Here is a 72,089-nt window from a genome sequence, read left to right as displayed (position 1 = left end):
ACTCAGAAAGATCACTTGCCTCTTTGTACACACATCGCATAAGGCCCTGTTTAAACCAAATAGTTCATCTTGCTAAAGTCACAAATGTGAACAGAGGAGACTCTACCCTGATCTAATGGCTCCAATTTGCAGATGAGGAGACTGAAAGGTAAAAAGGTTTGTCATAGGTCAGCCCGCAGCTGGCCGAGGATCACAAGCTATAACCTGGGTTTCTTGGAACTCGGTGTGATGGTGTTTGCATTTATCACAATTTAGGTCTTAATTTAAAAAAAATTACTCCCTAACACCAGGGAAGACTCCTTCTGCTTTGGCAACACAATATATTTTCCTTTCTTTTATTTCCTTTGTATTATTTTATTTTATTTTATTTAGAACATGGTTCATAAAATCTTCTCTGCTCTCCTGACATCCAAAGATTCCTGAATAGATGTTGCTACAATTTTATTTTACAACATGAAGGAGAAAAGAAAGAGAAAGTCACCTGTGTGTGTGTGGAGAGGGGATGGGGCGGGGGGGGGGAGGGCAGGGGGATAACCAATTAAAAAGCCCAGCCCTGGCTGGTGTGTCTCAGTCGGTTGGACGTTGCCCTGTGCACTGAAAGGTGTCTGGTTCCCTGTCAGGGCACATGCCCAGGACTGTGATTCCTGGTGGGGGCGTGCAGAAGACAGCCGATCAATGTTGAGCTCTGCATCAATATTTCTCTATCTCCCTCTCCCTTTCTCTCTTTCTAAAAATCAATAAAAAATTTGGAGAAAACACATTAAACTAAGAGAATAGAAACGGAATGATGGGAAATAAAACAAATATATGCGACTACATTTTTGCTGCAATAAGACACTCTGAAAGCCAAATGGCAGCTTTTCCATAGCAGGTTTATTATAAAGGCACAATCTCATCCCAAATAGCTCTCAGATTCGGCTGTGGCTCAGAGACCTTCTGCCATAATAAAGGACACTTGAGGTTGAATATATTTAAGTTGGAATTATCTCAGAATACAGAAAGTGGTACATTAAGCTCGTTAGCTCATAGGGAAAAAAAGCAGTCAAGACAGTTCCATAAAACAAAGCAATCCAAACGTGAGATAAAAGTGATTAAATATCTCCAAGTTAGATGCTAAAATATGATACTGCTGTGGGTATTAATTTCAGCAGCTGGCAACGATGTGTGATAACTCAACATTGCTCCATGCAATGATTTTTTTGTGTGTGGCTTTGGATCCTTGTGCAAGGATTTCTAGTTACTTTAGTCAAAATTTTATTGAAACCAGTCCTCAGATGGGAAAAGAAAGAGGCCATTTTTAATAGTATTTTCTTTTTACTTTTGTAAATAGCTTATTGATTTCTAGAGAGAAAGAAGGGAGCAGAAGAGAGAGAAACATCAATGTCAGAGACAAACCATGACTGGCTGCCTTATGCACACGGCCTACCCAGGATCGAGCCTGAAACTCAGGCATGTTCCCTGACCAGGAATCGAACCAGCAACCTTTCAGTGCACGGGACAGTGCTCAACCAACTGAGACACACCTGCCAGGGAAAGAGAGACCATCTTTAGCTAGTATTTCACTTCAAGATTTATAGTTCAAACTGTCTGTAGTCGAAATCTGGAAATTTTACGATTGCATCTATACCTAAGTAAGGGTTAAACTCAAGAGAGTAAAAAGAATAAATACTTTAAAAAGTATTTTCCTTTAAATATTTAAATAAATAAAGCAAGGGATATCAAAATTAAATTAGTTAGGTTATTGCTCCCACTTTCTATTTAACTTGGCTATGTAGACATGCTCTAAGTGTAGCTTGATGGACTGTGAAAATAACTTCAAATTTTTTTTTTTTTTTTTTTTTTTTTTTTTTATTTTTTATTTTTTTAATTTTTTTTTTTATTAGTTAAGGTATTACAAATGTGTCCTCATCCCCCCCACTAACCCCCAACCTCCCCCCCACACACAAACTCATGCTCCCATCCCCCCGTTGTCCATGTCCATTGGTTTGGCTTATATACATGTATACAAGTCCTTCTGTTGATCTCTTCCCCTTACCCCCGCCCTCCCCTACTTTCCTTCTGGGGATTGATAGCCTGATCACTGTTTCTCAGTCTTTGGGTCTGTCCCTTTTCATCAGTCTATGTTGTTCTCTACAATCCACAAATGAGTGAGATCATGTGGTATTTATCTTTCTCTGACTGGCTTATTTCACTTAGCATAATGCTCTCCAGTTCCATCCATGCTGTTGCAAAAGGCAAGAGTTCCTTTTTTTTTACCGCAGCATAGTATTCCATTGTGTATATGTACCACAGTTTTCTAATCCACTCATCTGCTGATGGGCACTTAGGCTGTTTCCAAATCTTAGCTATGGTGAATTGTGCTGCTATGAACATAGGGGTGCAAATATCCTTTCTAATTGGCGTTTCTGGTTTCTTGGGATATATTCCTAGTAGTGGGATCACTGGGTCAAATGGGAGTTCCATTTTTAGTCTTCTGAGGTAGCTCCATACTGTTCTCCACAGTGGCTGCACCAGTCTGCATTCCCACCAGCAGTGCAGAAGGGTTCCTTTTTCTCCACATCCTCTCCAACACTTGTTGTTTGTTGATTTGTTGATGATAGCCATTCTGACAGGTGTGAGATGATAACGCATTGTCGTTTTGATTTGCATCTCTCGTATAATTAGTGACTTTGAGCAGGTTTTCATATGTCTTTCGGCCTTCTGTATGTCCTCTTTCGAAAAGTGTCTATCTAGGTCTATTGCCCATTTTTTTATTGGATTGTTTATCTTCCTTTTGTTAAGTTTCATGAGATCCCTGTAAATGTTGGAAATTAAACCCTTATCGGTGGTATCATTGGCAAATATGTTCTCCCATGTAGTGGGTCTTCTTGTTGTTTTGTTGATGGTTTCCTTTGCTGTGCAAAAGCTTTTTATTTTGATGTAGTCCCATTTGTTTAGTTTCTCTTTAGTTTCCATTGCCCTAGGAGCAATATCAGAGAAGAAATTTCTTCGGCATATGTTTGCGATTTCGCTGCCTGTGGATTCCTCTAGTATTTTTATGGTTTCCCGTCTTACGTTTAAGTCTTTTATCCATTTTGAGTTTATTTTTGTGTATGGTGTGAGTTGGTGATCTAGTTTCATCCTTTTGCATGTATCTGTCCAATTTTCCCAACACCATTTATTGAAAAGACTGTCTTGACTCCATTGTATGCTCTTGCCTCCTTTGTCGAATATTAATTGGGCATAGTGGTTTGTGTCGATTTCTGGGGTCTCTATTCTATTCCATTGATCTATATGTCTGTTCTTGTGCCAGTACCAAGCTGTTTTAAGAACAGTGGCTTTGTAATACAGTTTGATATCTGGTATTGCGATCCCACCTACTTTGTTCTTTCTCAGGATTGCTGCAGCTATTCGGGGTCTTTTTTTATTCCAGATGAATTTTTGGAACGTTCGTTCTAGATCTGTGAAATATGCCGTTGGTAATTTAATGGGGATTGCATTGAATCTATAAATTGCTTTGGGTAGTATGGACATTTTGATGATGTTGATTCTACCAATCCATGAACACGGTATATTCTTCCATCTGTTTATGTCTTCCTCTATCTCTTTTTTCAGTGTCCTGTAGTTTTCAGCATATAAGTCTTTTACCTCCTTAGTTAAGTTTATTCCTAGGTATTTTAATTTTTTTGGTGCAATGGTAAATGGGATTGCTTCTGTAGTTTCACTTTCTGTAAGTTCACTATTGGTGTAAAGAAATGCCATGGATTTCTTAGCATTAATTTTGTATCCTGCTACATTGCCGAATTCATTTATTAAGTCTAATAATTTTTTGATGGAGTCTTTAGGGTTCTGTATGTACAGTATCATGTCATCTGCAAATAAGGACAGTTTTACTTCTTCTTTTCCAATCTGGATGCCTTTTATTTCTTCTTCGTGTCTGATCGCAATGGCTAGTACTTCCAGTACTATGTTGAACAGGAGTGGTGAGAGGGGGCATCCCTGTCTTGTTCCTGTTTTTAGGGGGAATGGTTTTAGTTTTTGCCCATTGATTATGATGTTGGCTGTGGGTTTGTCATATATGGCTTTTATTATGTTGAGGTAGGATCCCTCAATTCCTATCTTGCTGAGAGTTTTTATCAAGAAAGGGTGTTGGATTTTGTCAAATGCTTTTTCCGCATCAATTGATATGACTATGTGGTTTTTTTCTCTCAATTTGTTTATGTGATGTATCACGTTTATTGATTTGCGGATATTGTACCATCCTTGCATCCCTGGGATAAATCCTACTTGGTCATGGTGTATGATCTTTTTGATGTACTGCTGGATCCGATTTGCTAGGATTTTGTTGAGGATTTTGGCATCTATGTTCATGAGGGATATTGGCCTATAATTCTCTTTCATTGTATTGTCTTTTTCTGGTTTTGGGATTAGGGTGATGTTGGCTTCATAGAATGAGCTGGGAAGTGCTCCTTCCTTTTGGATCTTTCTACATAGTCTGAGGAGGATAGGTTTTAGGTCTTCCTTGAATGTTTGGTAAAACTCCCCTGTGAAGCCATCTGGCCCCGGGCTTTTGTTTGCTGGAAGCTTTTTGATTACTGCTTCGATTTCCTCCATAGTTATTGGCGTATTGAGATTTTTAGATTCTTCCTGGTTAAGTTTTGGAAGGTTGCATTTATCTAGGAATATGTCCATTTCCTCCAGGTTGTCTAGTGTGTTGGAGTAGAGTTGTTCATAGTATTTTCTAACAATCCTTTGTATTTCTATGGGGTCTGTTGTTATTTCTCCTCTTTCATTTCTGATTTTGTTTATTTGGGTCCTCTCTCTTTGTTTCTTGGTGAGCCTGGCTAGAGGTGTATCAATCTTGTTTATCCTTTCAAAGAACCAGCTCTTGGTTTTGTTGATCTTTTGTATTGTTTTTTTGGTCTCTATGTCGTTTATCTCCGCTCTGATCTTTGTTATTTCCTTCCTTCTGCTTACAGTGGGCTTTTTTTGTTGCTCTCTTTCTAATTCTTCGAGTTGTAGAGTTAGGTCATTTATTCTCATTGTTTCTTGTTTCTTGCAGTAGGCTTGTAGAGCTATGAACTTCCCTCTCAAGACTGCTTTTGCTGTGTCCCATAGGTTTTGGATTGTTGTGTTTTCATTGTCATTCGTTGCCATGATGTTTTTTATTTCTTCTTTGATCTCACTGGTGACCCAGTCGTTGTTTAATAGCATGCTATTTAGTCTCCATGTGTTTGATTTTTTTGGATTGTTTTTGTTGTAGTTGATTTCCAGTTTTATGCCTTTGTGGTCTGAGAAGATACTTGATATGATTTCAATTTTCTTGAATTTGAAGAGACTTTGTCTGTGACCCAATATATGGTCTATCTTTGAAGATGACAAATGTGCACCTGAGGAGAATGTATATTCTGTGGCTTTGGGGTGAAATATTCTGAAGATGTCAATTAATTCCATCTGATCTAGTGAGTCATTTAGGATTGATGTTTCTTTGCTGAGTTTCTGTTTAGAGGATTTGTCCAGTGGCGATAATGGGGTGTTAAGGTCCCCTACTATGATTGTATTGCTGTCAATCTCTCCCTTGATCTTCTCCAGAAGATTTCTTACGTATTTGGGTGCTCCTATATTGGGTGCATATATATTTACCAGAGTTATTTCTTCTTGTTGGACTGCTCCCTTTAGTATTATGAAGTCGCCTTCCTGATCTCTTTTTATGTCCTTCACTTTGAGATCTAATTTGTCAGATATAAGTATTGCTACCCCGGCTTTTTTTTCACTTCCATTGGCCTGAAAAACCTTTTTCCATCCCTTCACCATCAGTCTGTGTGCGTCTTTTTTTCTGAGGTGGGTTTCCTGAAGACAGCAGATATATGGGTCATGTTTTCTTATCCACTCATTTACCCTATGCCTTTTGACTGGGGAATTTAATCCATTTACATTTAAAGTTATTATTGATAGAAACTTGTTAGTCGCCATTTTTGTTCTTTACCGCTGCGTTCCTTCTTTGTTTCCTGTTTTTTCTATTTACAGCAGACCCTTTAGCATTTCTTGCATTGCTGGTTTGGTTGTAATAAACTCCCGTAGACCATTTTTGTCTGTGAAGCTCCTGATTTGACCCTCAATTTTGATTGATAGCCTCGCTGGGTATAGTATTCTTGGATTCAGACCCTTCCTTTGCATGACTTTGTATATTTCATTCCATTCCCTTCTTGCCTGATGTGTTTCTGTTGAGAAATCGGTCGCTAGTCTGATGGGGGATCCTTTGTAGGTAACTTTCTGTCTCTCTCTGGCTGCTTTTAAGATTCTTGCTTTGTCGTTGGTGTTTGCCAATTTAATTATTATGTGCCTTGGTGTCGGTCTTTTCGGGTTCATTTTGTTTGGGACTCTGTGAGCTTCTTGGATTTGTGTGAGTTTTTTCCTCCCTATATCAGGGAAATTTTCTGTTACTATTTTTTCAAACAGGTTTTCTATTCCTTGCTCAGTTTCCTCTCCTTCTGGCACCCCTATTATTCGGATGTTGTTTCGTTTAGCATTGTCCCAGAGTTCTCTTAGGCTCTCTTCCTGCTTTTTAATTTTTTTTTCTAGAAGCTGTTCTGTTTGGGTATTTTTTTCTACCTTGTCTTCTAGCTCGCTGATGCGGTCCTCTGCTTCTTCTAGTCTACTGTTGATGCTTTCTATTGAGTTCTTTATGGCAGTGATGTCGTTTTTCAATTCTTCTTGGTTTGTCTTCATTTCCTCTTGGTTCCTCTTCATTTCCTCTTGGTTCTTCTTCATTTCCTCTTGGTTCCTACACATATTGTTGAATTGGTCTTCCATTCTTTTCATCCACCTTATGGCCATTACTCTGAATTCTTTCTCTGACAGGTTGCTTGACTCCATTGCCTCCATTTCGTTTACTTCCTTTTCTGATGATGCCTGTTTTTCTTTCATATTTGGGTTGGTTCTTTGTTTCACCATGATTTCTCTTCTCAAGGTGTTTGGTTATGTTGTTCTCTCTCTGCTGCACTGATTCAAAGGCACAAAATGCAACACAACAAGGCACAACGTACAAGGCACCGAACTAAATGCATTCACGATATTAATAACCCCAAATAAAGGTGACCCCCCGAGCGAAGAGAATTAGGGGATAAAGAAGAAAAAAGAGAAAAAGATTAAAGAGAAAAATAAAAAACAAAAAGGAGTGCCGAAATGAGATTGGGAAAAGGGAGAGAGAAAAAAAAAAAAAAGACCAAAAAGAAACAAACAAAAAAAACAACAACAACAACAACAAAATTAAGAGAATGAAATAGAGGTGGGGAAGAGGCTATTTGTGTGGGGAGAGCAAGGGATTGGAAATTAGATATATAAGTAGGGTGAAATTTAGACAGTGGGTAGAAAGAAGGAATAGGTAAAATCCAAAGCAGGAATAGGGTAAGAGAAACAGGACAACAAAAGGGGAAAAGTGAGTAAGAGAGTTTTGGCTTAAGGGTAAATGTGAGATAGAGAGAAATGATGCTAAAGGAACGATGAAAATAGAGTGTAGAACACTAATCCCAAAATAAAATAAAGAAAAATAGAAAAAATAATAATAAAAAATAAAATGACCCTTGAAAAAATGGTAAAAGGATAGCAATAATACTGGTTAAAAAAATGTAGTAATTAAAAAGGTAAAATCAGGTGATGAAAAAATAAAAAATAAAAAATAAATAAAATAGGTTCTTAATGAAATGGTGAAAACAGAATTAAAAAATATATATATATATAAATATTCGGAAGTGAAGGTGCTTCAGATCTTCCACTCTTCTTTTTGGCACTCCTCAGTCCTGCCAGGCATTCAGGGGAGTGCTGAACTTCCCTGCGTTACACTGTCCCTCCGTGCAGTAAACCACAGACCTGATTTTAAGGCAGCTTGTATTTGTTTACCAGACTGCCTTTATTTGTGATCGCAAAAGAGACAGTTCGTGGCTCTGCCTCTGGGTGGCAGTGTGTCTGGGTTTACCTCCGAGGCTCTAAGTCCTCTCTATCAGTAGGGTTTTGTCCTCTATGGTATTTGGAACTGGTTCGGGAAAGACCACTGCCCAGAGCTGGTTCCTTGCCACTGTCCGCTGTTTCCCAGGCTCCCCAAAAAGAACTTTCCCCTACAGGCTTTGTGAATGACCCCAACTGGGGAATCCCATGCGCTGGGTTTAATAATCAAATGCACGGATCTAAGGGGAACTGTAACAAGAGCCTGATAGTTGTGCGAATTCGCAAGCCTCCACCTTCCAGGTCTGCTCACAGTCTCCGCGCGCCCACTTGCCCCTGGCACCAAGCAGCCAGCAGATTGGCAAAGTCCAAGGCTGCTCCTTTACATCCAGTCCAGCTATGGGCTCATTTTTCGCGTTCCCTTCTGCCAGCAGCCCTGTGGGGCCCCTTCCCCGCTCGCGGGTCACGCTGGTCCCAAGGGCTGCGGACTCTGTGGGGCGCAGATTCCGCCCCGCGCGCGCGAGCTCGGTCCTCCCTCCAACCCGAACTGCAAACCGCACCTTTAGGGGATGTCCAACCTTTCCGTGAGAAGAAGCAGTGCTCGTCTGAGTTCAGGCAGTCACGCTGCTTGAGATCCCTTGTTTCCAGGTTAGTAGCTGGTCTCTGGATGCCGGCAACAACCACCCAAGATGGCGCAGTCTCCGCTGCTTAGCTGGCGCACCACGAGAGGCTTCAGCCGCAGTCTCCAACCGTCCTTTTTTTTTTTCCTGGGGGGTTCTCAGTCTTTCCTAGCTGCAGACAGTCTCTCAGCTGAAAATCCTCTGCCTTTTCGGGCTGAATGTTACCTGTTTCAGCTGCTCACCCTTAGATGCTCCAGGACAAGGCACAGATCACGTCCGCTTATACCTCCGCCATTTTTCCCTCCTCAAATTTTAATACTCATATGTGTATTAACATTCATATTTTAAAAATTGTGACAACTTTTAAAACTTTCAACACACTCTTAACTTACAAAAGGGGCTGAGATTCAGTAGCTTTGTTGTGGATTGGGCTCTGCTGTGGTTAGCTCTGTGATAGTATTAACCTGTGTTCACTACCTCATGGTGCGGCAGCATATAATCCCAAATCTCAGTTGTTTCCATCAAAGACTGTGTTTCTTGCTTGCATTTTATATCAAGTGATGGCGGACAACAGCTGTCCCATGTCTTCTTCATTCTGAGACACGGGCTTAAGGAGCAGTCCCTATCTGGGTATGCAATTCTGTGGCAGCAGGAAAAATGAGCAAGTCACATGACTACACCTGACTTGGCAGAAGAACGCATCATTTTCTCACAGGAGAGCAGCTGATAATTGAGAAAAATATGCACTCTAGCACAGATCATTTTTTGGTCACAAACATACATTCCCTTTCCTTATGTACCCAAAGACATTTATTCCCCCTTGAATAAAAGTTCTAAAAGTCCTAGCATAAGTCACAAATTCTGAAACTTGAAAGTACCTGTAGTCCAATCTAGATGGGGTTCCTTTCGATCTGGAGACCTATGAACTAAAAAGACAACTTATATTCCCCTCATGCATCCAACAGCCAGTGGTTGAAGAGGGCTGGAGTAGCTGCAATAAACCATCCCATTCAGAGAGAACTGGAGACACTCAGGAACGCTGGTCTGTAGCAATTCTGAAATCGTGCTGGGCAGATGTCACAAGAGCTCACTACTCTAGCTCCCTGCCCTCCGGGAGCCCCTCAATTTCCCATTATCCTTCTTGGCCCATATGAAGAAAACATTGCAGTTTCCTGAAGAGGTTAAAAAGCTTTCTCAGTCTGCTCTCTTTGTGGAAGTTTGACGCCCCAAAGATCATATTAAGTTTTACATATTCACAAACTATTTTAATCCAAGCTGGGGATTCTTCTGGTCATTCAGCCCTCTCAAACCCCAAGTTGTCTTCTTAGCCACTGGAGTTGATTCAGCTCCAAGTGCAAAGAGAACACACATGGTCATTCTCCAGACTGGCCTCTTGTCTCTCTCTAGACTTAATTTCAGAATTTCAGACACAATCGTATCATCCTTCAGCGAGAGAGCACATCCTTAGACCCTTTTCCATAAGCCATGTAACAAATGAAAATAGTTACTAAGCATCCATGTAGCAAATGGAAATAAACTAAATAGTCCTGGAGTGAGAATTATTCAATTATTTTTTAAACTTTCTGATTATGTTAATGAGAAAGTCTCAGTTTGACGCTCTTTTGCTTTTCACATCATTCTAATACTGGATAACACTAATAAATAAAAATAAAGCAAGTTTAATCTAAAAGGTTCTGTGGGCAACTGCTCTCGGTTAGAATGTAATAGAGGCATCTCATTTGCTGTTATAATTACTATCTATCTGTGCCAAATAAGACTGATTTTAAAAACATATTTATTTAAATTAAAAGGGTATGGCAAAGGAAAAATATTAAGTAAGTCATAATTCCAATGGCACAGAAAATATTAAAGTTTGAGAAACCTTGTTTAGAATATATTTCAAACCCAGTGTGGTTCTCAGCAGGAGTGGGTGGCCTTCTAGGAGACAATTTGGTTTTTTTAACTTTATTTTTATCGTTGACAGTATTTATTCATTTTATTTTGACAACTTGAATTTTTGTGTGAACATTTCACTTGTAATACTACATGAATTGGGTGGACAGGAACCAAGGGTGCTAGAAGCCATACAATCCATGCAATGTTGCTTCTTCAAAAGAATTATCCATTAGACATTCAGACAATTAAGTCTTCTGTTTTGTTTGTCTGTGAAATTTTTTAAGTGAAATTTATATACTTGAATTATACAGCCTAAAACACTTACAGATGAATACACCTGCGTACCACTATCTAGAACAGTGATGGTAAACCTACGACACGCGTGTCAGAGGTGACACACGAACTCATTTTTTGGTTGATTTTTCTTTGTTAAATGGCATTTAAATATATAAAATAAATATCAAAAATATAAGTCTTTGTTTTACTATGGTTGCAAATATCAAAAAAATTCTATATGTGACACGGCACCAGAGTTAAGTTAGGGTTTTTCAAAATGCTGACACGCCGAGCTCAAAAGGTTCGCCATCACTGATTTAGAACAACATAGAGAATATGACTCTCCCAGAAATTCCCTCCATGTTCTCCAAGCCCTTCCTTCCCCCAGAATTAACCACTATTCTGACTTCTCTCACCACCGATTCATTTTGAGTCTTTTGAATTTCACATAACTGAAATCATTTACTCTATACTCTTTTACGATCTGCTTTTGTTGTTTAAGTTTCTATCTGTGAGATTCATTTGTGTGATTGCAGGTAGCAGTGGCTTGTTTGTTTTCATTGCTATAGCATATTTTATTGTACCCATATACCACAAATTACCATTTCAATAGTAATGCACATGTGACTTGTTTTCACTTGTGGCCTCTATCAACATTCCTGCACATGACCTTTGTGAACATATACGCTGCCTTTTGCTAAGTATATGCACCTGAGAGTAGAACTGTTGGGTCATAGAGTAGGCCTATGCTCAGCTGCAGTAAACCTTGCCACATAGTCTTCTAAGATGATTTTACCAATTTACAGTACCATCAGCAATGCATGAGAATTCCATCCCGCTATATTATCACTTCATATTGTTAGGTTTGGGGCTTATTAACCCATTTTTTAATTGGCTACATTTAATTTTAAGCATCTGAACCAAGATGCTCTTTGCTTATAAACCATAGTACAACTTGGTTTATTTTGACAACTTGAATTTTTGTGTGAATTTGCAAGGTTTTAATATTCTGATTTTTTTTTCCTGGAATTCAACTATTACATAAATGTAGGGAAGATTGTATTTGATTTTATTTAAAACTCTGCCAAGAGATATTTATTCTATCAGAAAAGTCTTATTGATGGCAGCATCACTCGTGGTCCTTGAGTCTATAATAAAGCCAATGCACTGACATCAGTTTGCATTCGTAGCTGCCAAATTCACAATGCTTCCATGTGGAAAATGACTGTAGAAGTGACTTTGATCATGTGTACTAGTGGGGACCCTCACCCTGAAGGGGGTGTGGCCAGCCTGAAAACGGCCCTCAGCCCCTCACCCAGGCTGGCCAGGCACCCCAGCGGGACCCCCACCCTGATCCAGGACACCCTTCAGGGCAAACCAGCCGGTCCCCATGCACCAGGCCTCTATCCTATATAATAAAAGGGTAATATGCAAACTGACCCTAACAGCAGAATGACTGAGAATGACTGGTCACTATGACACACACTGACCACCAGGGGGCAGACGCACAATGCAAGAGCTGTCCCTGGTTGTCAGTGCACTCCCACAGGGGGAGCTCTGCTCAGCCACAAGCCAGGCTGATGGCTGCTAGTACAGCGGTGGTAGTGGGAGCCTCTCCTGCCTCCTCAGCAGCGCTAAGGATGTCCGACTGCAGCTTAGGCCTGCTCCCCACTGGCAAGCCGAGCTGCCAGAGGGATGTCTGACTTCCAGCTTAGGCTCGATCCCCCGGGGAGCGGGCCTAAGCCAGCAGGTGGATCCCCTGAGGGGTCCCAGACTGTGAGAGGGCACAGGTCGGGTTGAGGGGACCCCCCCCCCCGATTGCGCAAATTTTTGTGCACCAGTCCTCTAGTAGAGTAATAAACAAAAAGATATATAGATGAATGAGTATCCATGGAAAATCTGGTGAAGAATGCCTGAGAAAGTAAGTGATGTTTACCTCTGGAATGTGGAATTAAAGGAAGACTTATGTTTATTATATAATTGTATACTCATTTGAACTTTGTTTCATTTTCACTAAGTGCAAGAGTTTTCATATTGATTTTTAAAATGCTATTTAAATACATAGCAGTTTCTGATTTTGATGAAGACTATTCTTTTTTTTTCTATTATGTCCCCCAGCTCACACCATCTGTTGCCCCTCTCTCTGATACAAATAATCAGAATTATATTTGGATTATCCCCTTTGTCCATTGCTCATTCATTACACATATCTAAAATGAGTTCTGCTAATGAGCAATTATCCCCAGTGCTTTTAGATGACACTGGGATTGGGACTTGCTGAAGGTCAGAGCAGTCCAGACCAATTGGCAACATTTTGCCATGGAAAGCTGCAGTTTGGGCGTGCACTACCTGGAGTACAGTTATAGGTGCACCTGGGGCTTTGCAGTTATACTGTGTATGCACACAGTTAGCGGATAGGTTAGAAAGAAGCCTGTGCCTGCTGTGAGGTAAGATGATAGGGATAAAGTAGAACTTGCATTAGCTTGCAAACACCCCTCTTTTTTTTAGCTCCCTTAGGTTGCCAACTCTATAGAACTTTTAGCTCTCTGTTCTATTGATCAGATTTGCCTTTGATATTCTCTTTAAACATATATTCCAAGAACAGAAATGTGTGTGGGGCGGGTGGGAGAAGAGGAAACTGCCTATAGTCTCTACCCTTACTCCCTACACACTTACTCCTCCCCTCAGAAGCATCTCTTGCTCAACCACCTGCCAGGAAGACAGGGAAGAGAAAGCACCAGCCTGAAGCATAAGAACACCTGGGACCTACTGCTAGGTTTAGAGTGAGGGTGTCTAAACATAGGCTATCTACTCCAGCTGTGAAAGGAGGAAGCTTGAAAAGATAAATTCTAGATTTTACCCATGTTCTACATCTTTGGATGGTGCATATATTTAGTAAAATATTAGCCTTTATAATGCTAGTTAATGTAATTTCAACTGTAGTTTACTTGAAACAAGTGGCTTATAAAATCTAGACCCAAAAGATAAAATAAAATAGATTGTCATGTGATCCAGGCACCAAATATGCAAAGTGGCCTTTGGTATGCATCAACCAGACACTCTATTCCTCTTCTCAATTGTCTACTTGTCCTGGAGAGTTAGAGACCCAAATCATATAATGTTCTAATTGCCACAATAAAATTTGGAGTTGTATTCCAAACACTGAATGTTCTTGTTATACATGCTTGGAGGATTTCATAGTGCCTGCTCAGATTTATCTGAGTGCAAGAAGTGTAATAAATAACACTGCAATAATATGAAAGCTGCCTTTGGATCCTAAATTTATAATCTAACCCTTAAAGTGTAAAAGAGAAATCAAGTAAGTCCCTGCTTTCAAACAAGAAATCTTAACCTTTTTGAAGTTTTCTTTCTAAAATGACAATTTATAATTTAGATTAAAAAGTTTCTGAGATGGAATTATTTTAATGTCTTAATTAAAAGAGTGACAGTTTTTTGAAGAGATGATCAATATGGAAAATCAATTTTATTCTTAAGAAAACAAGGATCAATAAATCTCTGTTCATGCATTTTAACAAAATTGTATGTTAAGCTTTTCTATGAGAGATATCATTACAAACACAATGGATTTTAGTTTTCAAAATTTTATCAGAAGTTACCATCATTTTTTTATTTATCCTCTGACCCAAAGGAGAAAGACAAAGCTAAAATGGGATCAAAGGAAAAATTACATCTTGATTTACAACTCATATTTTCTGATCAGACTTACAAATCCAGCTAAGTGTTTAATCAATAGAGAGCACTTAAAAATGATGTCAGTTATAGAACGCTTTCATCTGAAAGTGGTGCTTAAGCTCACTTCTTGTTAAAAAATACTAAATTTTAAAAACTCACCTTGTTTTTCTTTTGCACTTACTTCTCTAAGTTAAATATAATACTCAAGACTTTACATCAAATCTAACTTGCTTCTCTAGCTGGTACTGAAGAGACTGCATAAAATAAAAGAATAAATATTCAAAGTGTTAACAGATTTGTGGAACTTTGAATGGACATTTCAAGGACCTCTATCCTTGCACTGAGAAGCCCATATTTCATGGGGACTTCTAGGAGGTAAGCAACTGCTGCTGGGAATATCTCAGCCAATTCCAGGTATGAGGCACTGACTCAGAAGTGTCCAATTTTCTCTGTTGATGTGTAGAAATTAGGCCTCTTTAGTTCAGAAATAGAAAACTAAGAAGGTATTTGGTTTAATTCAATAAGATAAGGAAGGATGCAAGTGGAGTAAAAATGAACCAGGTCATAAAACCTTGGCCTATCAGCTATAAGACCCCCCTTGAAGATGAAAGATGTCAGTTAGGATGACCACAAGTAGTCAATAGCTTTGAGTGGTCAATAGCAATTATACCAGGCTGATGGGTCTAATAAAGTAAAAAGTGTAAAAGGTTTCTACAAGTATTTTGATTAATTTATGAATAATTCAGTCATAAGTGGTTATTAGGAAAAGTTGCTGATATATTTTAAATCAATATCAGTAGTTGACATGTCAGTTTTTCCTTTAATCCTCTCAAAAGCTCTGTGAGCAGTTATTCCTACCTTTAGTTTAGTTCTCTTTATAAAGAGAAGTTCAGTAGGTTAAGTACTTTGCACTAGATCACACTGTGAGTGATGGAGTTGGGATCTGGACCCAGTTTGACCTGATTCCAGGGCCCATGAGCTTTCTTCAAAGCTAGGCCTTCTCTCAAAAACCAAAGACACCTTGGGCACACAAAAGTACTCCTCAAGCAAACCGTCAGGTACATAATTGTCTATGCCATTCTCATGCTGCAGGAACTAAAACTTGAAAACCTGCTGGTATATAATAATAAACATCTTGCTGTTCACTAATCAGTGAGTCATTTGAGAAGTTCTGCTTAGTTTGGCCAATCTAACCTAGTCTCAATTGTATATCTGTGATCACCTAGCAGATTGGCCGGGAACTGGCTGGTCTAGAATGTTCTCAGCCAGGATAATGTATCTCTTCCACATAGTCATTTGTCCTCCAGTGAGCTAGTGTGAGCCTGGTTTCATTACAAAGACAACTTCTTGTTAAAAAATAGACAACTTCTTGTTCTAAGAAGGAATGGAAGCAGGAATGGCCTCTGGAAACCTAGGCCTCCGGAGACCTAGATCAGGCAGCAGACTAATGCTTTCCCAGTATTTTATTGGCCAATGCAAGTCAAAAAGCCAACCCAGATTTAATGGATGAAAAAATAGATCCCACTTCTTGCTATAAGAGCTTTAAAATCACATTGCAAAGGCCTTAAACAGGGAGGAGTAATGAATTTGAACCATTTTGCAATCTATTTACCATAACAGCACAGAGATAGAAAAAATAGCAGTGTTAACCAGGATTGATTTATCACCATTTATTTATTCATTCAACAAATATAAATTGATCCTTCATATGATCCAGGCACCATATAGGTGTTGAGAATTCTAGGTGTGTGTGTGTGTGTGTGTGTGCGCACTAGGACTGTCATAAAAAATATTACAGAAATTTCTCACAATTCTGAAGGCTGCGTTCAAGGTTTCAGCCTGTTTGGTTTCACCTGAGGCCTCTCTTCCTAGCTTTCAGATGGCCCTCTTCTCTCTATTTGCGCAGGTGGCATTTTTCTCTGTGCTTCTACTCCTCTGTCTTTTCCTTGATCCTCATAAGAATACCATCATGTTAGATTGGATTAGGCTTCCATTCTCACTGACCTCATTTAACCTTATTGACCTCTTTAAAGGTCTGATCTCCAAATGCAGTCATGTTGGAAATTAGGTCTTCAACACCACTTATTTATCCCCCTTGATCAACATTATATTAAAAAATAAAGCTATAAAAATCAGAAAAGCAAGATATAAGCTTTGTGTGGGGATTCAATTTTAGATAGAATAGGCAGGGTTGTCCTCACTGAGACCCTGACATTTGAATAGTGGAGCTGGTCACATGAAAATCAGGGGAAGAACATATCAGGCAGAGGGAACAATAATTTAAAGAACCTTAAAGACCCTAGGGCAGCACCTGCTGGGTTTGTAAAAAGCCTGGCTGGAGAGTTCTTTTTTCCAGTTTTCTTTTTTATTAAAAAAAAAAACAATTTTAAATATAATAATGTTACATGCAATAAACCTTAATATTTCGAGAAAAATGATCTTAAATATAATAATGTTACATGCAATAAACACCAGTTATTCAAGAAAAATGATCTTACATATAGTAATATTACATGCAATAAACATTAATATTTCAAGAATAAAAGAATGTTAAGTACAGTAATATTACCAAAACTGTACTAACATAATATGATATCACAAAAGTTGTAGGAAATATTAAACTCTGCAAATAACAGGATTACTTCTATTATTTTCTAGTATATTTTCCCCCTCCGGCTCTATTTTTTTCATTAGTTTATGTTGTTCATTATATTCCACAAAGGAGTGAGCTCATATGATATTTATCTTTCTCTGACTGGGTTATTTCGCTTAGCGTGATGCTTTTAAACTCTATTTTGTCAAATATGAGTATTGTTACTCAAGCTTTGTTTTCTTCTTTGTTTGCATGGAAAATTATTTTCCATCCCTTCACTTTCATCCAGTGTGTGTCTTTTGTTTTGAGGCAGGTCTCTTGTAGACAGCATATAGTTGGGTCATGTTTTTGTATACGTTCAGCTACCCTACACCTTTTGATTGGAGCATTTAATCCATTTACATTTGGGGTTATTATTGAGAGGTTCTTATTTATAGTCATTTTAATTCTGTATGGTTAGGTTTCTCTCTCTGTTTCTTCTTCTCAACAATCTTTTACAGCAATCCCTTTAGCATTTTCTTGTAATGCTGGCTTGGTGGTGATGAGCTCCTTTAGCCTTTTCTTGTCTGGAAAGCTCTTTATCTGACCATCTATTTTGAATGATAGCCTTGCTGGATATAGTAATCTTGGTCTCAGATCCTTGCTTTCCATTACTTTGAGTACTTCATGCCATTCCCTTCTGGCCTGTAGAGTTTCTGATGAGAAATCAGGTGTCAGCCTTATGGGAACTCCTTTGTAGGTAACAGTTTTCTTTTCTCTTGCTGCATTTAAGATTTTCTCTTTATGTGTCTGGGCATGGTTCTGTTTGGGTTCTTCTTATTTGGGATTCTCTGTGCCTCCTGAACTTGTGTGACTTTTTCCTTTACCAAGTTAGGGAAGTTTTCTACCATTATTTCTTCAAACACCTGCTCTATTCCTTTCTCCCTTTCTCTCTCTTCTGGCACACCTACTATTCTAATATTGTTATGTTTCACCTTGTCCCATAGCTCCCTTAAGCTGTCCTCCTATTTTGTAATTGTTTTTTTTTTTTTTTTTTGGTTCTCTAATTGAGTGATATTTTCAATTCTGTCTTCTAATTTCTTCTAATTTACTGATTCAATACTCAGCTTCCTCTAATCTGCTGTGTATTCCTTCAATGTGTTCTTTATTTGTGTTATGTCATTCTTTATCTCAGACTGTTCTTTTTTCATAGTTACTATATTTTTTTTCATACTGTTGAGCATCTTTAACATCATTACTCTGAACTCTGTTTCAGATAAAGTTCTCATCTCTGCTTCATTTATCTCTTCTTCTGAAGAATTCACTGGTTCTTTCATTTGGGGCTTGTTTCTTTGTTTCCTCATTTTGGTTGTCTCTTTGGGTTTGTGACTATGTTTTAGGTAGATCCTCTTCACCTCTCAGTCTCTAGTTCAGGGCTGTGTTAAAGGCAGTTTCTGACAAATTGGATCAGGCAAAGACTCAAATCCTCCAGAGACCGCTTCTGTCTACAGAATAATAGGATTCTGAATTGCCCCCAGGCAATCGTCCTCAGGTGTGTCAAGAGTTTTTTCAACAGGGTGGGGCAGTTGCTTCTGCCTGGAGGCTAATTGTTACTTTTAATCTCTTAAGTGACCTCAGGGCAAAGTGTTTTCCAATAGGGTGTGTCAACTGTCTTCCCCCAGGCAAGGCAGATGTCTATGTGGGAAAGATGTCCTCCATTGCATAAAGGAATGACTCAGCCCAGGAAACTTGGGGTGTCTGCCTTCTGAGTTCTATCCCCCCGAGTCCTGGGTTCTGCTCTGACAGCTCCAGTCCACTTCACCCTCCCTCTTCCAGAGCACAAGGTGGGTGACTCCACAGGGAATTTTTGTGCATTCGTCCTTTAAGAGAGTGCCTAAATTGCCAGCTGCCACTTCCTGGCAGACGGTACCCCACTGCTTTCCACAGCTAGATGTTACGTGGGTATCCTCCTCAATTTAGTGCTCTTGGGGATTAGATCTCAGAGTTTTCAGTGGCACTTTTCCCCCCTTCTCCCTCCCCCCGCCCTCGACACACACACACAGCTGAGATATCTCTCTGGGACTTCAGTTGCCATATGTGGATGCCTGGCCAATGGCTGGAGAGTTCTGACAATGGAGACGGCATTAGAGTATGGATGGGAAGAAATAAAGTGGCCCAGATCAGACAGACCATAGTGAGCACTTTGGCCCCAACAGGCTTTTACTTAGAGATGCAATGGAAAATTATTGGAGGCTTATGTGCAGAAGATTTGCATAATCTGATTAATATTTTTAGCAGGATCTTCTGATTGCTTTAAAAATACTTTTGTGGTAAGTTAGGAGAAATAGTTAAGTCTTGGCATAGACTAAAATGGTACCAGTTGAAAAACTGGTTGAATTCTAGTTATATTTAGAAACTAGAGCCTGCAAGATATGCTGACAGATCAAGTATGGGCTGTGATAGAAATGTTATAGTACAATGAAGAACTAGGACAAGTGGAATGAGGAAACTGAGGCAGAAAAATTAAACAAAGCCAGAAAGCTTTGCAGGTCACTTGTAGTAGGAACTTAACTTGAGAACAAAGGGTTAAAAACCTCTTCTCACTAGAGAATACAGGAGAGGAGGGGGCAAGGAGGGAAGGAAGGGGAAGAGGAATCCTAATTCAACTTCTCACTAACCAGAGATTCCTCAGTGCAAATCGTCCTAAAGCTGTTAAAACAGCAGGGAGGAGGGGGAAGAAGAGTACAGCCTTGTCTCATCTCACTGTTTAAATAGAAAAGCCAGCAATCTTGGGATTTAATTGCCAAAGTTTTCTCATAAATTCTAGGAAATCCATAACAAAAGAAAAGGGGAGGATGTTCACATAGTTCATCTGTACCAGGCTATCTAGCAGAGGACTTTTTTAAAAAAAAAAAAAACACAACTTATACACAGGAGGGTATGTAAGTCAGAGACCCCTCCACTCCAGGCTCCTCAGATTAGCAGAGAGCTCCATCTGCACCATATAAGCCAGGTGTACAGATTTGCATGTCTTGCTTCTTTAATAAATGTGTATGCTTTAATTTTTTAATAAGTTCCCTTTCTTTAATTTTTAAAAAATAAATTCACTTCAACACAATTCGTATCTGGAGTCTCTCATTTAAATTCCTTTATAGGAGCATGACAAGTATCAAGGTGGGACAACCCTTTCCCTCTGACTGTGTGTGTGTGTGGGGGGGGGGGGGGGGCTGTCTGTTAAAACCTCCTTGGTGTCTGTAAGCTGTGAGAGGTCCTGTCTCAGAAAGAGATGTCAACCGATGGTGCTAAGATTTTGGGTCTGAGTATCTTGGATGAACAAAATTGCCACTAACAAAAGCTAAGGAAGACTATGAGAAGAGAGCCACAGGAGGAATAATTTTTATTTCCTTGTTTATTTGTTTATTTGATTTGATTGGTTAATAAGAATGGCAAGAGCTCAGTTTTGGACATCTAACTTTAAGATGGCTGTGGAAGGGGTCCCCCAAACCATCCTAGCTTCAAAGATCCATGCGAAGAACCCACAGGATACAGAACATAGTTGTACTCATGGCTAGGCTTTGTTATAGCAAAGGGATATACAAAGCAAATTCAGCAAAATGAGAAGACACACAAAAGGGAGCTTGGAGGAAAAAACGCATAAATTTCCAAGAGTGGAAACACACAGGACAGGTTTAATTCCTCCGGCAACAAGTATGGCAACACAGACAAAGTGCTATCTATGAAGAAAGCTCATTAACCGCCCAGAGCCCCACATTTTGATTGGAGGCTGGTCACATAAGCATCCTCTGCCTGCATAAGGGGAAGCCCCAGACTTCCAGAAGGAAAGCACACGTTCAGCATAAGCCACTTTCTTTGCATAATTTAAACCCAGTGAGCCACTCTTGCTCAGTTAACTGTTGCCTGGGGTACTCTGAGGGTCAAGTTCCCAGATGCCAGCCATCAGTCAACCTTGTAAGGTCTCATGCTGGCTGTATTAACTCTGTGGCCAGACCTTTTTTTAATTAATTTTTTTTTTCACAGTGCCCTTTGGACTTCTTAGTGTATATGTCAAGTCGGCAGAAGTCTATAGAGATATTGAGTTCAGAGGAAAATTCTGGGCTACAGATACAAATTTGGGACTCATCAGCATAAAAATTGTATTTAAAGCAAGGAGACTTTAAGGTTCCCTAGGGAGTAAAACAATAGAGGTCCATGAACAAGCTCTGGATATTTCTAAGATTTCGTGGCCAGAGAGATAAGAAGGAATAGGTGGAAAGGACAGAGGAACAAAAAAACAAAAAACTGAGAGGGAGTGGGTAGAAGCAGAAAGGTTAAGAAGAGAAGCAGGAGCCGAAGCCATCATAAAAGTGTTTGATAAAGTGCAACTCAAGTAAAATAAATGAGAAATTATGTTTGGGTTATGTTTTGATGTTTATAGGTAATCCACACTTCTTATTCTGACATGTGCAGACATAGTTAACCCATTCCCTTGGCTTTCTGCTTCCCTGCAGGGCCTTGTACAACGCCTGCCTGTGGTAGATGGTCCATGGAAATAAAGAGAACAAGCGCAATCCCATCAACCAGCCCTCGCTGAGCAATTAGCCAAGGCAGTGACAGAGAAGCAAGTCTTGGGAACATGCAGGATCGAGTGGAAGGAGAGCTATCTGCATGTGAGAGAACTGTCCAGGCAGGTGGGGAAGGAAGAACCAAGATACAAGCTATTCAAAGACCTACTATAAGTACATGGTTTAGTCCAGTACCTGGCACTGTAAATGCTCCAGTATTTATCATCATCAACAACACCATCAGTATAATCCAGTACAGATCTAGTTACAGCAATTCTCACAAAAGGAGAAATGAATCACAGTGTGATTTAGATTTTCAAGAACCAGATAGACATTCTTACCCCAGACTATAACATTCTGCTTCCAAATACCCTGCACTTAGCCTAATACCCCTGAAATTACTTATTATGTATTCTTTTAAAATTCCAGCTCTGGCCAGGTATCATCCAAAATAAAAAATAAAATAAAATACCACAGTGCATTTTATGTAGTAAGAATAAAAACTGTTTCCTGAAGTTTTGTTTCTGAGTGTGTGTGTGTGTGTGTGTGTGTGTATACTGGGCAGCAAGGAAGAATATATTTCTGACTTGGTCATGGTCCAAAATATTTGAGAAACACACTCTAGAGAAATTGGAACAAATGATCACTTTGTAATATAGAAGCCATTGTCCTTATAATCAGTTTAACCTGAAGCCACAAAGAAATAAGCACGCAGAACCGGCGCACCCTCTGCGATTTCCACACAGGCCCCAGGAGCTGCAGAAGGCCCCGCCGCAGGAGGCTGCATCCAGCTGATGCTGGAACACAGGCCCGTGCAGACACTGCCAAATGCGTAATTGCTTCATTTTATTATTTAGATTGGAGATGGCGAATATTTTCAATCCATACCATTAGGCTTAGCATTTTTATTCAGTCCTCTGTGGAGCCTCGCAATTTTTAGCAGCATTTGGGGACATCGTGTGCATGATTATTACATTGTCTGGCTGGAAACACAATTTGAAGTTTGGAAGGAGACATATGCCAAATCAAATTCCCTAACAGGAGGCTCACTGGACATAAATTTTGCAAATCAGATTTTGTTCAGTATCAGGCAGACACGAGAGTTCCCAGGGAGTCAGAAGCGGGCTATCGTACATGGGGAAAATCATGGGATTCCAGACCAAATGGCCAGGTAGTCCTCCAAAGACTGGCCTCCGGGAAGTGCTTGAGATTTATCTGGCTTCCAAGTTTACAAACTGAAGTCCAGGGTCTAATGAGGGCTGTTGTCATGCCTCATGTGGTTGGTACAACGTCTTACAAATTGGAGGCAATATTTTTAAATTGGGTGGTTTCACATGGACTCTGTCCCTAGCTTCTCTTGAAAAAGTCAGAATATACAGCAGCGGGACTAAGATTCCATGCTGGTGGTAAGTAGCTGGGTCTCTGTGGATTCTGCCTTCTCTCCACAGGCAAACCTCTCCAGCTGCTCCGTGCAAGCATATGCACCTACATCTGCGGCAGTTGCTTCCTTTACCTGCCTGGTCCCATGAACATTTTAATTTGCTGTCTCTAATCTAACAACATGTATCTAATTAGAGCAGATCCTTTGGAAATGGAGATGAGGACTGTCAGAGGGGTGAAGCCTGGGAACTAATTTAGTCAACAGTTTTAAATTCTCCCTGTTTCATGTCCTAAGCACAACCCATCCTCTGCATTCTGGTTGCTCAGTAAATGATTGTTGGTGACTGTTTTACAGGTAAACACAGGGGGTAGTGCATGGCAATGAAAATCAGAAAGCCCAGTATTCTTGTAAAGAGGAGCTTTGCTAAATATCACAAAAATATCAAAATAGAATAAGTCCTTTCCCACACAAATGCACATATCACCTATGAACTTAAATGCTCATGCCAAAAAATAAATTCTCTGTAAATGCAAGTAATCCAGATGTATAATTTTTTAGGTGCTACAGTTCAGATTGTCAAGGAGCCCAAGTTACAGTGTTAGAAGAATGCCTTCATCTTTAATGCCCCTCTAATGCCCCACTGGCCCTCTGAAGCGAAAGCCTTATTCATGCTCTACAGCCCAGAAGTGCCTTCTTTTATTCCCACATTCAGTTCAAGTCCACCGCATCCACATTGCTTTCTAGTCATGAAGCTTCTGCAGATGCTCTCTGCTCTGGATGATGGTAGCCCTTCCTGCCTTTTTCACTTTTGGGGGGAGGGATAGGAAGAGGCACTTATTAAGCATACTTTCTGATTTTTTTTCTGCACTGCTTCATCAAATAAATATTAATTTGACATTTGCAAGACAGTGCACAAGGACTGTCAAGTTTAAAAATTGTGTACCTTCACGAAAGTGGTGTTCAACTGCATACAGTTCAAAGTTGAGCATGTAATAGGTCCAAAGAAGATGTTCATGAAACAAATTATTGAATGCAGAAAATGAATGAGGGAAAATAAATGAGTGTATGAGTAAATAAAAAGATGGACTGGTGAACCATGCATTTCTTTGTCCTTTGGATTGCACTTAGTTTTTGGAATTTTACTTTTGCACCATAATGTCCCAGTGCACATTCCCAACCATGAACTGCTGCAAATCTGAAAATGCTTCACCATCCTGCTCCATTTTCGTGGCTTCCATGATAAGATGAATCAGTCTAGAACAAGAAGAGAAAAGCAGCCTGAGCTGGATGAGAAAGCACCGAGAATTAGGAGTCCACAGACTGTTTCTGGGCCCAGAACCTGCTGTTCGTGGACACATCTAACTGTAGGTTCCATGTGGATGACTAATTGATCCACTTTAAATACAGTTTCTTCATCTGCAGAGCAACAAGGGAAGATTGGATCCAATCTCAGAATTCTTACAGCAGTTACTTATGATCCTAAATGGACTTGGGGAGACTGATATTTGGCTTTTTCTGACATTTAAAGCAATAAAAAGAAATAATGAATCCTAATTTACAACAAAAACAGAGAAAATGAGATTTTTACCACCATGTTTTGCTCTGGTTGTTGTTGCTTTGAATTTTTTCCTATAGTTACTTTTGATCCATCTTACTGATAAATATCAGAAAAGGTCAAGTTGCTTAAGTTATAAATACAAAGTGACAAGGTTATCCTCTCTCTTTATCATGTCCCCTGGTCTGATCAGTCAGGATAGAACCTTGCTGCTTCTAGAATTGAATTTGGTGTACTTGACTTAGAATGTTTTATTTATTTATTTATTTATTAATATATTTTATTGATTTTTTACAGATAGGAAGGGAGAGAGATAGAGAGTTAGAAACATCGATCAGCTGCCTCCTGCACATCTCCTACTGGGGATGTGCCCGCAACCAAGGTACATGCCCTTGATCGGAATCGAACCTGGGACCCCCCAGTCCGCAGGCCGACGCTCTATCCACTGAGCCAAACCGGTTTCGGCAGACTTAGAATGTTTTAAAAAATAGGTTAGACTTGTGAATTTATTTACTTAACGCACACCTTGTTCAGAGGAAGATAACAATAGTTCTAAAATCATCCTAGAATGGCACTCATTATTTCATAAGAGGAATAAAGTGGGGATTCTTAAACAGTAGCATGTCTTAGAGTCACTTAGAGGACTTGTTAATACAAGAATGATTGTGCCCTCATCCCACTAATTTTTTTATTTAATATTTCTCTAGTGAGGCCTGATAACTGCATTTATAACAAGTTCTCAGGTGAGGCTGAGGCTGGTGATCAAGGGACCACACTTGAAAACTGCTTTCCTGTAATATAATACCTCCCTATCAGTTTAGTACTTGTGGCCCTGAAAGTCAGTCAGAATCCATCAGCAAAAATTTACCAAAATATAAAATATTTTCTTTTAAAATTTAACTTGTCCAATAATAGAAAAGTCTACCTTTCATACACTGTGCACATCCTACCCTAACTAAAACCCAAATCCAGTTGCCTGTCATCAATAAAGTCAAATTCATGAGACAGATGCTGGTGAAGAGGGGAAGTGGTTTATTCAAGTGCCAAACACCTGAGAATATGGGGGCTCTTGTCCACAAAGCCCATTTATACATCTCCGTGCAGGCAGAGATTTTTATAAGGAGGGAGAGGGAAAGCAGAACAAATAAATCAAGGGAAGGGGTTTGAAAAGTTCTTTATATGCAGTCCAACACAGCCCATTCTGATAAAGATCTCAAAATTGGTCAAGTGATGATCTGGTGTGCATCATTCTGGTCCTCATCATCCTGGCTCTATGTCATCCTGGTTCTACAGTTGAAGGTCAGCCAATCTCCCAGAACTAGGATGACCAAAGGTCGGAGTCTACATCTTCTGTACTTAGTTCTTAGGATTCTTATACAAACATGCTATTTATCTAAAAGCTACATATTATTCGTAGCCAGCACTTACAGAAACAATGTGAAAAGAATGGTGGGGTGGGTTACAATCCCCACTGTCACTCCAGCGCTGGGAGACAAGATGCTCAGCACTTAGTCCTAAAAATTGACAGTCAAATGAAAAGACCTCTGGAGTTTTTACATCTCTAAGCTTCTACAAAATTTTAAACATATCAGAGAATGAATGAACAAATGAGGATCAGAATTATTATATTTTATACTGGTAAACTGCTTAATGCCAAAAATTATACTCTAATCTAGCCTCTATTTGCCTTTAATTAATTTGAGTTTGATCTTTTTTTCAGTTGTTGTTTTTAATGTACTTCAAAAACTGAGCCTGTATGTTCTTCACATTCATAGATTTAAAATCATGAGACAGCGAGAGAACTATGTTTGGAAGAGGTTGCTTTTATCTATCCATCGCACACTTCAAATAAGCAGGTAGTGTTAAGAGGTCTTCACTCTCTCTAGTCTGTATCCTGACTGACAGAAAATAAAAAATGTAAATGAGAGAAAATCCATTACTGATCTACATTCTTTCTTCACGGGCACTTTCATGCAATTACTCAATGCTAGTGTTTGCTTGAAGTTCAACAATACACATCATACTAATTGATTTTGCTGTATTGAAATAAAATTGTAAAGTTACAAGATCTACTTTACCCTTTACCTTTCAGGAAATGCTTTTTATGCCAAGAAAAAAACCAAGTTGAATCACAATATAGCTCTCTTTTGAAATATGTCTATAATTTTATATTTACAGAAAACATAAGCCTTTTCAAGAAAGCCTTTTATGAGATGTCTCTAGCAATGAGAACAGGCAGATTTTTAAATACCTACATTACAGATTCAATAAACTTGTCTTGAGGGCCACTTGTCTGCTTTAAACATTCATTTTTCACTAGTTTTTTTTCACTAAATATTCATTGTCATACCCATGTGTATGTTAAGGGAAGAGAGAAGCAGAAAGCAGAAGAACATGGATGGATTGCAGGTTCTGATGCAAATCCAGGAGTCCTCCTGTTTCCATCTTTGCTTTTTCTGTTCCCCTGGCTACAAGGAGAGGGTTAGACTAAAGGAAAAAGTGAGGCTCACATCATTGATTGGACAATTTAATCTGCAATGGAGATTCCACTTTAATGTACCAGACAAAAAATTAGTCAGTGGCAGGAGGCAAGCCAATTAATAAGTGAAAAACTGAAGGGGATTGTGGTGTAATGAAGCCATAAAACGATGCAGTGACAAGAAAAAGTGGGGGGAAGCTTTCAAAGAGCTGCTTCTAGGTCTAAGATTTGAGACTTCATATATAGTATTATATGTATATGTATATATGTATGATTGTGTGTGTGTGTGTATATATATATATGTATATATCATATATTGCCATAACTTTTCAAAGTAATGTATATATCACTATACTTTACTCCTAAGTAGATTGACATCCTTCTCCAAAAACTAATAATTCCCTACTTAACTAGAATACTATTTTCTTTTCTTTTAAAATATATTTTAATGATTTTTAACAGAGAGGAAGGGAGAGGTGTAGAGAGTTAGAAACATCAATGAGAGAGAATCATTGATCAGCTGCCTCCTGCACACCCCCTATTGGGGATGTGCCTGCAACCAAGGTACATGCCCTTGACCAGAATCGAACCTGGGACTCTTCAGTCCAAGGCCAATGCTCTATCCTTTCCCCAACTCTCAAGATCTGGAAACTTTGAATGGCAAAAGCTTGCTCAAAAAATGATATATATTTTCTTAAAGTTTACTTATTAAATTTAGTTTAAAATTGCTTGATAAGTTGGATGTAATGACAGATTTTCCAGTCTGTCCTGAGACATTTTCACCTTATTTCTTTTACTCTAAATTGTATCTATATATATATAAAAGCCTAAGCTACTGTCACAACCGCAACAAATGAATGGACAACCGAACAGGCTGTGTTGGGGGACCAGGCCGTCAGGGGAGTTAGTGAGGGATAACCAAACGATTGAACAGAGGGCTGTGTGAGGCGACCAGGGGGGAGTGAGGGATGACCAAACACTGAACAGCAGGCTGCATGGGGCAACCAGGCTGGCAGGGGGGGGCAGTGAGGGGTGACCAGGACAGTGGAGGGGGTAGGGGGGTTACCAGGCCATCGGGGCGGGCAGTTAGGGGTGATCAGTCAGGCAGGCAGGTGAGCAGCTAGAAGCCAGTGGTCCCAAATTGTGAGAGGGATGTCCAAGGGGTCCCGGATAGGAGAGGGTGTAGGCTGGGCTGATGCCCCCCCCCATGCATGAATTTCATGCAGTGGGCCTCTAGTTTTAAAATAAATGGATTAGAAAATATTTGGTAACTGGATATATTTTAGCAATCATTTACATTGATTTTTTCATAAAGTATTAGATTTTTGTAAAAATAAATATAGATATTTTTTGTTGTTGTTGATAATATGGTATTACCAAGCTTTTATTGGAACAGTACAGTGAGAGTTCCAAAGAGAATCCACAATGAATTATTTTAGAAAAAATTCCCTCATGTTGGAAGAACATACCTACATGCTCATACATAATTAGGCACAGGAATAAATTTGATAAAGAGAAAAAAAATAGACAGATAAAGAAAACAAAGGGAAACATATGTAATGACAATGAGATATGAAGAAATCATCCTCACTATCACTAAACATTTTGAGGATGTAGGGAAATGATGAGTGAAAATTCAGGTAGCAGTTCTTTCAAAATGAACACAATACAATATACAGATGATGCATTATAGAATTATATACCTGAAACCTGTATTTTATTAACTAATGTCACCCCAATGAATTCAATCTACACTTATAAAAGACAAAGATGCTAATTGACTGTACCTTCACTACACCCACCAGCCAATCAGAAGAGTATGCAAATTAACCCAACAAAGATGGCAGTTAATTTGCATACACAGGTGCCCAGTGAAGACTGAAGATGGTGTAGAAGGAAGCCAAGCACTGCAGAAGGGAGCCAAGCAGCGGAGAAGGGAACGGATCAGAGGTAGCAGAGATGGGAGCGGAGCTGAGGCAGTGGACACTGGAGGGAGCTAAGTGGCGGAGAAGGGAGGGAGTGAAACGGTGGACATGGGAGGGAGGTGAAGCAGAGGACCTGGGAGGGAGCTGAGGCAGCAGGGAAGGGAGGGAGCCCAGGGCAAAGCTGCGAAGGGAGGGAGCGAGGCAGTGGAGAAGGGAGCGAAGCCCGCCTCAGTGGGCTTCTCTCCCTTCTCTGCTTCACTCCGGTCTCAGGAAGCCCTATTCTTGCAGGAATCTTCCTGTAACAGTCCCCTAGTAAAAAATAAACAAAAAAGAAATGGCATGTGCAAATAATATTTCTTGGTTATTATTTAAAATAATTTTGTTGGGCAATGAGGCACAAGGAAAATGTGATAACTAGTAATATACAACCTAATAAAAGGTTTTAGTCTTTCTTTAACTCTGCACAAAATACATTGTCAATCACCTTTATGTTCATGTTTCCTATAGACAACACAAGATTTGAGCCCCTCTTAAATATCATTGTGCCTCTCACACAACCTGGTAGCATAGTGCCTTTCACACAGCAGGGACTCAGTAAATATCTGTTGTCTCTCTGTTTGATGAGGATAGAAAGCCTGATTTATTTTAATTCTCGTGATACCAATGTAGGTTATTAATAAAATATCCTAGGAGTCCTTTAAAGCACTAACTTTTCTTTGTGGGAATTTTTGATCTGTAAAAGCAAATGGGCTTTTTATCTTTAAAGCCCTTCCTTGACTTAAAGGGGAATAGATGGGAAGCGCATGCTCACAAAAGCCCAAGACTGCGATGAATGTCCTCAGCTCTAAACAATGACAAAAAGTACATTAGCCACAAGATCAAGATGCCTAATCAATTTGCAAGCACATGGAAGGGCTCACAGTGATGGGTAATAACCAGCATGACTTTGTGACCGACAAATCATGTTAGACCAATCCAATTGCCTCCTCTGACAGAGTGGCAGGCCTTGTACGCTGAGAGGAAGGGACAGACATAAACTATTTTGACTTCAGGGAGGCTTCTGACTGTTCCACATGACATGCTCATCAACAAGGTAGAAAAATATGGCTTGCTGTCAGAGATGGATTAAATTGATTAGCAAGGTGGCTAATTGGGAAGAGAGGGAAAGTCAGCAACTGCATGAGAACACAAATACTTGGCCGGCTTCGGTCTGGATAAATTCAAGGGCAAATGAATACAGCAGGCAGAGCGGAATATAGCTACATGGCAGGACCCTTGCCTGTAAATAGCATAGCTCACCTCTTTTGATGGCATTTGCTCTAATGCTGGGCACTAAGCAAGTGCCTGAACCAATGGACACTCTGTTATTGTACTCACAGGGAAGTCATTATTTTAGATTAAAATTTTTGTGTCTCTAAAATATACTATTAAAATATAAAAGGTATCTAGACGTAATCATTTCCTATTAAGCTATTAAGAATACATTTTCATTAAGGATAAATTTGACAGATGTCCCCAGATATGGCAGATTGAATGAGAATAGGAAAATGAAACGGATAATTTTCAAGGGGAAAAAATAGGACAGATAGTTTGGAGGATGTTAGATGTCTTGAGGCAAAACCAATAGAGGCCTCTAATTATGTGGACTGCAGTTATATTTGACCTGAAATTAATTTCTTCCACTTCACACACTGGTTAAGATCTGACCCTAAACTCAGTATTTAGGGCAGGCCAAATAATTTTTTAACTAATCAGTTCAACTGGAAGAATTACCATAGAAATTTGGTCAGAAATGAAACAATCATTTATTTCGACAAATCAGCTAACAAGTAAGTCCTCACTAAATGCCATTATATGTCCCTTTCTGCTAGACACCGCCTCTGTTCTCAAAGACCTGGGGCACAAAGGGAAAGGTAACACCCATGAAAGATAAAACATGTATTCTGATTTGTCTTCAACATCTATGATTTCTTTCTTTCAACCTCAGCCTCCCTTGCCTTAAATATGTCCTAGTGCCTTTTTTCTAAAGACTTTCACTTAATTGTATCATGTGTTGATGTTTATAAAAAATGTCCAAACATTCTTTGAGATTTCTCCTGTAAAAAGGTGGAGTCTAATTCTTCTCCCCTTAATTGTGGGTTGTACTTAAGGACTTCAAAAACGCTGGTGTGTCACATTGGAGAACAGGTCATAAAAGACACAACAAATATTCATAAGGGAGAAATATTTATATACTTGGCAAGAATACAATTAAGAACTATAGTTATTAAAACATATAAATAAAGTGACAAAAACAAGCCACAGGAGATGAGAAGATATTTCCAACCATATCACCGGGATACATAATGAACTACATATTGACAAGGAAAAAAATAAACAAATTAATAAAAACAGTAGGCTGAAGACTTAATTAGATATTTTACAAAAGAGAAAATCCAAATGACCAATAAGCAAATTAAATCAGACCAACTTCCTTAGAAACAAGGAAGTTGCAAATAGACACTATTACAAACTACCACTATATACCCATCAAATGGGCTACAGTAAAAATCTGAGGAAGCCCAGAATTGATGATGATGTGAATCATTATCTGTTAAAGTTAAAAACAATCACACACTATGACTCAGCAATTTCACTCCTGGGTAAATGCACTATAGAAAACAGACAGTTAGGCACCAAATACATGTATAATAACTTTAATAACAATGTTGTCGGGAAAGCAACACTGGAGCAATTCTTCCATGGAGTCACCAGAAAAGCATTTCGGGGACTCACATATAAGAGGTTGTGAGCAACAGTGGCAAGATTTATTGGGGCAAAAACAAAGACCTGCCCCCAGGTACCCATGTCTCATCCAGGATCAGGAAGTTCAGTTCCTTCTTCCTGCAGAACTCCCTCCTCTGGGCCTCAGACAACACCTGCACCTGTCCGTCCAGGAGGGCCAAGACCCAGAGGTGCAGAACTTCGCTTTGTCTCATTTCCCCATCTGTACATCCACTGCCAAGGCATGATGATGCCCAGGCCATGGCTGGCACTGTGCTAGGGCCTGCATGGCTGCTAAAACAAGAGCACACAAAGAAACCATCTCCTGGCCTCTGGTAGCTTTGATCATATTTCCTTGGGCTTGGGAGAGAGAAGATTTTCTTTCAAACTAACCAATCTGTTTCCTAATTCTTTGTGGGCTTGTGCTGCGCCCTCCTCCTATCCAATCCCTCTCCTGATCTTGCAAGGTTCCCTGCCCTATTGGATGCTTTCCTGATTTTCCCAGGCTACCCTCCTCCCATTTATGTGGGCTTTTTGGCTGCTGCTGCACATCTCTCAGAGAAGGAATTTCTCCTTGACTGGCTCTCCCCGCCTTGTAGTCTGCGAGGATGGACTGGCCGTTCCCCTGGGAGCTCGGTTCTTGCGAGCTCCAGGATTCTGTCCATCTGGCCTGCAATGGGGCAATCCCCTGGAGAGTCTGGGAGCTGTATATCAGACTTAATCAGGCTTAATGTCTGATGCCATTTTGCTCCCTTCATAGCTAGCTAACTAACTAACTAACTAACTAACTACTGTAATAACAGTGTAGATTCTGCAGCCAAAACCTAGGGGGAGATTATTTCAACAGCAGAATATATAATATTTACAAACTACAGCATTGAAAATAATCAAATTAAAGCAATGTGAATCAATTTTAATGAGTTACATAAACATAACATTGAGTAAAAAAAACTCAACACTGTTAGACCCATGCCTAAAGGAGCCAGGCCAAGAGACATTGTGAGAGGTTAAGAAGTGAAAGGTGAACATGGTGGATGGTGAGTGCAGGCAGACCAACTAGCCATCTCAGATGGTGATTAAAGAAAGGGGAATTTATCTAAGGGAAGGGGATGAAATATGGGAAATCCAAAGTGAAGGGCTGCACAAGCACCGAGCCAAGGGGGCATTGGGTCGATATCAGCCCCTAGGAGCTGGAGTTTCATCCTCTTACTAAAGGCCTGATGCACAAAATTCCCTGCATTTGCAGTCATGGACTCCTTGCTCCTTACCACCCGCCTGCAGAGGAGGCGGGAGAGGCTCTTGCCACTGCTGTGCTGCTACACTTACCAGCCATGAGCCCGGCTTCTAGCTGAGCAGTGCTCCCCCTGTGGGAGCGCACGGACCACCAGGGGGCAACTCCTGCCTTGGGCGTCTGCCCCCTGGTGGTCATTGCGCATCATAGTGACCAGTCATTCCTCCGTTCAGTCAATTAGCATATTAGCCTTTTATTTTATAGGATGCAGTCACTGGCGGGAAGCTTTTGTCATCAGTGGGTTTGGGGCTGAGGTGGGCTTGTAATGCAGATGGAATGCAGGTGTGTGATCAGGTGCAGTTTCCATTCCTTGTATAGTCTGACTCCCGGTGTCCAGGGAGGTTTTCTTGGTCCTTTGTTCTCCTATGGCAGGGGGCTTAAAATGGCTATGAAGGATTGTACTGCCCTATAGTCCTACCAAATACCAAAGAATAGATTGTATAATATAATACATTCTTTATATTAGATCCAAAAATATAAACTAAACAGTAATGTCAAGGGAGGCATCTATTGGTGCTAAAATTATAAAGCAAAGCATGAAAGTCATTGCTATAAAATTCAGCACCATGGCTACCCCCAGCAGGTAGTGAGTTGGAGATATTCTGGGATGAATATACGAAGAATTTCTGCAATGCTGACAAAGTTTTAGTTCTTGACCTGAGTTCACAGGTTTCACTTTCTACTTCATCCTAATGTTATTTATGTTTTACACATTTTTTCCGTGTATTGTATTTAAAATAAAATATTTACAGAAAAAAACAACAAATGTATGCCACAGCCTCACAAACTAGCTTCAATTCTCACAACTCTATAATAATTGCTCCCTGGATTTTTTCTCTCAAAAAGAAAAAAATTTCTGGAGAGAATCCCATTAAATGGTTGAAAAGACATTTATGCTTTATTTTTTCTGAATCATCCAGTTTACAAATATTCATTAAACAAATTGAGTGCCCATTATGTGACAGGCACTGTTCTAGGCATTGAAAATTATGGCAGTGAAACAAAGTTAAAATTTAAAAATGCTGCCCTCACTTATGGAACATACAGTCTTGTTTAAATTTAAAATAATTATTTTGGTGATTCTGATTATCAGAATAAAGTGAACGTAGCCTCAGGAAAGGTTGCATCCAGGGATTCAAACATCATTGTGATTCTCACTCTCCACCTGTCTCTCACTTGGCTTACATTTGAATTCCAGCCTTATTCCCTCAAACCCTTTCATAAATTAAAGGGCATAACCATAACTAGCTTTGTAGGCGCATCCTTCAGCTTTCACTCTAAGGGCAAAGAAAAAACATCTGTCTCCCAGTACCCATTTTAAAAAATCTAGGGACGGGCTCTGAGTGGACACTTTAGGATTATTCTTTCATCTATGAGCCAATCACTGAGGAGAAGACAATGGTGCACGATGCCTGGCCGAGCCTAGATCTTATATCCAATCCTGCGATCAGAGAAGCTAGTACAGTACTTGTTATTCCTACTGGAACAGCATGAAGCAGGTGTGAGAAATTTCCAAACGAAAGTGCTGAAATTAGAATTGTTAGTGTTGAATCGACTGAACAGTTGATGGACTCTCCAATAACTGGACATAATACAGATTAGACTATGGTCAGAGCAATCACAGAAGCAAAATAGAACAAGAAGCACTGCGAGTTCACAGAGGAAGGAAGAGTTATTTCTCACTGAAGAACCCCCTTCCCTCACCCCATAGAGCCAGGTCTCAAGTTCATCCCTTAAGAAAGATACTGATTATTTTATTCGGAATTAAAGAAACGAAGATCTGAGAGGAGCCTAAGGTCGTGCTGGCTCTCCCAACACTTTCTGGAGAGAACCAGGGATGGGGAAATCCACATTAGTAAGATGTGCTGGAGAGGCAGCCCCCCGTCTGTCTTGGGAAGCAGTCCCGGGGCTTAATCGTCCTTACCTGTTCTGCTCAGGTTAACAACTGCTTTCCTTTCCCAGCTGAGGTAAAGTGAGTTCATTAAAAAGTCAACAAAGAACAATGATGCAACCAGAGAGAGGACACTGAAGAACGAAGTGCTCTGAGTTTAAGCTCTGTATCCCTAAATCTGCACTTTTGAAAGCCCTTTCCTCTTCAGAGTGGCTAAACGGGTGTCTAACAATGAGGTCCTGCTCTCGCTGCTGCTGGCCTACCCTGAAATCTGGAGCTTTATTACTGAGATTTGGGCTTATGGTTTTAAGGAACCATCACAAAATGTGGTTACATCCTTCAGACCCTATGTTTGAATTTCTATTTATTCAACATATTCTAGGATCAATCATCTATGAGAATAAACTTAAAATAGGTGTAATATATGCACCTCTGTTCACTGCAGTGTTACTTACAATAGCCCAAGTGTCTATCAGTAGATAAGTGGATAAAAAAGCTGTGGTACATTTACCCAATGGAATACTACTCAGCTATTTATAAAAAAAAAAAAAAAGGGAAATCTTACCTCTTGTGACAGCACGGATGGACCTGGAGAGTATTATGCTAAGTGAAATAAGTCAGTGAGAGAAAAACAAGTACCATATGATTGCATTTATCTGTGGGATTTAAGGAACAAAACAAACTAACGAAACAAACAGACTCACAGATACAGAGAACAGACTGATGGCTATTAGAGGGGAGCAGCTTGGGGGTCTAGGTGAAAACGATGAAGAGATTAAGCAAACAAAAAAAGAGAAAAAGAAAAAGCTAAAACAGCAACCAAGAAAACCCCAAGACACAGACAATATTATAGTGATTACCACAGACAAAGAGAGTGGGGGAAGTATCCTATTTAATAAAAGGGTAATATGCAAATTGACCCTAACAGCAGAATGACTGGGAATGAGTGGTCACTATGACACACACTGACCACCAGGGGGCAGACGCTCAATGCAGGAGCTGCCCCCTGGTGGTCAGTGCGCTCTCACAGGGGGGAGCTCTGCTCAGCCACAAGCCAGGCTGACGGCTGCCAGTACAGCAGTGGTGGTGGGAGCCTCTTCTGCCTCCTCAGCAGCGCTAAGGATGTCCAACTGCAGCTTAGGCTTGCTCCCCGCTGGCAAGTGGACATCCCCCAAGGGCTGCCGGGCTGCCAGAGGGATGTCTGACTGCCAGCTTGGCTCAATCCCCCAGGGAGCGTGCCTAAGTCAGCAGGTGGACATCCTCCAAGGGGCCACAGACTGCAAGAGGGCATAGGCCAGTCTGAGAGACACCTCCCCCCGCCCCAGTGAACAAATTTTTGTGCACTGGGCCTCTAGTAAGAGTATAAAGGGAGGATAAATGGAGATGGAAGGAGACTTGATTTGGGGTGGCAAACACACAATGCAATATACAGATGATGTATTTATAAAATTGTACACCTAAAGCCTATATAATTTTATTAACCAATGTCAATCCAATAAATTCAATTAAAAAACTTAAAATTAAAAAAAAAAATTAGCCCTTGTCCTTTCTATCCTCACAATCCAAAAGGATTCTCTACAATCAATTACACTGATGTGATAGGACATTAAAATGTCCATACCCTGCCACCAGCCCTTGCTGTGGGACCCTTAAAGGTGACTAATTCCTCACTCAGCCTCCCCTTCAGGATTGTGCAGTGTGTGTGCACATCTCCCTCTTGGCCCTACTGCTGGGTGGAAGTCCCTTTAGGGTAAGAGACTGAACTTTTCCCATCTCTGTGTTTCTTGGGCTCATAACATAATGATTTATGCAAAGTAGACATTTGCTAATGGTTATCTGATAATTTTTAAAAATTCACATTAAATTATAAGTGATTGTGCCATCCTTTATCTTTCCAATACTCATATGAATCAGAGGAAATGCTTATAGATCTAGGGATAAATATATTTTGAGATCAGGAGACCAGAGGTGAGGTGTGAAAGAGTGTGTGTTATGGCTAATTATGGGGATACAGGCGCATAGTAATTAAAAGCATGGAATCCACAAGCAGATATCTCTGAGTACAAATCTTAGTAAGCTCTTTAAAACTCTTTTGCCCTCAGTTTCCTATTTTTGAATGGTATAATATCTTTGTCTACAGGTTATTGTGGGGATTAAGTAAAATGATGAAGTACATAAACCAAATAAAGTCGCATATGAATGTCTTCAATAAGTAATAAGTGTGTGTGTGTGTGTGTGTGTGTGTGTGTGTGTGTGTGTGTAAACTGCATTTTGAGCTCCTGGCCATCTTGTGTGATGGAAGCCTTATCTCAAAGAGTTTGAGTTCTCTGTTCTTTCCAGAGGGTTTCATCTAATTTGGGGGACCATTTACATAGTTCCAAGTGTGAGATCAAGGCAGAGGCATCAGGCCCACTGATATGCACTGAAATCGCTGTACCTTTGCCACCCAATCACTGCTGACACAATCCTAGTCCCATCGTCATAGATCCTTAATCCTATGGGCTCTCTGCCAGGCTGTGCACTGCTGGGAAGGAACCTGCGAGAGGTCGCCTCTAGCCCTGTCTGCATGCCAGGCGCCATTCCGGATCTGGAATATTGATGCCTAAAGAAAATACAGAGCCCTTCCACTGGGTGGGTTTTTCTGTCTCCATGTTCCTGTCAGAGCCCTCTCTCTGGGACCCATCAAACTCTCTGTGGTCACTATCTCTCCTGCTCCCACCCTCTCCGTAATCTGAGAAATGTTCCTCATACTGTATGTGGAACATGCCCTTCTCTTCTCAAAACCCATTTCCCCCAACTATTTTGCCTTTACCTCGCGTCCTCAGATCCCTTAACAGGCCAGGATACTGAAAACTCGCTTTTTCTTCTTTGCACTTGGCCCTTCCTTCCAGAGGCCGTGGAGCTGGAGGAGCCACAGGTAGAACAAACAGGGAAAACACTGGGAGGAAGAGCCATCCAGCCAGTGACCTTGTTACCACTAGTTCAGCAGCAGGTGGGCATCGCCGGTTCTTCAGATGCTTTCATTCTCTAGCTATTTTCTGGGTAAGTTCCCCATGGTCCTTGAAGAAGGGTGTCCCAAATTGGAAGCTCTATTTATATGAGATTACTGCCCAATAGTAGAAACAGTTGTTGCAGTGAGAGAACATGGAGTGTTTTGAAAAGAAGGGAGAGCCAAGGGGCATGGTGCTGGGTCCCACGCCTATCTCCCCTGTCTCTGGTGTCCAGGATAAAGGTAACAGTAACACTGAGGCAGGCAAGCAAACTGAAGAGGGTTAATGGTCTCAAAGGGCCCAGAGGTCAGCAACAGCCTCCAACTCCATGCAGAGGGTCTGTCCAGAGAGACGGCTGCTCCTTAGAGAGGTTGCTGAATGCAAAGCGGACTTGCCTTGTGCATGCAAAGTTCATTTTCCTGATTCAGATGAGCTTCCTTGCCTTCAGCTACCTGTAACCCCCTTTAAGGGTCCCACCAGGTGGGACACTTCAGTCTGAAGCAGAAGTTCCTGATCCCTACAACTCGGTGCCTCCCAGAGAGAAATGCTTGACCAGGATCAAGCACCCTGGTTACAGAGAGTGGCGAGCTGGGTCTGAGTTTACTGAGAGAATAGTTCATGGCACTAGCTGGGCTCCCAAGAGGACATTACAGGACGTTGTTTGGGAATTAAGCTCTTTTGAATGTTGATGATGCACTGAATATTGAGGCTGCAGAGCATCCCTTGAGGAACAGGAGGACTCATGGAACAAGGTAGGAGACTACATTGTGTTATGTCATATGATAGGAGGGGAGACTGTGGCGTCATCTCCAGTCCCTGGGGGCCCCCACCCCCGTCCTAGCTCCCTCGGGCCTGCAGGGTTGCCCAGAGTCCTGTGTCATCCTGAGGAGGACCCTATCCATGCCTGCTCATGGCAGATGGAGAGCTCCCCATAATACAAGAACATGGGCTGGGTTCTAACTTAACATGTGTACTTTTTAATATTAAATTTATCAGCATGGCATCCTATATAATAAAAGGCTAATATGCAAATGGACTGAACAGCAGAACAACCAGTTGTTATGATGCACACTGGCCACCAGGGGGCAGATCTCAATACAAGAGATGCCCCTTGGTGGTCAGTGTGCTCCCACAGGGGGAACGCTGCTCACGGCTGGCAAACACAGTGGCGGTGGTGGGAGCTTCTCCAGCCTCTGTGGCAATGCTAAGAATGTCCAACTGCCAGCTTGCCATCAGTCAGACATTCCCCCAAGGGCTCCTGGACTACAAGGGGGCCCAGGTCAGGCTGAGGAAATCCCCCCCACCCCCAAGTGCATGAATTTCGTGCAGTGGGCCTCTAGTTGGTTAATAAGATTATATAGGTTCCAAGTGTACATTTCTATGATACATGACCTTCATACTGAATTTTGTACCCACCACCCAAAGTCAAATTTGAAACTGTACTGTTGAGGTGGTTCTTCAGAAGTTGAAATGAATTCAGAATTGAATCTAAAGCTTCTTTCTTCCCCCTTTCCCCCCAAAAATCACTTCCCTGCACAAGTGATGCTAATGACATGCTCGGTGTAGCTTGAAGATTGGACATAAGAAACACACTACAAATTCTGATTGGATGCTGATTCTCTTAGCTCCTTCCACCAGTGGGGACCCTACCTAAGTGTCATAAAACTTCCCAGAATGCGTACAGTCATTCACTGTAGATCTCTTACTAAAATGTCTATTTTATTTAATGTAAATATATTTTGGAATGGAACTATAATTTGTAAAATTTAATTTTTTTTATTCTCACTTAATTTGTATTTTCATTGTATAGATAAGACAGAGAGATGTTGGGTCAAACAATTATTGAAGAGAACTACAAAGAAAAGATGAAAGACAAAAACAAAGAAATAAAGCAAGGAATCCATAGTAGTCACTAGTAGCTAGCCATTCTTTATGATGGCTGAAGACCCTTCTCACAAAGTCTTCAACATGGAGCACCTAACAACTACAGCATCCACATTCTTTTTTAGGGACATCATTTCCCAAAATGGTCAACATTGGGACATAAAGCAAATCTCAACAAATTTTAATGGAACTAAAGTATATAGACTATATTTACAACCATGTTAGAATTAAATTACTAGTAGATATCAACAACCAAAAAATTGTAATTAGCAAAAATACTATATATTTTGGAAATTTAAAAAAATACCTCTAGCTCTATCTGTATGTCAAAAACTTTAAATGCAACAGAATGCTATATTACAAAATTTGTGAGATAGATATAAAGCAGAAATTAGAGGGAAATTTATAGGCGTAATGCATGTATTGGAAAATAAGAATGTGTGAAAATTGGCAAGCCTCCATCTGACCCAGACCCTCCTTCACAGAAGAGCTTGCTGCTGAGCTGTGGGTAGTGCAGTTGGCAATCTCATTTGTCAGCCTTCAGGGTCTGCCTCAGCTGCAGGCCGCTGCCGACCCTGAGTCCATGCCCACAGCTAATAACTGGGTGAAGAAGGGGCGGAACAGCCCAGCCCAATGCAGCAAACCCAAGGCAGGACCATCCCTGACTGGCAATATTTGCTCCAGAGCGCCCCACAAAGTTGTCTCAGTCTTAAAGAGCCCGCATCACAGTTCAGCTTCTCCTTCTGCTTTAAATCTGGTTCGTTCTTCTCATTTCTCACTACAAACTTCTTCTCAGTGTATGCACTGAGAATCCAGTCTGTGATACCATCTCAAACAATAAGGAAGAGTACAGCACAGTAAACCAGTAAAAGTTATAAAAGAAAATAAAAAATATGTGACTAGAAGTTTCTGAAAATAAATACAATGGAGATCATTAATGGTCTTTTGAAAAGATGAACCAAATTTATAAACCACTGGTAAAAGTTGAGAAAGAGAGAAAGAGAGGAAAGAGAGAGAGAGAGAAAGAGAGAGAATAATTAGCCAATAGAGAGGATGGAGAAAAGACATCACCCAATTTATTATTACATTAAATACATAATAAAATAAATAATGCCAGCCCTAACCGGTTTGGCTCAGTAGATAAAGCGTCGGCCTGCGGACTGAAAGGTCCCAGGTTCGATTTCGGTCAAGGGCATGTACCTGGGTTGCGGGCACATCCGATGTTTCTCTCTCATCGATGTTTCTAACTCTCTATCCCTCGCCCTTCCTCTCTGTAAAAAAATCAATAAAATATATTTTAAAATAAATAAATAATGCCAATATTTTTATGTATTAATGAATGTACACAGTTCAAGAAAAACATAACTCACCTAAACAAAATTAAGAGGGTGTTGAAAATCTCAACAGCTCCAGAGCCACTGAAGTGAATGATTCAGTAATTTTAAAAATTTCTCATAAAAATCCAAAGCCCAAATAAATGATTCACCATCAATTTTTATCAATTATTTAAGTTATTGAAAAAATAATTAAAATATTACATAGTAAAGTAGAAAATGAATAAATACGATGGGAAAATGAAGGAACACTTAACTCATTTTATGTGCACAGCATAAATTTACGATAACAAGGACACCATGAGGACATGAGAACATAAGGGCAGCATAATGAGAACAGTGTGAGAATAAAAGTTTCAGATAACTTTTATTTATCAACATGCATGCAAATACCTTAAATAAAGTGTTAAAGCACTCTAGTGAAAAGAAAATGCTGGGTTTATAATGCAAGTTTTTGTTTTTAACATTAGAAAATTAATATACCTACCACATTAACAGATTGCAGAATAGTTATACAATTATCTCAATGGTTTCAGAAAAAAAGGCTCTGTGAAATTCAACATTCATTCACGAAAAAGAAAAAAAAGAGAGAATCTTTGGAAATCAATTTTGGAAGAGAACTAATCCAAATAAAAGTATATGCAGAGAAATTTAACCAAACGTCATATTTAATATTTTTTCCTTTTGCACCAGAACTAAAACAAGGATTTCCACTATCACAATTTAATTTGGCATCATGATAGAGTTCTGAACCACTATAAGATTTTGTACCACCTCTATTTAATATATAAAATAAATGGAGATGTGTATTATTTTTATAAATTGAAGCACCATGAAATGTCAATTATATTCCAATTGATTTATAGATTTAATTCAATGTCATGCAATGTCCTAGCAAGATCACTTCTAAATTTTGAAAATCATATTCTAAAATATATTAAATCCAATGTAGCCAATGATAACCAAGATACTCTAGAAGAAGAAAAATGAGTTTAGAGGGTTTTCTCTCCTATATATTAGAATTTTTAAACTATAATAATAAAATATGTATAAACAAATAAAGCAATGCAATAAAGACCAGAGATATAGACGTCCATAAAAGATACTTGACATATGACAGACAAAGACGACATAGCAGATAACTGGGAAAGTGACAGACAATGAACAATTCTTAGAAAATTGGATATTCATATAAAAATGAAAGTGAACTCTTTCTTACTTTATACATAACCATCAGGTCCTGGTACATTAAAGATCTAAATGCAAAAGGTGTAATTAAAAATATTTTATAAGGTGATTCCTCAGGAGTTCTAATTAAAAACAGTTTCTTAAACAAGACATAAAAATACTATCCATAAAGTAAAATACTGATACTTTCAACTGCATTATAATTAAAAACTTATGTTCACAAAGATAAAAAGACAAGTCCAGATTGGTAGAAGGTATTTGCAGCAAAAACAACTAAAAAAAAAATAAGTATTCAGGATATATAAAGAATTTCTATAAATTAATAAGAACTAGACCATCCATTTTTTTAAATAAATAAATGATTTGAATAATCACTTATATAAAGGAAGTGTAGATAACCAATAGACATGAAAAGCATGTATAATCAGGGAATGAGAATTAAAACTCTAACTATCATTACATACTCACTAGCTGAGCAAAGGTTAAAAAGTCTGATGCAATCAAATGTTGGTTAAAAATGTCAAGAAAAGGAACACATCAAATGTGATTGATAGGATGCAAAACATTTGACATTTAGTTAATAAAAGATATATCACTTAAGACCTTATAGAAACTTTTACACATGTGTACCAAGATACTTACTCGTTAAACATGTTAGCAGAAACATTCTTCATAATAGCAGTAAACTAGAAACAATCTAAATGACCACTTAAAGAAGAATGAGCAGGTGAATTGTAGTGTATTCATACAACACACTACTATACAGCAGTGACTGAACTACAGCTGCACCCAACATTAAGAGTCTATATATATAAAAAGCCAGCAACCGGAATGCTGTAATGACTGCAACACCTGATTGCTATGATGCCCACTGTGGCCAGCGATCAGCCCAATCAAGGGCGGGTCAGTTGGCTAACCCCTCCATGGCCCTTCCCCCCGGCCACCCCACCCCAGATCATCTCACCACACACCAATAGAGAGCGGGACCAGCCTGCCCACCACCCACAGACCCTCCTCATGGCCAGCCCCACCTCTAATCATCCCCCTCAATCAGGGGCAGGTCAGCTGGCCAATTGCCTGCGGCCCCTCCCCCCAGACGGCTCAGCTTTTATCAGGCCCCAATTCGGCCAACCTCCCGCAGTCTCCTCCTCCTGACAGGCCTGGCCCCGATCTGCTGATTGGGGCTGGGCCAGCCAGACTCCACCCTAGCATGAATTCCTGCACATTGAAAGTGAATTAATTAGAAGAAATATTTTACTATTGCTATTTGCACTGCCCCGATCACCATCCCCTCCCTCTGCCTGCTGGCACCTGCCTTGGTTGGCCTGGCACTACCTACTTGCTAGCCCCACCCCCCGCCAACTGGTTGTTCAGCCATTTGGTCAATTTGCATATTACCTTTTATTATATAGGATAATATTGAGTAAAAGAATTAACATATGTATGTAGTTGACACTTGAACAACATAGGTTTGAACTGCTGTGTGGGTCCTCTTATATGCAGATTTTTTCAATAACTACATTAAAATATGTTTTGGAAATTGCAACAATTTGAAGGAAACTTGCAAACAAACTATGTAGCTTAGAAATATCAAAAAAATTAAGAAAAATTTAGGAATGTCATGAATGCATAAAACATATGTGTAGTCTATTTTATCATTTATGACTATAAAATATACACAAATCTATCATAAAAACGTAAAATATGGTGCCATTTGCAATGGAGAGAAACTTAAACAAGGGCAGAGATTCAGTACTAAATCACACCACACAAATTGACTATAATGCATACTGTCTTACTGTAGCAATTTTGTAACCACCTCCTGTTGCTATTTCGGTGACCGCCAGTATTGCAAGTATGCGTTTGAAGTGCGGTCTCTCTAGTAAAATGAGTATTAAAGAAAAAGTGAACTCTTGGGTTCCTGCGCATTTTCTGTGTTTAGTGCAATACTGTAAACCTCAGATAACACCCTGGACCTGTACGAAGTGCCACTAGTGATGCTGGAAGTGCTGCCAAGAAGCAAAGTCATGACGTTACAAGAAAAAGTTGAATTGCTTGATAGGCACCATAGACTGAAATCTGCAGCTGTGATTGCCCTCCATTTCAAGATAAATAAATTCAGCGTAAGACCATTGTTTAAAAAGGGATATTGTGAAGCCATCACTGCAGCTACACCAGCAAACACAAAGCCTTGCACTTTTGTGAAATACCTGCTTATTTCCTATTGAAAATTTCGTTTTTATTTGGGTGCTGGGCTGCTATAAGGCATATCTATAGACTCTACTATGACTTGAGAAAAAGCAAAGTCATTATGTGACAACTTAAAACAAAAGAAAGGTGAAAGATATAAAGCTGGAAAATTTAATGTCTACAAAGGATGGTTTGATCATTTAGAAAGTGGTTTAGCTTAAAAAATGTTAAGATGACAGGAGAATCAGATTCTGTGACCAAGAGACTACAGCGTTCCTAGACACCATTAAGAAACTCATTAAGGAGAAAGGTATCTGCCTGAACAGTTTTTTCATAAAGGAGGAAAAAAAAGCCACAAAGACATTCACTAATAAAGAAGTGAGCCCCAGGATTCAAGGCAGGAAGGCAGAAAGGGACGGGTTAAGTCTACAGTGTTGTGCACCTGCAGTCGAGTTTATGGTCAGAACTGCCTTTATCTGTAAAGCAGCTAAACCCAGAGCCCTGAAGGGAAGGATAAGTACTAGCTTCCAGTCTTCGGTTGTAGGAGACGAGATGGCCTGCACGAGCGCCTCTTTCAGATTGGTGGCTTCCATGCTGCGTCTCTGAAGTCAGGAAGCACCTTGCTAGTAAGGGACTGTCTTTACAGTTCTTCTGATATTGGACAATGCCCTTGGCCACTCAGGACCCCATGAGTTCAACATCAAAGGTGTAAGTGGTCTCCTTGCCCAACAAAAGAATAAAATCCTGATGTGGGGGCAGGGGGGAGGGGGTGAGGAACCTGTGTCCAGGTGTTGTGCATGACAGAGCCCATCAAAAACAAATCATGAAAAAGGTTGTGGATAGGGCACAAAAGTGAAGTAGGGTGCAGGGTTTCAAGATATGGATCTTGGCCCTAGCCAACTTGGCTTAGTGATTGAGGCCTGGCCCCTCAAATTGAAGGGTCCTAGGATTCTGACCAAGGGCATGTACCTCGATTGCAGGCTCGATCTCTGGCCTGGTCAGGGTACATGCAGGAGGCAATCAATCAATGTGTCTCTCTCACATCAATTTTTTCTCTCTCTGTCTCTCCCCCTCTCTCCTACTCTGTCTAAAAATCAATGGAAAAACAACAACAAAAAAAGATGGGTTTTGGAGAGAAGAGCCAATAGACACATGGAATGAATTCACAGAAGCAACTTGATGGCAATGAGTGTTTCCAAGCCAGTTCCAGATGAGGAGGAAGAAGACTGAGAGAGGTGGTGCCAGGAAACAAATATGGACACAGATGTTCTGACAGGAGGGTTCGGAGTCTTTGATGCTTCTGACTTTTGTGACATGGATGGACCACTCTGAGATACGGGCCCTGACACTATAGCCAACAGTGAAGAATTGGTTCTGTGTGGAAACATCTTTAGAGAAGGGAAAAAGTAAAAAACGTCAGACAGAAATGAAGATGTATTCCTGCAAAGTTACACCAAGTGCGCCTACTTCTCTGGCTTCCCTTCCATGCCCCTCCCTCTTCTACCTCTGCCCTCTGAGACAGCAAGACCAGCCCTCTGGTTCCTCCTCCTCCTCCGTCCTCAGCCTACTCAGTGTGAGGAAGACGAAGATGAAGACCGTTAACGTGATCCACTTCCATTTAATGAGTAATCAGTAATCATCATGCCATAGAGTTAATAAACATATCCATGTGTATGTGTGTATCTCCACATGAAAATCCAATAACTGTACAGCAGGAACTGTATGAGACTTCTTGTGTCATCCTCACCACCATCACCTAAGTATTCATCGTGCAGAACATCATGGGCAAGACTTGAATTGAAGTGGACAGCCTACCCTTACACAGGAATACTATGAGTGGTATTATAAAATTAGTAATGTGCTAGTTTTCTTACCATTTTATAACTTTGCTTTCAATTAATTATATTACCATACAGTACACCTCTCTTGTAAATGAAGAAACTGCATATCAGCTTATGATCTCAGGAAAGTGTTTTGTTTTGTTTTTAACTGGGACTGTTTCTACTACTATGATATTTATATGACTGTAATGCTGTATGTCATAAAATTTTAGAATGATTCATTCATTAATGTATAGGTTAGGCTACTGTGAAGCAACTGTATCGATTACACTAGGCTACCATAAAGTAATCATATTGCTGCGGCTTCATTATAGGCACCAATACCTGTATATAAATATGAATTTCTTTTGCACATTATCTTTTCATTTTTTATGTCTTGCATTAGTAACATAACTGCTACTGTGTTTTGTTTTATATAAGATAATATTGATGTATGAACTGACAGACAGATGGTTGATTCATCTTATAAATAGACTATGTAAAGTTACAGTAGCAAAAAATACAGTACAGTACTATAAATGTATTTCCTCATCCTTATGCTTTTCTTAATAACATTTTCTTTTCTCTAGCTTTCTTTATTGTAAGAATATAGTATACTAGAGGCCTGATGCATGAAAATTTGTGCAAGAGTAGGTCTTCCCCTGCTGCCTGCACTGGCTTCCTTCTGGCACCTGGGACGCAGGTTTCCATCCTACTGCCGCCCACAGGCACCCAGGACCCCAGATGGCTTCCCTCCAGCCTGGCATGGTCAGGAAGGACATCCGGAATGACATCCAGAAGACGTGCAGTCTAATTAGCATATTATGCTTTTATTATTATAGATAATGTGTATAAAAATATGTGTTAATAGACTACATATGTTATCAGTAAAGATTCTGATCAATGGCAGGCTATTAGTAGTTAAATTTTGAGATAATCAAAATTATATGCACTTTTTGACTATGCAAGGGATTGGCATCCCTAACTCCCACATTGTTCAAAGGTTAAATGTATATATAATATGATTCTATTTTTATAAACTGGATAAAAAGAACTATTAAACTACAGTGTTTAGTCATATAGAGATGATTATATAACTTTTCTGCATTTATATTTCATAGCTATGAAAATTAGTAACAATAAAATGAATGAAAGATAAAGAAATAAAAGCGATGATTGTAACAACATTTTGAGTTGTTTACCTTTAAAAAGAAGGAATATATCATATCATTATGTCATACCTCTAATTTTTTATTTTTTAAATTACAGTTTAATTTCAATATTATTTTGTATTCAGGTATACAACATAGTGGTTAAACAATCATATACTATATCATACATCTAAAACTTACATAATGTTATATGTAAATTATATCTCAAAAAATCAAAACGACAATGCAGTATCATCTCACACCTGTCAGAATGGCTATCATCAACAAATCAACAAACGACAAGTGCTGGCCAGAATGTGGAGAAAAAGGAACCCTCGTGCACTGCTGGTGGGAATGCAGACTGGTCCAGCCACTGTGGAGAACAGTATAGAGTTTCCTCAAAAAAATAAAAATGGAACTCCCATTTGACCCAGTGATCCCACTTCTAGGAATATATCCCAAGAAACTAGAAACACCAAACACAAAGGATATATGCAACCCATAGCTAAGATTTGAAAACAGCCTAAGTGCCCATCAGCAGATGAGTGGATTAAAAAACTGTGGTACATCTACAACTGTGGATTACTACACTGCGGTAAAAAAGAAGGAATTCTTACCATTTTCAGTAGCATGGATGGAACTGGAGAGCATTATGCTAAGCAAAATAAGCCAGTCAGAGAAAGATAAATACCACATGATCTCACTCATTTGTGGAATGCAGTGAACAACATAAATTGATGAACAAAAACAGATCCAGAGACAGAGAAGCATGGATCAAACCATCAAACCTCAGAAGGAAGGTAGGGGAGGGTGGGGGTAAGGGGCAGAGATCAACCAAAGGACTTGTATGCATGCATATAAGCCTAACCAATGGACACAGACACCAGGGGGTGAGGCCATGAGTAGGTTGGGGGGACATGGGGGATAAGGACACATATGTAACACTTTAATCGATAAAGAAAATAAATTTTAAAAAAATAAAAACAAATAAATAACATTAAAAGGATAAAATACATCTCACCTCAAAATAATAAAAGCACTTAATAAAAAATAAAGAAAAAGAAGCATAACTATTGCAAAACGTAGATTCAAAGGAACTATTTTTTAAGATAAATATGTGATTATATTTAAATGCTTATTAACAGGTGCCTGCATTAAAACAGACATTAATGATGTAGGAAATTAAGTGGATAAATAACATCATGTGATTCCCTAAGAAAACAAAAGTCGTGGAATCAACAGAGCCATAAAAGGGGAGAAGGAAAGAAGGCGGATGGATGCAGTTTTGTAAATGACAGGCCAGCGTCTGATGACTGTATTTTCTCTGTGAGGTAGGAAGGGAGACCTTACTCCAACAGCCAGCCTTCTTGGCAGCAGGAAGCCCACAGCACTTTTCCTCTCTGCTGCTTCAGCGTGCTGGGCTGGAACCGTGGTTGCAGCAAAGCCAAGGGCAGCAGCTATGCAGGTGATGCCCCGTGCAGATGCCAGGGTGTCCATCAATGCCAGTGTAATGGGCATTCTGCCCTGCCAAGAGCTCTGGACTGTCTCCCGTGGGTGTCAAGCTGCATGCACCAAAGCTTCAGGAGATTGCGAAACTGAAATCTGCGAGGATTTTCGCTTCCCCCAGTTGGTTATGAAGCTTACCATATCCATCCATGAAAACAGAGTGAGAGCGCGCCCCACGTTTCAACAATACCCTGAACATACGTGTGTTTTTACTTTTATCTTATTTACTTATGTATGTATTTATTATTTTAATTGTTATTGAATTTATTGGGGTGACATTGATTAATAAAATTATAGAGATTTCAGCTGTACAATTCTATAATACATCATCTGTGTATTGTATCATGTGCTCACCATCCAAAGTCAAGTCTCCTTCCGTCACCATTTTTTTCCCATTCACCCTCTCCCACCTCCCTCCGCCACCCTTTTCTTCACACTTCAGTTCCTTCTTTGGAATTGATATGTTGCAGGGATCTCCAAGTTCAGTGTTTGCCAAGTGGCAATGTGCAGTTTCTGGTCCAGCAGAACATGCGGGCACCTGCGATTCTACGCTGTTGGCCATCTTCCAGGTGACCTCAGTGCTGCTGGTCCCCAGCCACACTGTGAGCAACATGGTCCCAGAAACTGCATGTTAAAGAGCCTAGAAGACCCAACATATGTATGCACATTGCATTTGAAAACATGCCTGAATTAGAGGTAAATATGCTTAGGTTCATGCTGGGACTTTTTTAAAAAAAATCCTCACCCAAGAATATGTTTAGAGAGTGGAAGGGAAAAGAGAGGGAGAGAGAGAGAGGCAGAAAGAGACAGAGAGAAGCATGGGTGTGAGAGAGAAACATTGATCAGTTGCCTCCCATATGTGCCCTAACCCCGAGTGGGGATAGAACCTGTCGGTATTAAGTATGTGCCCTGACTTGGAATCAAACCCACAACCTTTTGGTGTGTGGGAGTATGCTCTAACCAACTGAGCCACTGGCCAGCACCATACAAGGACACGCTTAAGACTACCCGTCCAAGTGAATGATTAGCATCCCTGTCCGTCGAAAGGAATTGAGCAGCCTCTGCGTATCCCACTATGTGAGCTGCAGACAATCAGTGGGTATTGTCTCTGTTTTTGTTAAATTTATTTTTAATTCAGTGAGAGGCATGAAGATACTAGAAAAGTACCAAGAATATCAGGGATGTTCAGACTAAAATAGAGTATTCAATTAGACACAGTCTTGTGGAACTGTACAAGTTCTTTATCTCTTTCACTTACTGATATGTTATCAAATTCCTTAGCATATCTTGAATGAATTTCATGGTTTAGAAATCACAGTCATTTTCTCTGTATTAGTTTCTCCTATGGATTGTTAGCAAAAGGAAAAGTTATCCTGTGAGTAAGCTATGGTATTAAATACAACATGCCTATAGAGTTTATATTCTTCATTGGCATGGTGGTTCTTTATCCCTTAGCACATTGGAAAGCCTCTCTCACTTGTTAAAAAAAATACTCGTTCTTTTAAGAGTAAAAACAAGACACTTCCAAGTTGAAAAGACAAACAGCTGGTGGTATTTAATTTGGGATTCATTCTATCTCATTTTGGAAAATCAAATGATGCTCACAAGATTTTGGAAAATTTAATGAAAGTAGGTTTCCTGAGAAAAGTTTGAGATTTCAGATATAGAGAAAGAATCCTACAGGAATCCAAGGATCAACAAATAGATCACAAAGTAACCAAATTCTAGTTCAACTGAGACTGCCCTTTCACCACATGAAAATGAAACTGTGGAGACGTAGGTAGAAAACTGTTGACTAAAGATGTCTGTGTTCATTCAAGTTGTTTGGTGGGGAGGTCACATTTTTATATTCAGATAGATAAGGGCTCAGAAGGTGTAATACCCAATAATCCTTCCTGAGAAACTTATTGGAAGATGTAGACCAGCCAATGGAAAACTTATTCTAAATTAAACACTCAAGAATGAAGTTATGCTTTTGTTATGATTTTAAAAGGATGAGCTCTGATCACTGAAACAAGTTAACCAGTGAACATACAAGACATCAGTAAAACAGAATAATAAAATACAGTATCTTTTCTCTGTACTTTTATTGCTGACACTATTGCAAATGTGTCTTTTGCCCCTTCTACCCAACTTTCATCCCCCTTTCCCTCTGGCCATCTCTACACTGTTGTCTGTGTCCATGGATTATGCATATATGTTCTTTGGCTAATCCCTTCACCTTCTTCCAGAAAATAAAAAGAATGAAGGGTCATTATCTGCATAGAAACACTGTTGTTTTGGTACAATTAATTAAAAAACAAAATTAATAAAGAAAAAAATACAAATAATAACCCATACCTAAAATTCAAATTATTTAAACAAAAAATAAGAAATACATGAATGAGAGAATAAAAAGTCTTAAATGCTAATATCTTTAATCAGTCAATAAATACTTTTTAGCATCTATTATGTGCCATGTATTTTGTTAGATGCTCATCTTACTAAGGGTGGTTTACCATTAAACATCAAAATTTAGAGAAATGTAAGTGAAAATACATTTTCTTCTGGCATCCTTTTCTTTTGTTTATAAATTTGTTTTGCAAATTTAATATTTTAGTTAGTTGCTGTCCAAAAATAAGACACAACTTTTTTACAAAAAAATCAAGAAGCACAGAAGTGTTTTTCAATAAAAAATAATATCTTGCCCTGGCTGGTTTGGCTCAGTAGACAAAGCATCAACCTGCAGATTGAAGGGTTCTGGGTTCAATTCAGTCAGGGGCTCGGTTCCCAGGGTGGGGCATGCTGGACGCAGCCAATCAATGATTCTCATCATTGACATTTCTATCTCTCCCTCCCTCTCCCTTCCTCTCTGAAATCAATAAAAATATATATATATACATATATATAAAACAGCATCTTATCACCCTAACTCACCCTGATCTCAAAACCTAAAAGCAACTACTTTTAAATTATTTATTTGTTTTCCTAGTTTTTAGTCTACATATTTTCAATATAAATGTTATCCTTTTATTGTCTGAATCTTCAATATGTGAGGTTATTTGTTAACTCTGCTCTGTGAAAGAAAATAATTTTCCTAATTCACAGGATGTTCTCAAGTCCTATCCCCTTTTTCCTTCAGGCTTTAACTTTTCTTCTGTGTCTTCCAGCTTGTAGGCTGTGCTCACAAATGAGGAAGAAGGTGGACTGGCATTTAGCACCCACCTGTGAGTAACCAGAAATAGCTTCACAGTGGGAGTGTAGGAAGTGAGGTATTTGGTCCTTGGGAAATACCAGGTTTGACTCCACTCTGAACACCAGGTTTCAATGAGGGATACCAATTTTATATTCTATACTAAAGGCCCGGTGTACGAAATTTGTGCATTTGGGGGGTGGGGGGGGGGTCTCTTAGCCCAGATTGAGAGAGGGAGCAGGCCAGGCCGAGGGACCCCACTGGTGCACAAAGAGGGCTGGGGAGGGACACAGGAGGTTGGCCAGCCAGAGAGGGACCGCAGGAGGGTTCCAGGGCATGTCCAGCCTGTCTCTCTCAGTCCCTATTGGCCAGACCTCAGCAGCAAGCTAACCTACTGGTTGGAGCGTCTGCCCCAAGGTGGTCAGTGCACATCATAGCAAGTGATTGAGCAACCTTAGCACATCTATCCTAATAAAAGGGTAATATGCTAATTAGACCGGATAGACTGGACGTCTTCTGGATGTCCTTCTGGACAAAGCTGCAGCGCTGTGAGGGCTGAGGGCTGGAGGCGCAGGAGAGGCAGTGGTGCAGGAGAGGCAGCGGTGTGGGCTGGTCCAGTGCCGCGACCCCTTCTACAGAGGCAGCGTGGGAGAGGCGGCAGCATGGGAGAGGTGGTGGCGCAAACCAGTCCGACCCTGTGGCCCCTTCCGCAGAGGCAGTGGGAGAGGGGGTTGCACAGTCCCAGTCCCAGTGCTGCCCCTTCTGCAGAGGCAGACACAGAGGCAGCAGTATGGGCCAGGTCCCAGCGCCACGCCTTTCCAGAGGCTAGATGGGATATGGCCTGCTGTGCTTTAACCTCCCACAGCCCCTCTCCCAACTGGCCTGGCCCCATATCGCCCCCCACCCACCAGTGGGCAGGGGCAGGGCCAACGCTAAGAAACAAGGGCAGGGGGTTGGCAACCACGGTGGCCGGCAGTGGCAGCAGCTGTGGAGTGATGGGTGTGGCACCTTCCCCTGATGGGCCCGGTTGCTGCCTCCCACAGAGAGAGGCCAGACTGCAGCTTAGGACATACCCTGAGAGCTCCCAGACTGTGAGAGGGGGCAAGCCGGGCTGAGGGACCACCCCACCGCCCCCACCCCAGTGCACAAATTTCTGTGCACTGGGTCTCTAGTCATTAGCATATTATGCTTTGATTGGTTGAATGGCTGACCTGATGACCGGACACTTAGCATATTAGGCTTTTATTATATAGGATATTGACCTTCAAGCCCCCTGTTGTCAAGCCATGTCTCACTTCTCTCTGCCTCCCAACTCTCAAGCCCTGGAACCTCCTCAGAATTCTACCAGGGAGAAAGACACTTTCTTCTGAGACAAATCTCTGCATGTACTTAATCTGCACCTCTCTCCACTTCATCGTCAGGGAACATTCTTTTATTTGTTTTCTGTCTTCCAGCAGTTTAGTAAGTTCTCTCTAAGCCAATGGACCTCTTTGACCTTCTGTTCCTCCTATGCCTCTTTTGATCTTTACTATAATTTTAATGGGAGTGGTATAAGGAGGAAAGGAAAGTATATCTTTTTAATACTCTATCTTGGGCTGGAATCCTAAGTATATTTTTAAAATAAAAAACATAACAGTGTAATACAAGTTAGGATATTTTCCAAATATTTAGAGGAAAACAAAACAGAAAATATTGTCCATATAGAAAAGTACAGATGACAAAAGAACCACCTTTTCTTATTATTTCACAGATGCACACACAGAGAAAGGGTGTATTTATCAGACTGGTATAGCCTGATTGCATTCACTATTTTAATCACACAACTCAAATGCTTTATCCTGACTCCAAGCTCACAAAGCAGTCTGCTCATGGGTTGCCACCCCTTAGAACAAATGGGGAGACAGTCTGCTCATGGGTTGCCACCCCTTAGAACCAATGGGGAGACAGTGTCCAGTTAGAGTTGGTTGAAGTGTGTAAGAGCCCAGTTTCCTCTGCATTTATTTAATTTTGAAAATAAGCCAACTGACATTCTAATGTTCTACATAAGGTTTCTGTGAACACTTCCTCAGATACAGACCCATTTCAGGTGTGTTAACAAAACCCATTCCCTGTAATTTCAGGCTAAGAGTTAGACTCATGGGCTATATTAGATCTGTAGTATCATCAGCCTCTTACTTTTCACAAAAACTTATTTTGTGTGGAACAAATTGGTAAAATTATCAGGATTTTTAAAAAATGTTTTATTTTTTGTGTCTTTCATATCCTCCAGAATAATATATAAAATGTCTATATTTTAAGAAAAATGAGCATTCTTTTTAAATTGCAGACCTGAATTAGAATCAAACACAAAAACACATGCTGCTTATATAATGCTTTTATGTAAGTAATGTCCTGCATAAATGTTCTTGATATACTGAAAAAACTCTTCAACAAAAATAAGTTAAAAACATCCCACTATTACCAAACTTGTCCTTTTTATCCCTTTTCCAATATGTTTCTAATAATCTGACAACTTCCAGTTTTCATAATCAGATTGGTAAATCAGTTTTGAATTATTATACTAAACAGAAAATGAACTCTTCTATACAATAGTAAATTTGATAATTATGTAAGATACGTTTAAAAAATAGAAAATAACTTTCTAAAAATTCAGGTAGAAGGAACTGTAAAAACAAAAAAAAGTGAAGAAATTGTCAGTTATAAAAAAATGAGTAAGCAAATCAATGACCAGGTTTCCCCAACTTCCATTATCCAAATTAAGTCTGGTTTTTGTGTGTTTTTTGTTTGTTTTTTTAATGTGACTCCCTAAATCAGTGATGGAGAACCTATGACACCTCTGACACGTGAACTCATTTTTTTGGTTGATTTTTCTTTGTTAAATGACATTTAAATATATAAAATAAATATCAAAAATATGTCTTTGTTTTACTATGGTTGCAAATATCAAAAAATTTCTGTATGTGACACAGCATCAGAGTTAAGTTAGGGCTTTTCAAAATGCTGACACGCTGAGCTCAAAAGGTTCGCCATCACTGCCCTAAATCAAGTCCCATTCTGATTATTTTCTCTGGTTGTTTTATTGTTGATTGTTGGATTCTAGACAAGCTGCCCTATGGACTATAGGTCACTCATTAGATGTAAAGCTTGTGAGGCTCTCAGTGATCTGACAAGAAGGGGATCTGGTTGAAATGAAGAATATAAAGAAATATAGGAAGAAAAATGCAAGGTAATATTTTAGTAAGTAATCCTACCACAATTTCATTTAGCTCCAGTATATATATTAGCTGATATCACTGATAAACATTTCATATATATTATTATAGAAAACTTGTACCTCCAGGAAAATAGAATAGATATATGCTGTCCTAGTCTTCTCACTAAGTAGAACTAAAATTCGGATATCCTATGTAATAAAAGCCTAATATGCAAACGACTGAACAGCAGAATGACCTGTTGCTATAATGCGCACTGACCACCAGGGGGCAGACACTCAACACAGGAGCTGCTCCCAGCCCGCAGGCTCCAGGCCAGCCAAGGCGGGTGCCAGCAGAGGCCCCCCAATCACCCCGCCAGTTGCCCCACAGATCAGCCCTGATCTCCAGCCAGGCCTAGGGACCTGTGTATGAATTTCGTGCGGTAGGCCTCTAGTTTTTTATATGATATTGGGAGAATAAAGCCAACCACCTAGGGACTTTGGGACCCAAGGAACTCAGTAGTGAGTTCTCTGGATTTTCTTCTGGTCTCTGATATCCCAGATTTGGAGCTGAGAAAGCCAGGAACCCAGAAATACCAACAGACACAGATTTAAAAATGCATCAATAAGCAAAGGTCCCTAGCCAAGTCATAAGGCAAAGGGCAGCCTATCAAGACCGTAAAATTTTAGACAATAACTACTCAATTCCAACCATATACCACATGGGGAAAAAGAACTGTAGCCACACACACACACACACACACACCAGCAAAGGTTGAATGGGGAGCACAGACTTCCATATACACAGGGCAGTCACAAAGCCCTTCAACAACCCCAGGGTTATGGCAGGGAAAGGCAGGCAAGAAAATGGGTGTCTGTGCCCACCAGCAGTAGTGAGTTACTACCTCCATGGTGTCAGTGCAGACCTATGGGGAGCCTGAACTTCCATCTCCCCCTAGTAGTGAGGAGGTGGTTTCAGCAAGGCCTCCTGGAGAATCTGGTCCTTCACTGTCATCCTGTAGTGACAAAGCCACCCCACTGACCTAACAGAGGAGCCTATGGAGAGCCAGAACTCGTAGCCCTATCAAGGAATAACAAGAAGTAAATGGAAATAGAGAGGTAACATGAGCTTCTACCTCCAGCTGGCAGTAAGGAGGTAGCAGCACTCCCTTCTCATGACATAGTCAAAGAAACCCAGCTGAAACAAAAGGTATAAACAAAATCCAGACTCATAACAAAATATGAAAATGGTCAGATTTCAATCGAAAATCACTATCACACTCAAAACTAGGTAGATCTCAAACTGAACGACAAAGGAAATCAATAGATAATAACACTGAGATGACAGAGATGTTGGAATTATCTGACAAAGGTTTGAAGCAGCCATGATAAAAAGAAATGCTTCATTGAAAAAGATAGAAAACATCAGCAAAGAAATAGGAAGTCTCCACAAAGAAAGAGATGGAAACAAGGCTCAATTAGAAATTTTAGATTTGAAAAATACAACAACTGAGGAGAAAACTTAAATGCTCTCAGGTATAGTGATAACTTTTTAGGTAAAATGCCAAAGGTCAATCCATAAAAAAATTGATTAATAACCTGTATGTCATTAAAATAAAATAATAGAATAAAACTACTCTGTGAAAAACAATGTCAAGAGAATCAAAAGACCAGCCAGAGACTGTGAGAAAATATTTGCAAGAATACATATCTGATAAAAGGTGGTAATCCAAAAGATAGAAAGAACTCTTAAAAACTCAACAGTAAGAAAACAACTCAATAGTAAAATAGGAAAAGTTCATACCTATTAGAGTAGCAAAAATCCAGAACATGGACAACACCAAGTGTAAGCAAGGATGTGGAGCTCATACATTGCTGGTGGGAACACAAAATAATACAGCCACTTTGAAAGATAGTATGGCAGTTTTTTATGAAGTTAAACATGCCTTTATCATACAATCTAGCAACTGTGACCCTTTGGTTTATCCCAAGCAATTGAAAATGTATGTCCACACAAACATGTGAATGCATATGTTTATAGCATCTTTGTTAATAATTTACAAAACTTTGAAGCAACCAAGATATCTTTCATTTGGTTAATGGATAAATAAATTATAATGCATCCAAACGATAGAATATTATTCAGTGCTAAAAATAAATAAGCTGCCAAGCCATGAAAAGACATAGAAGAAATGTATATACAAATTATTAAGTAAAGGAGGCCAATCTAAAAGTCATCAAACTGTAAGGCTTAAGTTATATGACATTCTGGAAAAGATAAAACTATAAAGAAAGTGGTTGCCAGGGTTAGAAGAAAAGATGCTTAGGCAGACCATGGAGGATTTTTAGGGCCACAAAATTAGTTAATACAATACCATAGTGGTAGATACTTGTCATTATACATATGTCCAAATCCATAGAATGTACAACACCAAGAGTGGACTCTAATATAAACTATGGACCTTGATTGATAATGCTGTGTCTGTCAATGTAAGTTCATCAATTTTAACAAACGTACTGCCCTGGTGTGGGATGTTGATAGCAGGGAGGTTGTGCATGTGGGGGCAAAGAGAATATATGGAAACTATGCTTTTCACTCAATTTTTCTGTGAACCAAAAACTGCTAAAATAAAAGTATTAATAATAAAAATAAATGTGTATTTATACACAAAAAAAATAGAAATCAATATCTCATGGTTGTAGCTTTTAAACACCAACAAATATTTTTAAATTTATTTTTTAATATATTTTTATTTATTTTAGAGAGGAAGGAAGGGGGAGAGAGAGATAGAAACATCAATGATGAGAAAGAATCATTGATCTGCTGCCTCCTGCACGCCCCCTACTGGGGATCAAGCCCATAACCCGGGCATGTGCCCTTCACTGGAATGGAACCCGGGACTTTTTATTCCACAGGCCAATGCTCTATCCATTGAGCCAAACTGGCTAGGGCTGTGTTTTTAATTAAAATTTTATGTAAAAAGAATGCAATAACTGAAGGAAAAATGCTTAGGCATGGGCTAATAGCATGAACGGAACAGGAGAAACAGTCAATAAACTGGAAAACAGATCAATAAAAATTACCCAATCTAAACAATGGGAATAAATAGACTGAAAAAAAAAAAAAATGACAGAGCCTCAGAGACCTGTGGGGCTATTACAAAAAAATCTAGCATTCATGTAATCTGAGTCCTCTAAGGTGGATATTTTTAAAAGAGCAGAATTTAAGAGAATTTGAAGAAATAATAGCTGAAAACTTCCCAAATTTAACAAAAGACATAAAGCCATATACTAAAGACACTGACCAAACCCCAAACAAATCATAGCCAAGAAACATCATAATTTAACTTCTAAAAAGTAAAGACAATGAAAAAATATTTATATCAGATAAACAAAAAGTGATACCTTACTTAAACAGGAAAATTAATTCAATGAGAGGATTTCTTATCAGAAACCATGGAGATGAAAAGAAAGTGGCTAAACATTTTTCAATTGCTGAAAGGAAAGAACTATTAATTCAAGATTGTACCTAGTTAAAATATCCTTCAGGAATAAATGAAAAATTAGGACATTATCAGATGAGGGTAAACTAAGAGAATTTGTCTCTAGCAGTATACTCTAAAAAAGCAGCTAAAAGAAGTTTTCTAAATAAGCAAACAATAAAGGAAAAAAAAAACTTGAAAGGAAAGATAAAATAACATGCTAAGCCAAAATATAAATAAATACAAAATATTTTGTTCTCTCTTTTTTTAATTATGTTTGACATTTAAAACAAAAAATTATAACACTCATGTGATTCTAAGTGTATGTAAAATAATATTTAAAACAATTGTATTATAAATGGGAGAAGGTAAAATGACATAAACTGAAGTAAGATTTCTATACTCTACTTAAAATGGTAAAATGATGCCAATCAGTTTATGATAAATTATGTATACATAATAACTAGTGAAATGACTAAAAATGTTATACAAAGAGATACACGCAAAAATACTTCAACAGATTAAAGTGGAATTCTAAAAAATGGTCCAGTAACTCATTGGAAGGTAGGAAAAACAAAACCAAGAAATAAAATATATATAGAGAAAAAACAGAAAACAAAAAATAAAGTAACAGGTATAAGCTCTAACATATCAAGGATTGCATTAAATGTAAATGGACCAAATGCATCAATTAAAAGATAGATATTGGCAGAGTGGATTAAAAATCTTGACACAGCGCTGGCAAGGTAGCTCAGTTGGTTAGAGTGTTATTCCAATACGCCAATGTTGCAGGTTTGATCCCAGGTCAGAGCATATACAAGAAGCAACCAATGAATGAACAAATCAGTGGGACAACAAATGGATGCATGTATATAAATACACTAATAATAGACAAATATGTAAATTGACTGTCCCCCCACAATGCTCACAGCCAATCAGGAATAATTACGCAAATTAACCCAACAAAGATGGCGGACTTGTGGGCAGCACGCACGTGCGCAGGCGCCCAGAGGCCAGGGGTGGGATGGGACTCCCGCCAGCCCACCACGTAGCCAGGATGACACAGTGGGCATCCCTGGGACCCCAACTGCCCTGAGCCTGTGGCCAGCATGCACGCATGCCAGCGCCATGCAGCCGGTGTCCTGGGGATACCACTGGAGTTTCTGGTCCTGTCAGCCCAGCCTGGGGGCAGCTGGAGTTCCCAGTCCTTTTTGTTTCTGCAGCTCCTGGACTGGAAGCAGAAACCAAGAGCGTGGGGAGCACCAGGAATGCTGGGAATCGTAGTTCTGGTGGCAGACACTTTGCAGGATCTCCTAGACCAGTGGTTGGCAAACTGTGGCTGGTGAGCCACAAGCAGCTCTTTGGCCCCTTGAGTGTGGCTCTTCCACAAAATACTGACTTGTGCACATGGGCCATGAAGTTTCAATCACACTGTATGTGCACGCCTGCATGTGGTATTTTGTGGAAGAGCCACACTCAAGGGGCCAAAGAGCTGCATGTGGCTCACAAGCCGCGGTTTGCTGACCACAGTCAAAGACCAGTGGTCGGCAAACTCATTCGTCAAGAAAGCCAAATATCAACAGTACAACGATTGAAATTTCTTTTGAGAGCCAAATTTTTTAAACTTAAATTATATAGGTAGGTACATTGTTATTAACTTAATTAGGGTACTCCTAAGCTGGCCTTTGCTAAAAACATCCTAAATCTGATTGAGGTACGTTCACTGAGGTTGACCCCTTCCAACTCTCCCATCCACACTCGTCTTGTATACTTGTTTCATTTATCTCCTTTCGTTCATCCTCTCTATATGTCCAAACCATCTCAACATACCTAAAAATAATGTTTCATTTTATAATAATAAAGCCATCATCACAAAATAATTACAATTCTTAAATTAATGACAAAAATGTTTGTAGGATTTGCAGCTGGTTGGAAAATTACAGGTAACTTTATGTTTCGAGTAGGTACTTTTGTCACCTACACGTGATTTTTGGACACGACTAGCACTAACCACTGCACAATGAGACTGCTGACTGACTGGCTCACTCAACTCGTGCATGAATCGTGCATGCCTCCCCGGCGCTGCATATCCCATGGCCTGCCTGCACCACGTCTCCCGTCGCCCGACCGACCTACACCCCCCACTTCTTCTAACACCACTTCTTCAAAATAGACTCGCCCAGGCCAAAAACCGACTTCTGTGTATAGGCCACGAATTTTCAATTGCACTGTACGTGTGCCCCCGCATGTGGTATTTTTGTGGAAGAGCCACACTCAAGGGGCCAAAGAATCACATGTGACTCGCAAGCCGCGGTTTGCCGACCACTGTCCTAGACCAGTGGTTCTCAACCTTCCTAATGTCGCGACCCTTTAATACAGTTCCTCATGTTGTGGTGACCTCCAATTTCATTGTTACAAATTGAACATAATTAAAGCATAGGGATTAAACCCCAAAACAATATGTAATTATATATGTGTTTTCCGATAGTCTTATGCGACCCCTGTGAAAGGGTCATTCGACCCCCAAAGGGGTCGCAACCAACAGGTTGAGAACCGCTGTCTTAGACACTAGAGCAAAGTGAACCTGGATCAAGTTACTGTTGCAGATGGGGGGTGGAGGGAAAGCAAAGGTGAGAGACATAAGTAAAGTCAGAGTGTCGAGGAAAAATTAAAAGGAAGATATTCTTCAACTTCTAGGAAATCTCCACCAATGGAGCAAAGAAAAAAAAAAAAAGACCTCTATTATTCTGTGAGCAACAAACCAGACTGGGTTGGGGTCTCGCACAATTCGCTCATATGATTGCAAAGACAGACAGAAACTCTCAGATTGGAGATGGCTTCCCTGAGGGCTCCCAGACTGGAGAGGGTACAGGTCAGGCTGAGGGCCCTCCACCCCCCCATGCACGAATTTCATGCTCCGGGCCCCTAGTACACTAATAAAAGGATAATATGCTAATTAGATAGGACATCTTCTGGATGTCCAGACGTCCTTCCAGACAAAGCCACAGCTGCTGCCTGAGGTTCAGGCAAGCCGTGGATGGCAGCTGACATTGCGAGGGCTCGAGGCTCAGGCAACAAGGGCCGGGCCAAGGCTCAGGCAGCCACTGTGGACGACAGTAGCAGCAGCAGAGGCATGATGGGGGTGTTGTTTTCCCCTGATCGCTGACAGCAGCTTCAGTAGGACATCAGTAAGCCATCAGTAGGACATCCCCTGAGGGGTCATGGATTGGAGAGGGTACTGGTCGGGCTGAAGGACCCCCCCAACACCATGCATGAATTTCATGCATCAGACCTCTAGTGGAATACATATTCAGCAGTAAAAAGAAATAACCATCGATATGTGCAACAATCTGGAAGAATCTTCAGAGAATTACAATGAGTGAAAAAAATCTAATTTCAAAATGTTAAATACTTACATAATTCCATTTATATGACATTTTCAAACCACAAATTTATAGATATGGAGAACAACGTATTGATTGTCAGTAGTCAAGGAGGGAGTTGGAGTGAGGGAAGTGGATGTGTCTATAAAATAGCAACAGGAACTCCTTGTGGTGATGGAAATGTTCTGCATTTTAAGGGGACCAATCTCACATCCTGGTGGTGACATTGTACTATCAGTTAGATAGTACAGTAGTATCTGGCAAACAGCAAAGCTGGTATTGAATACACATACATTTTGTATCCATAGACCAGGATATTTCTCCTAATTTATTTTTCCTCCTTAGAGGTGAAAACATTTGATATGAACCTTAAAGTATGGGTCGTGCTTGGCTCAGAAGACAGAAGTAAAGAGAATCTCCCAAAAAGAGAAACAGCATCAATAAAGCAGGCCTTTTGGTGGGGGAATAAGTCGACCAATTTTACTAGAGAAGAGAATTGGAGAAAGATGGATGGGAACTACCGTGGGTGCAGGATGACATCGGAGTGAGGAGTCCATGCATGGTGCACATGAGTTAGCCTTCTCCGTGAAGGCATGCCTTGATATAAATAGCACTTTACAAACGGTAGCCTGGCATGTTGTTTTCTGTGTCTTTCATTGTGTACTTTTGGCATTGTTTATAAGACTCTTCCTGGAGAAACAGTGGACAGAGCAAGAATGTTCACCACTTCAGAGTGGCCCAAGAGGCTAGGAATCGGAGAGCTCATCACACACACAAAATCGGAGGCAGAATTAGGGGCTGTGCTCGCCATCAGTCTGTGTGTTGCCGCCAAAGCCATGTCTCTGGAATAAAAATCTGATCCCACTGCTCACCACGTGACAGTGTTCACCTGCAGCAGTGCCACGCAGACAACGAAACACATCCAAACTGTCAGAGCTACGGGCCGTGGGAAGCCTGGAACTTCTGGGCCTGTCTGCATCGCTCTGGAACCCATGCTGTCCCCTTGGGACAAGACTACCCTCCCCTGCTGTGGGCTGTGGCAGCGCTGGGGCAGGAACACACCTACGAGGCAAGAGGAAGGCTGATCAAGAGAGAGGAGGAGTCCCTTTCCTTTCTCTGTCCCTTCTGCTCTCCATTGAGGAAGCGTTCCATTCTTGACAGCTTTCTGCCGGAAAGTCTAATTGCTGGTCTCAGGTTGAGGTTTAGAAAGCCTTCTCTTCACCATTTTCTCAGTTCTCTTGTGTCCATGTCTTTCCCTCTCTCTTCTTTCTCCTTGCTTTGCTTTTCCTTCCTTTCTCCTCCTCTTTGCTTCCTCTCTCCTGCCATCGGGCTTATTCCCCTTTCTCTTTAGAAAACCACTTTTTGTCCCTTTGCTGCCATAATTCAGTAAATATTCTCCATGCTGTGATGCCCTTTTTCTCCCCAGCCCCACCATGCCCACATTCTGAAAGCTATGGGACCATTCAGTACTGCCACGTTATAATAAAGCACAAAACAAACCAAACCGCCAGCCCCATTTTCTAAGTGTGGATTCTTTCCCTTGAGATGATTTTAAATGTGCAGTTATAGAGAAGACTTGACCTTTTCCCCCTCGTTTGATAGTATGGAAGATACCATCACGAATCTTTGCATTCTAATTAGATTGCAGTTGTTTCAAATGAATTGCTTTTTCCTACCTATATATATATACACACACACACACATTCAGGCTACTCAACTGTGCTCCATAACTTCAGTGAGAGTTTGTCACAGCTGCCCTCCGCTGGGTTGGTTATCAATGCTTATTGATATACAAAGCACATAAAATTTCTGTGCTCTTGGTTTCAGCAAGAAAAATACTACCGCATGCTGCACTGTTTTATGCCCTCATAGAGCTACTTCTATTGAACTCCATGCTACTAGCATGCACTGCTGATGCTGAGAAACCAGCGTCATTTTTAAAATGTTGGCAGTGACAGCCTCAAGTCAGTGCCTCGCCTGGGGCGTCAGGAGCTGTAGGTCATTGGGAACTCAAAGCCAGAAACAGCAGGCTTCCCGGCCTTTGCTTAGTTTTTATTTTATGGGAACCATAATTTTTGCAACAGTGTGTTTCCCCTTTGTGTGGTTGCTGGTAAATTTACGTGCGAAGTCGCAGGCTCATCTGCAACGTTTGAATGGTGCCTTCTGATATTCATTACGTGCCATCACACTTTCTCTCTGTTCATCCTCCTGCCATGATTTCCTTTCCCCTTTGCTGCCATTTCCGCACCTTCCTTTTCAAAATGTACCCCATTATGTATATGCATGCAGATAGATAAGTTGCCTCGAATCACTTTCTAGAACTATTCGGAGGCTCAAATAAGTCAATAATGTTTTTCATAACAGCATCAGTGAGACTCACTCCAATGGTGTGCTTTTTCTCACGCTTACTTTAGAGTTTGTAACCGAATCTCTGAAAAACTGCTCAAGGCTCAACCCACCTCACTTTTAGTGTTTTTCCAGGTAAATATGGCCTCTGCTCCAAAAGCCTACACACCAATTTAAAGACAAATGTTGGTAATGTTTAAAGACTTAGAAACGACCTGAGGCTACACAATAATTTAAGTCACACATTTCACAGTACAATTGTAAGACCTATGGGTATTAGAGAAGATAATATCAGTGTGTAGAGCTAGAGCAGCAGATGGTTTCATGGAAATGAGATAAAATGAACCTTGTAGAGTGCCTGGAATTTACATTACAATGATCCTCCTTCTGTAGTCTGTTTTATTTTGTTTTTTGTTGTTTTCTTTCCCTCTCTCTCTCTCTCTCTCTCTCTCTCTCTCTCTCTCTCTCTCTTTTTTTTTTTTTTACTCAATTTCTAACCTGAAAACCTTCAAGTTTGGGGGAGTTGAAGTGATTAGAATTTCAGTACCCAATGGTGGTACCTCAGGAAACCACCATGCAAGTCATCAGAGAAAGAAATCAGTCTAGGCCCAAAGGGGCAATGGTTTGGCCCACTTCCCTTAGGCATGAAGGCTTGTTTCAGAGTCACCCTCTGAATTAAGTGTGGACACTTGCTTATAAGACAAAAATCTGCTCTTACTGGCCCCCCCCTTTTGTCTTTCAGTCCTTGCTGGGAGGGGTGCTCAGGATCTTCAACAGGGAAAGAAATGTCCAGAAAGCGATGCTGTGCAGGAAGAAACAGGAGTGACTAATAGTAAGCAACATCAAGTCAGCTTCCAAAGTGAGCCCTTTGCTTGCTCTCCCCGCCCCCCATGACAGTTGTTCTCAGTGCACTTGGCAGCAGCTGCAGCCAGGGATTCCCAGACCCTGAGATCTCTCACGGGAGTGCCGAGACTGCCCCTCCTGGAGTTAGCTAGGGAGACAGCTCACCAGGAGGCTACAGCCTCCACCCTGGGGCCTCATGGATTCACTCCTGTCTGACAGCGGCAGTTGTCCTGCATTAGAATGTCTCGGAGCCCAGTGCTGAGTGGACATCAACTACAGACACACACAGGGCAGTGGAAAGGGGGTCTGAGCTCCAGGCTGAAGCAAAGCCTTAGCAAACCCAAGGCTTCCAGTGTTAAACATCAATCGGCTGCCTCTGCACGCCCCCTACCAGGGATCAAGCCTGAAACCTGGGCGTGTGCCCTGACCTGGAATTGAACCAGGAACTTTGCGGTGTAGGGAGGATGCCCAACCAACTGAGCCACACTGGCCAGGGCTCACTGTTTTTAAATATTCTCATCAACTTATGGGTTGTTTCCATAGCTTGGCTATAGTATTTAGAAAATTATATATCTTACAAAGTGATCCCCCCCGACCCTGATACTTTCAAAACCCACCTGGCCCCATGCACAGTCATTACAATGTTATGGCTACCTTCCTTGGGCTGTACTTCACACCCCGGTGACTATTTTGTGACTGCCACCAGATTTTAGTGCTTATCCCTTTCACCTTTTTCACACAACTACCCAACTCCTCTCCCTCTGGCAACCACCAGTCTGATCCTTGTATTTATGAGTCTGTTTCCATGTTGTTTGTTTGCATTAAATATGTTCTTTAGATTAATGCTGCCAAACCAGAGCAGAAAGGCATTCTGTGCTCTGCAGGGAGGCAGCACGCTGGGAGGAAATCAAACTAAAACGCAGCGCAGCCTGGTAAAAGACCAGCCTCCGCTCCAGTCTCCGGCTCTATTTCCTCTCCCCGGCCCGCCCCCTCCCACGCCCCTCAACTGTAAGAAGGTGACAGGTACCATCCAGGCAGAGAAAAGGACGGTCTGCAGCGGCCGCCCCCCTCCTCCCCACCCCTCTTCCTTATAGCTGCCCTGCCATCCAAGGCCTCCCTTGACAGGGGAGAGTGTGAGCCGGCAGTTCAGGGCAGCCAGTTCATTCCCTCGCACAGGAGCCAGGCAGACTCACAAACACGGCTTTTGGAGATTACATGGGGTCAGACTTGCTAGGAGGGCCAGAGACAACCATGACAAGCTGCTGGGGCCCAACCCCAGCAGGTCCAGGGGTCCCCAAAGGTGTGGATGGAGTCGGCGAAGAAGGAATGACACGGAGATAGCATTCAGTTGATCAGCAGCCTAGCCAGGATCTCCAGCCAAGTTCTGGTCTGGATCTCCAGCGAAGTTCTGGTGGATCTCCAGCCAGGTTCTGTGTCCATGTTCTCTTGCTAGGTTCTCCAGTCAGGTTCTGTAGCCATGTTCCCTCGCTAGGTTCTTCAGCCAGGTTCTGTCCAGGTTCTCCAGCCAGGTTCAGTCACCAGGTTCTAGTCAGGTTCTCTTGCCAATTTCTGTAGTCAGGTTCAGTCCAGCATCTTTTGCCATGTTCTCTCGCTAGGTTCTGTCTCTAGGTTCTGAGGCCAGTTTCTGTCCAGGATCTTTTGCCATGTTCTCTCAGCGAAGTTCTTCTGTCTCTAGAGAACGTTCTGTGTAGGTTCTGTGCCTAGGTTCTGTCTCTCTTGGCTCTGTCTTCTAAGTTCTGTGTTCTAAGTTCTGTGTTCTAAGTTCTGTGTCTTGCTGTCTTGTTACATCTGTATTTATACCAGTTGATTCAATCCTATCAATCTCTATTACAAAGGTTAAGGCGTTTCTTATCTCCATTCCAGGGAGTAAAGATTATGTAGTTTAAGCATGATTGTTCATAGTTAAAGTGATTAATTACCCGCCTGGCACTTAGTTAAGAGGTTTTATTCCCTCCCTAACTTCAGGGGAAAATCCCTACCTGGGGAAACAACCTTTCTCAGAGACCTTAGTTAAAACACATAGTGCCAAGAAGGTGAGCAAACATATTAAGAACAGTATGCCATATATGCCAGGTCCCTTGAAACAGCAAGCATGGACCGGCTCCCGGCAACAAGCCTCAAAAATACAGGTACCAAAAAAAAAAAAAAATACAGGTACCCTGGGAAGATCAATCATGTGATAGCCTCTAAAACCAATAGTTTTTCAATATTTATTATTATTATTTCAATATTTGTGCAACATTTACTTAGGAAAGGAGGGAAAATGGTTTGCTTTTAGGCATATCGTATTGCTAATTTAATTTCAGAATACATATAAATTAGATTCTACCCAGGAAAATCTTTTAGAGCACAAGAAACAAACAAAAAAATCTCCTTTTATTTCATTTCAACCTAAAAATATTTTGCAAAATCTTTTCTGCTCTTCTGTAATTCTGTTTTATGTTTTCTTTCATAAATACTCAAATAATAATGAAACTATTCTTAATTTAAAATGATATAATGAAGTAAGTCACCTAGCCCTAGTAAATGACACTACCATGCTTACAATGCCAACTCACTGTAACTGACCCCCATCACAGAAGACTATCGCTTGGCAGGCTACCTATTCCTGACACCACCTGAATTCAGAACTCGAACAAAAGTTCTTGAAAACTGAACGCACTTGATGGTGTGTGTTTAGACTAACCTTCATGTAGAGTCAAGGCTATAGTCAGAACTATATACACCAAAGTTACTTGCAAGTTAAATTCATTTGGAAGCAGAGGACATAAACTTGAGAGAAAGAGTAGTTCTGTAAAGGAAAACTAAGAAAATACAGCAAATATGTAAAGCAAGCCTAGGATGGGAATCCCCAGACCCCACGAAAGATGGAGGAGCACTCTCAATGACTGACTTGCCCATCCCCCCAGCCTGTTCTGTTCTTAAAACAATCACCTCCTTCACCTTGGACTATAATAGTTCCCCTTTATCGGTGGCTTTGCTTTTCATGGTTTCAGTTACTGCAGTCAAGCACAGTCTGAAAATAGTCAATGGAAAATTCCAGAAATAAGAAATTTATAAGTTTTAAATTGAGCTTCATTCTGAGCGTGTGATGAAACCTCCCCTCATCCTGCTCTGTGCTGTACGGACATGACTCATCCCTTTGTCCAGCATCTTCCCACCACACTCTCCCCAGCTGTCGGTCCCTTAGTAGTTGCCTCAGTTACCAAACTGACTGTCCCAGTATCACAGTGCTTATGCTCAAGTCACCCTTATATTACTTAATAATGACCTCAAACCATTCACATAAATTTTATTGCAGTATCTATACTAATAAAAAAGTAATATGCTAATTAGATCAGGAGACCTTCCAGACATCCTTCTGGACAAAGCCATGGTGACCAAGGCAGAGGTGGTTAGAGGCGATCAGGCCAGAGCGGGGGGGAGGGGGGGCCGTTGGGGGCAAGCAGGCTGACAAGGTGGGAGGCAGTTGGGGGCAAATAGGTTGGCAGTGGGGGGAGGCAATTGGGGGTGATCAGGCCAGCAGGAGAGGCAATTGGTGCTTAGCAGGCCAGCAGGGGGGTAGATGGGAGCAAGCAAGCTTGTGGGGGGCAGTTTGGGGCAATCAGGCTGGCAGAGGAGGCAGTTGGGGATTAGCAGGCTGGCAGGGGGGCAATTGGGTTGATCAGGCTGGCAAGGGGGACAGTTGGGGCCAGCAGGCCGGCAGGCAGGTGAGCAGTTAGGAGCCAGCAGTCCTGGATTGTGAGAGGGATGTCTGACTACCAAAGGGTCCCAGACTGGAGAGGGTGCAGTCTGGGCTGACAGACAACGCCCCCCCATGCATGAATTTCATGCACCGGGCCACTAGTCTATATATATATAAAAGCCTAAGCGACTGGATGACCAGACAGTGACAACTGGCCAGTAGCTATGATGCACACTGACCACCAGGGGGCAGACACTCAATGCAGGAGCTGCTCCCTGGTAGTCAGTGTGCTCCTACAGTGGGAGTGCCACTCAGCTGACAGACAGGCGCCAGACACCCAGCTCACAGCTGGCAAGGGCAGCTGTGGAGGTGCGAACCTCTCCCATGGACACTCCCCATGCTCAAGTGGCAGCAGCAGCAGGCTCAGTGTGGCCAGGATGAGTGGGAGCGGCATGGCTCCCAGCCCGAGCTTGGGCTCCTCTGGGCCACCTGCCACTTCCCGCACTACTTGGTGCTGTGCAGGATCGATGTGGACAGCAGGCTAGAGCCTGACAAGCTGGCAGACAAGGCCAGGCTACGTGGCACAGAGGTCCACTGATTCCCTCAGGCCAGGCCGAGGGACCCCACCAGTGCATGAATCGGTGCACCAGGCCTCTAGTATTATTATAATTGTTCTATTTTGTTATTAGTTACTAGAGGCCCCATGCATGAAATTAGTGCAAGAGTAGGCTTTCCTTCCCTCAGCTGCCAGCACCAGCTTCCCTCTGGCACCCAGGACCCAGGTTTCCCTCACCATCCCAGCTTCATCTGGAAGGACGTCCGGTCTAATTAGCATATTATGCTTTTATTATTATAGATTATTAATCTCTTACTGTGCCTAATTTACAAATTAAACTTTATCATGAATGCATATGTATTAAAAATAGATTGTATATTTAGGTTTTGGTTCTATCTGCAGTTTCAGGCATCCACTGGGAGTCTTGGAATGTATTCCCTATGGATAAGCACCGTGGTGGGGTGGGGGCTACTGTCGTTTGAGTAGGATTCAATTACAACCAGTGAACCCTGTTAAGAGCAGTTTGAGGTGGGTGTGTGTGTGTGTGTGTGTGTGTGTGTGTGTGTGTGTATCTGAAGGGATCTTGGAGGGGAAAGCTAAGGACAGAGTGATCAGATGAATATCCCAACTCTTAGAACACACCGATCAAAGTGCTAACACAGAGACAATTACTAAGCTCCTACTAAGCACCGTGTGCTGGTTGGTACTGGGAGAAAGGTGCAGCCCCTTCCTGCCGGTGATGCTCAAGCCCTGGCCTTCTACTCAACAGTGATCAGTACCAAAGGAAGAGTTCGCTCCAGACGTGTCTGAGGCTACAAGACTTCCCGGAGCAGGGCTCCCAGAGCAGCCATGACCAAGGCGGAGGCCCCTGGATGGTGTGCCGCGCTGACTACCATGCATGAGCTTCCAGACGGCGCCCTCAGAACACCAATGGGGAAGACAGTTCACTTCCGGTGGGGTGCTCAGTCTTCCTGGACTGGCTGTTACCTTCAGGTAATAAGGGAAAGATGAAAAAATTATTCAGAAACTATGCCCCAGCCACTGAACAGTATCAAAACCCTGTAAACGTCGGATATAAATCCTATGGCTTCTGGGTTTTATTTAATCTTTATTGTTGAAAGTATTACACTTGTCCCCTTTTTTTCCCCATTGACCCCTTCTAGCTTCCCCCGCCCTCCACTCCAGGCCTTCACCACACTGTTGCCTGTGTCCCTAGTTATGCATATATGCATACAAGGTCTCCTATGGCTTCTAGAGCACAGATTACACTGCCCCCCGGGGCATTAATGTCAAAGCCCATAAGGGAACAGGCAAATATGTAGACGACATGGCCAGGGAGTGTGCTCTCAGTGGAGTGGGAACGAACGCATATTGCAGTCATGGCAGCTGTCTTTGGGAGGTTCGGAGATTCTTCTGGGAGGGGTAGGACAGCTGCACACTCCCCTCCTGAGTTCTGCAGGCTGCAGGGCTTTGCTAAGTCAGAGGGGGGAAGTTATAACCTCATTTGGGCATTAGAAATGAAATCACTGATATTGTCATGTTCGGCCTCTTACCCAAAATACAAACAAAACTTAGGTAGTTTTTCCATGTGAGAAAAATAGCTGAGTTATCAAATCCTGTGAGGAACGAAAGCTTCAGATTAATCAATAATACAAGCCGACTCTGTCTTAGTGAATTAGGCCCCAGAGCTAGAAATCTTTCCTGAAGTTAAGAGGATTCCACTGCACCAAAGCTGAGGATCTTTCCACTGAATCTGGCCCTATTGAAAAAGAAGCATTAGTGATGTAAAAGGTATTTTCTGTGTCCTGTATTATTGTTTTCCTCTTAATCCGACTATATGTAACTCTTGGGACAGACAGGGAAGTAGGGAAAGAGAGTGTTAAGCTTTGCACATAAAAGGTATACCTTCAGAAACAGAAAAGTCCATTTTCAATTCAGCACTTTATAAACTAAACAGCCCCCAAACCTCAACCTTTAACAAGCTGTCTGCCCTTAATATTGAAAACCAAAATTACTTTCTATTTTAATCGATGAAAAGCAAGCTTTAACTTGTAAATGGATTTATTTTCCAGAATTCTTTATAAACCACCGAAAATGGAGGTTTTTAATGGAAGCCCCCTGCGTTCCCCATAAAGCTAATTTTGGCTGAATAATTCCTTTCAGACAGCAGCAAGCATTGTTCTCCTCTCAGCTTCTGTATAATTAATACCCAGATACAAATATATTCTTCTCTATTTTGGGGGGGGAGAAAAAGTGAGTAAAATAAAAGGGGAGGTGATACTAGTGTAAATGAATTCTCTAATACATTTCCCCACTAGAGAGAAAGATAAATTAAATGTGCAATAAAAATTTAATAGCGAGCAGTGATTGCACTATAGGAACCCTGATAGAAATAAGCATAATGGCATAATAAATTTTCTTGTGTGAGGAATGATTGTCTGGAGCTTTAAGCTTTGATAATTCTTGTAAATCTTATTCATTTGTTAGCAATTAATAATATTAAATGGCTCCACATCTCCCT

General features: G+C 40.7%; 1 pseudogene across 1 annotated transcript; it reads left to right on the top strand.

Annotated features, from left to right (window-relative positions):
* Positions 1–33,499: 33,499 nt before the first annotated feature.
* Positions 33,500–49,522, top strand: LOC308522045 (NEDD8-conjugating enzyme UBE2F-like; annotated as a pseudogene). The gene is made up of 4 exons: positions 33,500–33,516; positions 38,050–38,588; positions 44,183–44,343; positions 49,358–49,522. The product of its transcript is annotated as an NEDD8-conjugating enzyme UBE2F-like (transcript).
* The last annotated feature ends 22,567 nt before the right edge of the window (positions 49,523–72,089 follow it).

Source organism: Myotis nattereri (genome assembly GCF_964212035.1).
Source record: "Myotis nattereri genome assembly, chromosome: 7".
NCBI classification, from domain to species: domain Eukaryota; kingdom Metazoa; phylum Chordata; class Mammalia; order Chiroptera; family Vespertilionidae; genus Myotis; species Myotis nattereri.
Note: the sequence above shows the minus strand (reverse complement) of the source record. Positions and strands in the feature narration are given on the sequence as shown.